Consider the following 72,089-nt stretch of genomic DNA (forward strand, 5'->3'; position numbering starts at 1 on the left):
TGCGGGCATGCGGGCATGCATATGCGTGTGTGTGGAGGTGTGGCAGCAAAGGGGCAGCATGTGTGCAAAGGACGCACGTGCGTGCAAAGAAATAGAGGAGGCAGAGTCACCTCACCGGACTTGCCTTCCGACGTGCTCGGGAAGCAAGGGCCGACCATGTCAAGGAGCGGCACGGAGCTGCTGCTCCCTGGATGGAATGTACAAGGCGATAGGTTGTGACGCGTGTGTGTGAGCACGCGTACACAAGCGGCGCGAGCTCCAGGAGCTCGTCCATGGCGGACATGACGTCAGCTTGCTCGGGAAGAGGACTACAGCGATGGAAACGAATCAGAGAGGGGATGGGAGGAGCGGCTGCTCACCGAGGGGGTGCTGCTTGAGTTTTTAAGAGGTCGACGGTGGCCTGGGACGTCGAGAAGATGCGCTGATCGGGGCAGCGTCCTCGGTTCCATGAAGCAGAGGAAGCAAGGAAGGGAGACACCGATGGACTTGGCATCCCCGGCCTTGCATCACAGTGGGAACGGGGTCGTGGCGGTGTCTCGATGCGCATGGAGGAAGAAGGGGTCGGCGACAAGCTTGCTACGTCGGAGGAAAGCTTGAGCACGAGCCGGCCATGGCGTCGGGCGGCGGCGATGGGCCGAGGTGGAGCTACCCTTACCTAGCTGGCGGGCCAGAGCAGGAAGGGAAGAGGAAGGGGAAACCCTAGGGAGACACGGGGTGGATTTATAGGGGAAGCGTGGGTGCTGGGGTGGCCACGGTGGCCTTGCGCATGCTGCCTCTCTCTTTTACTGTGAGAAAGAGAGCAACCGAGACGAGGAACAAAAGGTGAGGGGAGAGAGGTTGACAGGCGGGCCCAGGGTGAAATTGTGCTGCGTGGAGGTGGAAATTACGAGGGGGCGATGGTGGGCTGCGGCGCTGCGCGGGAGCTGGGCCTCGGCTGGGCTCCAGGTAAGCCATTCTCTTCTCTTTAAATTTTTGTTTATTCAAATAAACAAAATAAACAGAATTTAAGAGAAATGCCAGGGGTTATGGGAAGGAATACGAGAGATATAAACATATCTATGAACTCCTGGTTTTATGCACTATTTGAATAAATTGCTCTAGCAATTTTTAGAGGTAGAAAAATAATCCAAGTTTGAATTAAATTCAAACTTGACGCATTTTTGAACCCAACCAAAACATCTTCAAATGAGCTGAAAATTGGCAGAGAGGGTTTAGGCATGGTGAACTAGCATCAGGAAAAGAATGAGCATTTATGGAGGAGGGGAAAAGGTCACTTGCCAAAATGAAAGAAAGAAGAAGGAAGGAGGAGGTGATGATGCATGATCATACATGGAGCATCCAACAATGTAACATGCATGAATATGACAATGCACATGATGATTATGATAATGCAAAATGACAAGAGGCATAAATGCAACATGACAACGATGGGCATGGCAATGCAATATAACCAAATGATGAACATGATGCAAGAAGCAAAATATGACAATGGCACTCATCCGATCATGGCAACAAATAGTTCAAACACACAACGACAACGAGATAAAAGGAAGGCATCTGGAGAATCGGTCTCGGGGTGTTACAGTGTGATACCTTTGGGACTTTAGCCATGAAGCATCTTCCAATTCCTTCATTTGGTGAGTCAAATATGTCGTAGGAGTTGGTTGACACAAGTGCTAGACCGGCAACACCTTCATCTTGAGTATATTCGGAGTCGGAGTGATAACTTCTCTCAGAGTGATTATCAGAGTCGGAGCCGGATACCCATTCACCAACATGAGCTTGATGTCTTCATTTTTTGTAGCTCCTTGATGATTTGTCCTTCCTTCCCGAATCCTTGCTTCTCCGTGTTGTTCTTCGTTCATAACAGTCATCTCTACTCCTTCTCTCTCTAGGTGGTGATTCTTCTCTTCTACTACTCCTTTTGGGTGAATCTTCTCTTCATTTGTAGGGAGCCATACACTCATTAGAGTAGTGTCCGGGTCTTCCACAATTGTAAAAATTACGTTCACGGCTTGAAGATCTTTTGTCATTGTAGGACCTTGACTTGGAACTTCTTTCCTTGCTTCTACTCTTGTAGAACTTGTTGAAGTTCTTCACCATTAGGCTCAATTCTTCATTGAAGGCTTGTTTCTCACTTGATGATGTAGGAGCATCACATAAGGCTTTTGTAAGCACCACTTGACTTGTTGTGAAGCTCTTCCTTATCCTTGAGTGACATCTCACGAGCAACAATTCTTCCAATGACTTCCGTTGGCTTGAGATCTTTGTAATTGGGCATCATTTAAATCAATGTACACATGGTATCATATTTTCCATTCAAGGCTCTTAGGATCTTCTTGATGATGAATCTATCGGTCATCTCTTCACTTCCTAAGCCGGCAATCTCATTTGTGATGAGAGCAAGCCTAGAGTACATTTCAGCGACACCTTCACCATCCTTCATTTTGAACTTGTCAAGTTGACTTTGAAGCACATCCAATTTGGATTCCTTGACGGAGTCGGTACCTTCATGCATATCAATCAAAGTATCCCAAATTTACTTTGCATTCTCAAGACAGCTGATTTTGTTGAATTCTTCGGGGCACAATCCATTGAAGAGGATATCGCAAGCTTGAGCATTGTATTGCAGCATCTTCAACTCTTCCGCGGTATCTTCACGGTTTGGTTCTCTCCCATCAAAGAATTCACCTTGCATGCCAATACACACAATAGCCCAAACGACAGGGTTATGTCCAAGAATATGGATTTTCATCTTATGCTTCCAACTAGCAAAATTAGTACCATCAAAGTAAGGACCTCTACGGTAGTAATTTCCCCTCACTAGACGCCATACTCTCCTAGGTTGTGAAACCAAGGTTGTGATCACCAAACGCTATGGAAATCAAGGCAAATGGAGATCAAAGCTCTGATACCACTTGTAGGATCGAAAGTATGTCTAGGGGGGTGATTAGACTACTTGACCAAATAAAAATCTAGCCTTTTCCCAATTTTAAGTCTTGGCAGATTTTAGCAACTTAGCACTAGTCAAGTAATCAACCTACACATGCAAGTCTAAGAGTATAGCAGCGGAATGTAAAACACATGAAGGTAAAGGGAGGAGTTTGGAGGGAGCAAACACAATGTAGACACAGAGAGACGCGGTCAACGCACACGCAATGCAGGGAAACTTGGCGCGACTCCCGCGAGCACGGACGAAGGGCACCGGATCCAGGCGGCAAAGGAGGAACGATGATGGCTCCACGGCTTGGCAGCATCCAAGCGGCAAACAGAAGGGGCTTGAGCGAGTCGCGGTGGCCATGGCTTGGCTGCTGGTCCGGCGGCTCTGCTCGGAGAGGTGGCCGGCGGTGTTGCCCCGTTGTCGGTGTCAAAACCGGCGGATCTCGGGTAGGGGGTCCCGAACTGTGCGTCTAAGGTGGATGGTAACATGAGGCAGGGGACACAATGTTTACCCAGGTTCGGGCTCTCTCGATGGAGGTAATACCCTACGTCCTGCTTGATTGATCTTGATGATATGAGTATTACAAGAGTTGATCTACCACAATATCGAAGAGGCTAAGCCCTAGAAGCTAGCCTATGGTATGATTGTTTGTTGTCCTATGGACTAAACCCTCCGGTTTATATAGACACCGGAGGGGGCTAGGGTTACATAAAGTCGGTTACAAGGGAGGAGATCTACATATCCGTATTGCCAAGCTTGCCTTCCACGCCAAGAAGAGTCCCATCCGGACATGGGACGAAGTCTTCAATCTTGTATGTTCATAGTCCAACAGTCCGGCCAAAGGATATAGTCCGGCTGTCCGGAGACCCCCTAATCCAGGACTCCCTCAGTAGCCCCTAAACTAGGCTTTCAATGATGATGAGTCCAACACGTAGATTTTTCTTCGACATTGCAAGGCGGGTTCTTCCTCCGAATACTCCATAGGAGATTTTGAACACAAGGATAGTGTCTGATACATCTCCAACGTATCTATAATTTTTGATTGTTCCATGCTATTATATTATCAACTTTGGATGTTTATGGGCTTTATTATGCACTTTTATATTATTTTTGGGACTAACCTATTAACCCAGAGCCTAGTGCCAGTTTCTGTTTTTTCCTTGTTTTAGAGTATCGAAGAAAAGGAAAATCAAACAGAGTCCAATTGACCTGAAACTTCACGGAACTTATTTTTGGAAGGAAAGCAACTTGATGGACTTGGAGTGCATGTCAGGAAAGAAACGAGGGAGCCACGAGGTAGGGGGCGCACCCTCCACCCTCGTGGGCCCCTCGTGGCTCCCCTGACGTATCTCTTTCACCCATATATACCCACGTACCCTAAAAACATCCGAGAGCATAATAGATCGGGAGTTTCGCTGCCAGAAGCCTCCGTAGCCACCGAAAGCCAATCTAGACCCGTGTCGGCACCCTGCCGGAGGGGGCAATCCCTCTCCGGTGGGCATATTCATCATTCTGGTGCTCTCCATGACAAGGAGGGAGTAGTTCTCCCTCGGGGCTGAGGGTATATACCAGTAGCTATGTGTTTGATCTCTCTCTCTCTCTCGTGTTCTTGAGGTGATACGATCTTGATGTATCGCGAGCTTTGCTATTATATTTGGATCGTATGATGTTTTATCCCCCCTCTACTCTCTTGTAATGGATTGAGTTTCCCCTTTGGAGTTATCTTATTGGATTGAGTCTTTGAAGATTTGAGAACACTTGATGTATGTCTTGCAGTGCGTATCTGTGGTGACAATGGGATATCACGTGATTCACTTGATGTATGTTTTGGTGAACAACTTGCGGGTTCCGCCCATGAACCTATGCATAGGGGTTGGCACACGTTTTTGTCATGATTCTCCCGTAGGAACTTTGGGGCACTCTTTGAGGTTCTATGTGTTGGTTGAATAGATGAATCTGAGATTGTGTGATACATATCGTATAATCATACCCATGGATACTTGAAGTGACATTGGAGTATCTAGGTGACATTAGGGTTTTGGTTGATTTGTGTCTTAAGGTGTTATTCTAGTACGAACTCTAGGGCTGTTTGTGACACTTATAGGAATAGCCCAATGGATTGATTGGAAAGAATAACTTTGAGGTGGTTTCGTACCCTACCATAATCTCTTCGTTTGTTCTCTGCTATTAGTGACTTTGGAGTGACTCTTTGTTGCATGTTGAGGGATAGTTATGTGATCCAATTATGTTATTATTGTTGAGGGAACTTGCACTAGCGAAAGTATGAACCCTAGGCCTTGTTTCAACGCATTGCAATACCGTTTACGCTCACTTTTATCATTAGTTACCTTGCTGTTTTATATTTTCAGATTACAAAAACTATTATCTACTATCCATATTGCACTTGTATTACCATCTCTTCGCCAAACTAGTGCACCTATACAATTTACCATTGTATTGGGTTTGTTGGGGACACAAGAGACTCTTTATTATTTGGTTGTAGGGTTGCTTGAGAGAGACCATCTTCATCCTACGCCTGATAAACCTTAGGTCATCCACTTGAGGGAAATTTGCTACTGTCCTACAAACCTCTGCACTTGGAGGCCCAACAACGTCTACAAGAAGAATGTTGTGTAGTAGAAATCAAACTCTTTTCTGGCGCCGTTGCCGGGGAGGTTAGCGCTTGAAGGTATATCTTTATATCTTGCAATCGAGTCTTTTAGTTTCTTGTTTTATCACTAGTTTAGTTTATAAAAGAAAATTACAAAAAAATGGAATTGAGTTTGTCTCATACGCTTCATCTTTTTAATATCTTTCGTGAGTATGATGGAAAGGAAAATTGTGCCAAAGTGTTAGAAGAAGAATGCATTAAAATGTTTGGCACTAGATATTTGAATGATGAGAATGATTTCAATGTTGTTAGTATGAATTCCTTGAATATCCATGATGCTAATGATATGCAAAGCCACAAGATTGGGGAAGCTATGTTTGATGAAGATGATATTTTTTGCCCCCCAAGTTTTGATGAGCAAATTTATTATGATGAAAGCATGCCTCGTATTTACGATGATTATATTGATGAAAGTGGAATTGGAGAGGTCAAGACTTTATTTTGTGATGAATCCACTATTCCGGAAGAGGTTCCAATTGATTATGAGAACAAAATTGCTATCTATGATTGTCGGTGTCAAAACCGGCGGATCTCGGGTAGGGGGTCCCGAACTGTGCGTCTAAGGTGGATGGTAACAGGAGGCAAGGGACACGATGTTTTACCCAGGTTCGGGCCCTCTTGATGGAGGTAAAACCCTACGTCCTGCTTGATTAATATTGATGATATGGGTAGTACAAGAGTAGGTCTACCACGAGATCAGAGAGGCTAAACCCTAGAAGCTAGCCTATGGTATGATTGTTGATGTGTATGTTGTATATTCTATCGACTAGCCTGGCCCTGGTTTATATAATGCACCAGAGGCCTAGGTTAACAAGAGTCCTAGCCGAATACGCCGGTGGGGAGAAGTCCTTGTCTTGATCGCCAAGTCTTTGTGGAATCTTCCTTGTATGCGGGAGCTGTCCGAACTGGCCCATGAGTATACGGCCATGGGGGCCTCGGCCCAATCTAATAGATCGGGAGACGACATGGTGAGTACCCCCTAGTCCAGGACACCGTCAGTAGCCCCCTGAACCGGTCTTCAAGTTAGGGATGCTCCTCGATTCTTCCGAACTGTTCTTCATCTTCGGTCGTCGGTCTTGAAAACTGGTTCAACAAATCTTCTCATCTTCGATCTTGAGGATCGCCGAAATGCATTCGACGAGTTTATACACCGGGTATCCGAGGAGCCCCTTTAAGTTTACGGCCTTTATCAATGCCTTATTATTTTTATGCCACACCTCGGGTTTGAAGTTGTTCCCGGGAGGCAGTGTCCTCTTGCGTCCGAGCTCTAACACCGGACTATATTCGAGGTATCTTTTGCAGCCGAGCACCAATCCCAGACCGCTTCCCAGCTCTAACGCCAGAATGTATCCGAGCTCCAACGCCGGACTATGTATCCGAGCTCCAATGCCGGACTATATCCGAGGTGTCATATCACCTTGGTTCAAAAAAGTTTGAAGGAGTTTAGCCGAGCTTAACGCCGGAAATGCCCTCTACGGGGCTAGCCACTAGCGCCCGAGCTTTATGCCGGACTGCTTCCGAGGTGGTGCACCACCCCGAATGTGGGCCGATTTTTGTGAATATTTTTTGTTGGTTCAATTTATTCTCTGCCGAGATATATAGACAGTAGCCCTCAAGGTGTGTATTGGTCTAAAACCCGAGATGCACCTGAAGGATGATGTAAGACCGCTGATCCTAGTAGCCGCTGAGACTCAGGTTGATTTGCAAAATCGGCCTGAGGATCAAGGCCAAGCTCAGCAGAATACTTCGGGACACTAAAAGCGGCGTGCTCAGTCCTCGAGACTCAGGTTGGGTGTGGCCGACCAACCTGAGGATCAAAATCTCCTCGGAAACTATATTGCATGTAAAATTTTCTGCATTGGACAAGCAATGCAGTAGCCCTCGAGACACTGGTCGGGTGGCAACATCAGATCAGGGGATCGATGTGCCCCTTTAATATTTGTAAATAATAAGCCCGAAGCCCAGTAGCCCCCGAGCCTTAATGCGGGCATGGGTGTCCGAATTAAGGATCAATATCCATAGTAAAATCACAAATTAGGTGTAATGACTCTATGTATCCAAGTGCTTTACGTCATTAATGCTTAGATCCGCATTGTACAAAACTTTGTTAACCGACCATCGGCTTCCACCTCCTCGGCCAGTAGCCGAGGAGTGTTTGTCCTACTTTATAAAACCTTTATGAGGGCAAAGATTTACAACAAACATGGCAATCTGGCCATACGGTTTTATAAACAAAGGTACGCAGAGAGTTATATTACTGTTTAACAAAAGAAACGTCTTCCAAAGAAAATAGTCCCGCTATCGGTTCCTTTCTTTGGGTTGTCATGCTAAGCATGATCATTAAACCTCAGCTCTAATGTAAGAGCAAAATATCGAGGATTTAGTTTGGGAGGCCAGTTAATAGCCCCCGGTAGTGTTTGGCGACAGTTGGGGTCAAGCCGTAAACACTTCGGCCAATGTTATGAACGGCACGTCATTTAACATAGTCTTCGGATCACTGACCAGTTTATGCTTATTGTGACAGTCTTTTCGGCTTTCTCCACTGAGGTGCTTAACCATGTGAGCTGGAAGCACAATCGCAGTGGTTCTCCCTTTGCACGCCTAGTCGAACAAAACAGAACGTAGGAAGCAAGTGCAGGAGCCGAGCAACCCAACTATTGACCAAAGACACAATTCGAAACCGATGCATATATAGCAATATCTGAGAATGTTTTTGCCGAATCCCTAAAGGTGTCCGGCGTTGCACTGCGAGACTAATGCTGGAAAAGCACAAATAGTTTAAAAGTGCCAAAAAGCATGGAAAACCAAGAAACTTCAGTAAAAACATGACGTTCGAACAAGATCAAGTGTTTGGTGCCAATCCGAAATTTGGTCTTAGAAAAAAGAAGTGCTTCTGTCGTGCTTTAACATGATACATCCTATCTCAAGACTTCGAGCGGGTCAGCCTACAGCTTCAACCTCCTATCCCGAGGGCGGAGTACTTCTCATTAGGCCAGTTTAGCAAACTAAACTCTAGCGGCTTTGAGAGAGAAATTAGGCTCCCCGGCTAGTGACCGCACACTCGTGTCGAAAAAAGGAGTGATAAATAATAATAATAAAACTTTGCAACGACTAAGAAGAAGAACACTTATTATAAAACGGCTCAAATAAACTTAAGAGCCCCCAAGTGACTTGAGTAAAAGAATGATTCCATGTACCGAAGTACTTATATCATATCTATGTTCAACCGAACTTTAAACGCGTCTTAACCGACCGTCGGCTTCTCCCTCTTCGATCAAGGACCAAAAAGTGTTATGTACTCCATCCTTCGAGAATATCGACGGTGTTTCCAATAACCAGGCAATCAGGCCATAAGGCTGTAACAGACAAAGCGCGCTCAGGAAACTTATGCTATATTACTGCAAAGTGTAAGAAGCATCTTCGAAGAAAATAGTACCCCCACCGATACCTTTCTTTGCCGCTCATTGTTATTATGAGACTTGTGCAATAGATTTTTTGTACTCATGAGTTCCGTTGTGTGCCAACCATCATTGAAAACAATAAGAGCGCTAGCTTTTGGCTTCACCCAGTCTGAGGTCCGGCTCGGGTGACCCAATCGTGACAATCGCAGAGGTGCTCCCTTTACTCCCTAGCCGAACAATCGGGAACGTAGGGGTAAACACAGGAGCGAGGCAACCCAGCTTGCAAATCGCTTAAGTCAATATGGTGCATATTGTGGCGTAATACACGAACAAGGAACGAAGCCGTACAAGTATAATCATATGCAAGAGGAAAAGCTTCATAAAGGAAGCCCCCAAGTAAACGGGGTATTTGAATTTATGTGTCACAAACAAAGTTTGGACAAGGAAATTTTTTACAAGCAACTTTTTTCCAAAAAAGTATAATTCTTGGTCGAACCGAACACAAGTTAGAAATTAAAGCTTTGAGAATGAAGGCAACTTAGCTGGTTAATGTGTTCGGTATTGATGACGCGGTCCGAGCTTGATGCGGGGCAAGGTTCCATCCCCCAAGCCAGTCCCGAGGTGGCGGAGCGGAGAGCTCGGCACGCCGAATTGGTGACATAGCACGGTCAATGCAGACCGGCAGAGTGACGCCGAAGTCCCCGGATCATTTTCCCGTGCACAAAAAATAGTGCAAACCGGAGATAATAGTAATAATGATAATTAAAAAATGTTGCATAATAAATAATTTATGCAAAGTGAGGAATAGAAGAAATATGGCCTGGCGCCAAAGTCAATGTCGATGCAGGGCGTCGGCGTGATGTAGTAAAGGTGTGGCAAAGCCTGAATTCACAGGTCGGTCCGAGCTCCGGATGCGGCGTTCGCCGAACTATGTACGGAAACTGATCGAACCACCACGCGACCGTCGTTAATGCGGTCACCATTTGATAGACCTGTGTACATATCATGGACAAACCAGAGTAATAATTCCTTGGGAAAAATGAACCCAAACAAGCAAAAAATACTGGGATTAATAGCACCTGGTTTATTTGTTGTAGCAATTCGAAGGAAGATGATTACCAAAATTGGGACTCGCTCCGCACACCCATTGCCTGATGGGCGATAAAACGACGGCATGGCAATGCTGGTAAAGGTTGACTCGCCGAGGCAAAGCCCTCGACCCAGCTAACGTGATGGAGCTGGTCGGCTAGTGATGCCGAAGCGTCCGGAGTAGGTTGATGGAGAGATGGCGAAGCCCCCGGTCCAGTCGAGATGTCGAAGTAGGTCGGCGTGATGGACACCAGCTTCAAGAAGCAATAGTGCGGCTCTGTCGATGGAGGTCGTGACATGGTCAATGCCGGCTTGATGAAGCGACCATGCGGCGATGCTGGTATGCCCGCTCCGTGTAATCCGTGGGGCGGCGATGTTGATGATGATTTATCCTTCGCTGATGCTGGACTCTTTTTCGGCTTGCCGAGATGATGATCTGAAGAAGTTGAGCTCGGCTAAAGGGACGACGTGTCTAGCGCAGGTCGGCAGCCGTGGAGTAATATTGCCGGACTGGTTTAACACCAGCATGATGTTGAAGATCATGTTCAAAAGATCTTAAAGTTAGTGTGGTGTGTTCGGGAACAAAACACAATACCCCATACAAAACTTCCTTCAAAAGGGATGTCCGAAATCCCGTTCATAAAAAAGATGAACTCGGGTCGGATTCGTTTTCGTGCAGAAAATAGATCCGAAAAGTGATGCACTAATCAGAAGGTTCTCGGAGTTTGAACGGTCGGATCGAGCTGAAATTTTGAGAGGTGGTAGATATAGGAATTTCACAGTCGATCAACGGTTGGATCTTCCAAAGGACGTCCGAGCTAGAAGCTGGACACCACGTCCTAAACTCATCCAAATTCCCATCCAGATTTGACAGGGCTCCGGTATATCGTGGATTGCCAAAGATTCCTCCATCGGAACTTGACGAAATTTTTCAGGGTTGTTATAGACCCAATTCCGCACAATTCCACCAAAGCGATCGTCAAAGCGATACGCGAGGAGGTGGTGGCGACAGATACGAGTTTGCTATCCAAAAAAACAGCACAGTCGCTTGAGGGCAATGTTGACATTGAGCCCCCGAGCTCCATAGATAATTCCTCCGTGATCTTGATAGAGATCGGAGTTGATGTTTGATGAAGGCCCTCGTCCGAACATGGTGATACGAACACGGGGCGCAATTCTTGGTCGAACCAAGGTGACCAGTCGAACTGGTGACGAAGACGGCGAAGTCGCAGTTGATCTGCAGGCGAGCCATCGATCCTTTTGTCGATCACACAGTGGAACTCTCAATGAAAGCACAAATGTCGGTGTCAAAACCGGCGGATCTCGAGTAGGGGATCCCGAACTGTGCGTCTAAGGTGGATGGTAACAGGAGGCAGGGGACACGATGTTTTACCCAGGTTCGGGCCCTCTTGATGGAGGTAAAACCCTATGTCCTGCTTGATTAATATTGATGATATGGGCAGTACAAGAGTAGATCTACCACGAAATCAGAGAGGCTAAACCCTAGAAGCTAGCCTATGGTATGATTGTTGATGTGTATGTTGTATATTCTATCGACTAGCCTGGCCCTGGTTTATATAATGCACCAGAGGCCTAGGTTAACAAGAGTCCTAGCCAAATACACCGGTGGGGAGAAGTCCTTGTCTTGATCGCCAAGTCTTTGTGGAATCTTCCTTGTATGCGGCAGCTGTCCAAACTGGCCCATGAGTATACGGCCATGGGGGCCTCGGCCCAATCTAATAGATCAGGAGACGACGTGGTGAGTACCCCCTAGTCCAGGACACCGTCAATGATGATTATTGTGATGACTTGTATGCTATAAAGAATAATGATATCCATGAAACTTGTCATCATGATTTTAGTTTTCAATTGGATTATGCCTCACATGATAATTATTTCGTTGAGTTTGCTCCCACTATTATTCATGAGAAGAATTTTGTTTATGTGGAGAGTAATAAAATTTCTATGCTTGTAGATCATGAAAAGAATGCTTTAGGTGTTGGTTATATTGTTGAATTCATTCATGATGCTACTGAAAATTATTATGAGGGAGGAACATATGCTTGTAGGAATTGCAATAATATCAAGTTTCCTCTCTATGTGCTTAAAATCTTGAAGGTATGCTTGTTTTGCTTTCCTATGCAAGTTGATTATTGCTCCCATAAATTGTTTTCCTACAAAATCCCTATGCATAGAAAGAGGGTTAGACTTAAATGTGCTAGTCATATTCTTCATGATGCTCTCTATATGTTTCAATTCTTATCCTTTATGTGAGTATCATTGAAATCATCATGCCTAGCTAGGGGCGTTAAACCGACAGCACTTGTTGGGAGGCAACCCAATTTTATTTTTGTTCCTTGCTTTTTGTTCCTGTTTAGTAATAAATATTTTATCTAGCCTATGTTATGATTGTGTTTTTCATGTTTTAATTAGTGTTTGTGCCAAGTAGAACCGTTGGGAAGACTTGGGGAAAGTCTTGTTGATCGTTCTGTAAAAAACAGAAACTTTAGCGCTCACGAAAATTGCTGCCATTTTTATTTGGAGAGTGTTATTTAGTTAATTATTTTTGCAGAAGATTAATAGATAAATTCCTCACGTCCAGCAATTTATTTGTGAATTTTATGAGTTCCAGAAGTATACATTTAATCCAGATTACTACAGACTGTTCTGTTTTTGACAGATTCTGTTTTTGCTGTGTTGTTCGCTTATTTTGATGAATCTATGGGTAGTATCGGAGGGTATGAACCATAGATAAGTTGGAATACAGTATATATTACACAAAAATGAATTTATAATGAGTTCACAGTAGTACCTAAGTGATGATTTGTTTTCTTATACTAACGGAGCTTACGAGTTTTCTGTTAAGTTTTGTGTTGTGAAGTTTTCAAGTTTTGGGTAAAGATTCGATGGACTATGTAACAAGGAGTGGCAAGAGCCTAAGCTTGGGGATGCCCAAGGCAGCCCAAGGTAATATTCAAGGACAACCAAGAGCCTAAGCTTGGGGATGCCCCGGAAGGCATCCCCTCTTTCGTCTTCGTTCATCGGAAACTTTACTTGGAGCTATATTTTTATTCGCCACATGATATGTGTTTTTCTTGGAGCGTCATTTTATTTTCTTTTGCTTTGCTTGCAGCTTGAATAAAATACCAAGATCTGAAATTATTAAATGTTAGAGAGTCTTCACATAGTTGCATAATTATTCGACTACTCATTGATCTTCACTTATATCTTTCAGAGTAGTTTGTTGTTGCTCTAGTGCTTCACTTATATCTTTTTAGAGCACGCTGGTGGTTTTATTTTATAGAAATTAATGAACTCCCATGCTTCACTTATATCATTTTGAGAGTCTTTAGAACAGCATGGTAGTTTGCTTTGGTTATGAATTTAGTCCTAATATGATGGGCATCCAAGAGGGATATAATAAAAACTTTCATATGAAGTGCATTGAATACTATGAGAAGTTTGATAATTGATGATTGTTTTGAGATATGAAGATGGTGATATTAGAGTCATGCTAGTGAGTAGTTATGAATTTGAGAGATACTTGTGTTAAAGTTTGTGATTCCCGTAGCATGGACGTATGGTGAACCGTTATGTGATGAAGTCAGAGCATGATTTATTTATTTATTGTCTTCCTTATGAGTGGTGGTCGGGGGCGAGCGATGGTCTTTTCCTACCAATCTATCCCCCTAGGGGCATGTGCATAGTACTTTGTTTCGATAACTAACAGATTTTTTGAATAAGTATGTGAGTTCTTTATGACTAATGTTGAGTTCATGGATTATACACACTCTCACCCTTCCACCATTGCTAGCCTCTCTAGTACCGCGCAACTTTCGCTGGTACCATAAACCCACCATATACCTTCCTCAAAACAGCCACCATACCTACCTATTATGGCATTTTCATAGCCATTCCGAGATATATTGCCATGCAACTTTCCACCGTTCCGTTACTATGACACGCTCCATCATTGTCATATTGCTTTGCATGATCATGTAGTAGACATTGTATTTGTGGCAAAGCCACCGTTCATAATTCTTTCATACATGTCACTCATGAGTCATTGCACATCCCGGTACACCGCTGGAGGCATTCATATAGAGTCATATCTTGTTCTAAGTATCGAGTTATAATTCTTGAGTTGTAAGTAAATAAAAGTGTGATGATCATCATTATTAGAGCATTGTCCCAGTGAGGAAAGGATGATGGAGACTATGATTCCCCCACAAGTCGGGATGAGACTCCGGACGAAAAATATAAAAAAAGAGAAAAAAAGAGGCCATAAAAAAGGCCCAAATAAAAAAATGAGTGAAAAAGAGAAAAGGGGCAATGCTACTATCCTTTTACCACACTTGTGCTTCAAAGTAGCACCATGATCTTCATGATAGAGAGTCTCCTATGTTGTCACTTTCATATACTAGTGGGAATCTTTCATTATAGAACTTGGCTTGTATATTCCAATGATGGGCTTCCTCAAAATGCCCTAGGTCTTCGTGAGCAAGCGAGTTGGATGCACACCCACTTAGTTTCTTTTGTTGAGTTTTCATACACTTATAGCTCTAGTGCATCCGTTGCATGGCAATCCCTACTCACTCACATTGATATCTATTGATGTGCATGTCCATAGCCCGCTGATATGCCTAGTTGATGTGAGACTATCTTCTCCTTTTTGTCTTCTCCACAACGACCATTCTATTCCACCTATAGTGCTACGTCCATGGCTCATGCTCATGTATTGCGTGAACATTGAAAAAGTTTGAGAACATCAAAAGTATGAAACAATTGCTTGGCTTGTCATCGGGGTTCTGGATGATTTAAATATGTTGTGTGGTGAAGATGGAGCATAGCCAGACTATATGATTTTGTAGGGATAGCTTTCTTTGGCCATGTTATTTTGAGAAGACATGATTGCTTAGTTAGTATGCTTGAAGTATTATTATTTTTATGTCAATATTAAACTTTTGTCTTGAATATTCTTGCCACAATAAAGAGAACTACATGGATAAATATTAGCACTCCACATGAAAAATTCTGTTTTTATCATTTACCTACTCGAGGACGAGCAAGAATTAAGCTTGGGGATGCTGATACGTCTCCAAGGTATCTATAATTTTTGATTGTTCCATGCTATTATATTATCAACTTTGGACGTTTATGGGCTTTATTATGCACTTTTATATTATTTTGGGACTAACCTATTAACCCAGAGCCTAGTGCTAGTTTGTGTTTTTTCCTTGTTTTAGAGTATCGCAGAAAAGGAAAATCAAACGGAGTCCAATTGACCCGAAACTTCACGGAACTTATTTTTTGGAAGGAAAGCAACCTGATGGACTTGGAGTGCACTTCAGGAAAGAAACGAGGGAGCCACGAGGTAGGGGGGCGCCCCCCCCTAGGGCGTGCCCTCCACCCTCGTGGCTCCCCTGATGTATCTCTTTCACCCATATGTACCAACGTACCCTAAAAACATCCGAGAGCACAATAGATCGGGAGTTCCGCCGCCAGAAGCCTCCGTAGCCACCGAAAGCCAATCTAGACCCATTCCGGCACCCTGCCGGAGGGGGCAATCCCTCTCCGGTGGCCATCTTCATCATCCGGTGCTCTCCATGACGAGGAGGGAGTAGTTCTCCCTTGGGGCTGAGGGTATGTACCAGTAGCTATGTGTTTGATCTCTCTCTCTCTCTCTCTCTCTCTCTCTCTCGTGCTCTTGAGGTGATATGATCTTGATGTATCGCGATCTTTGCTATTATATTTGGATCGTATGATGTTTTCTCCCCCCTCTACTCTCTTGTAATGGATTGAGTTTCCCCTTTGGAGTTATCTTATCGGATTGAGTCTTTAAAGATTTGAGAACACTTGATGTATGTCTTGCCGTGCGTATCTGTGGTGACAATGGGATATCACATGATTCACTTGATGTATGTTTTGGTGAACAACTTGCGGGTTCCTCCCATGAACCTATGCATAGGGGTTGGCACACGTTTTTGTCCCGATTCTCTGGTAGGAACTTTGGGGCACTCTTTGAGGTTCTATGTGTTGGTTGAATTAATGAATCTGAGATTGTTTGATGCATATCGTATAATCATACCCACGGATACTTGAGGTGACATTGGAGTATCTAGGTGACATTAGGGTTTCGGTTGATTTGTGTCTTAAGGTGTTATTCTAGTATGAACTCTAGGGCTGTTTGTGACACTTATAGGAATAGCCCAACGGATTGATTGGAAAGAATAACTTTGAGGTGGTTTCGTACCCTACCATAATTTCTTCGTTTGTTCTCCGCTATTAGTGACTTTGGAGTGACTCTTTGTTGCATGTTGAGGGATAGTTATGTGATCCAATTATGTTATTATTGTTGAGGGAACTTGCACTAGCGAAAGTATGAGCCCTAGGCCTTGTTTCAACGCATTGCAATACCGTTTACGCTCACTTTTATCATTAGTTACCTTGCTGTTTTATATTTTCAGATTACAAAAACTATTATCTACTATCCATATTGCACTTGTATCACCATCTCTTCGCCGAACTAGTGCACCTATACAATTTACCATTGTATTGGGTTTGTTGGGGACACAAGAGACTCTTTATTATTTGGTTGCAGGGTTACTTGAGAGAGACCATCTTCATCCTACGCCTGATAAACCTTAGGTCATCCACTTGAGGGAAATTTGCTACTGTCCTACAAACCTCTGCACTTGGAGGCCCAACAACGTCTACAAGAAGAAGGTTGTGTAGTAGAAATCAAGCTCTTTTCTGGCGCCGTTGCCGGGGAGGTTAGCGCTTGAAGGTATATCTTTATATCTTGCAATCGAGTCTTTTAGTTTCTTGTTTTATCACTAGTTTAGTTTATAAAAGAAAATTACAAAAAAGTGGAATTGAGTTTGTCTCATACGCTTCATCTTTTTAATATCTTTCGTGAGTATGATGGAAAGGAAAATTGTGCCAAAGTGTTAGAAGAAGAATGCATTAAAATGTTTGGCACTAGATATTTGAATGATGAGAATGATTGCAATGTTGTTAGTATGAATTCCTTGAATATCCATGATGCTAATGATATGCAAAGCCACAAGCTTGGGGAAGCTATGTTTGATGAAGATGATATTTTTTGTCCCCCAAGTTTTGATGAGCAAATTTATTATGATGAAAGCATGCCTCCTATTTATGATGATTATATTGATGAAAGTGGAATTGGAGAGGTCACGACTTTATTTTGTGATGAATCCACTATTCCGGAAGAGGTTCCAATTGATTATGAGAACAAAATTGCTATCGATGATGATTATTGTGATGACTTGTATGCTATAAAGAATAATGATATCCATGAAACTTGTCATCATGATTTTAGTTTTCAATTGGATTATGCCTCACATGATAATTATTTTGTTGAGTTTGCTCCCACTATTATTCATGAGAAGAATTTTGTTTATGTGGAGAGTAATAAAATTTCTATGCTTGTAGATCATGAAAAGAATGCTTTAGGTGCTGGTTATATTGTTGAATTAATTCATGATGCTACTGAAAATTATTATGAGGGAGGAACATATGCTTGTAGGAATTGCAATAATATCAAGTTTCCTCTCTATGTGCTTAAAATCTTGAAGTTATGCTTGTTTTGCTTTCCTATGCAAGTTGATTATTGCCCCCATAAATTGTTTGCTTACAAAATCCCTATGCATAGGAAGAGGGTTAGACTTAAATGTGCTAGTCATAATCTTCATGATGCTCTCTTTATGTTTCAATTCTTATCCTCTATGTGAGCATCATCGAAATCATCATGCCTAGCTAGGGGCGTTAAACGACAACACTTGTTGGGAGGCAACCCAATTTTATTTTTGTTCCTTGCTTTTTGTTCTTGTTTAGTAATAAATAATTTATATAGCCTCTGTTATGATTGTGTTTTTCATGTTTTAATTAGTGTTTGTGCCAAATAGAACCGTTGGGAAGACTTGGGGAAAGTCTTGTTGATCTTTCTGTAAAAACAGAAACTTTATCGCTCACGAGAATTGATGACATTTTTATTTGGAGAGTGCTATTTAGTTAATTATTTTTGCAGATGATTAATAGATAAATTCCTCACGTCCAGCAATTTATTTGAGAATTTTATGAGTTTCAGAATTATACGTTTGATCCAGATTACTACAGACAGTTCTGTTTTTGACAGATTCTGTTTTTGATGTGTTGTTCGCTTATTTTGATGAATCTATGAGTAGTATCGGAGGGTATGAATCATAGATAAGTTGGAATACAGTAGATATTACACCAATATGAATTTAGATGTGTTCACAACAGTACCTAAGTGGTGATTTCTTTTGTTATACTAACTGAGCTTACGAGTTTTCTGTTAGGTTTTGTGTTGTGAAGTTTTCAAGTTTTGGGTAAAGATTCGATGGACTATGGAACAAGGAATGGCAAGAGCCTAAGCTTGGGGATTCCCAAGGCACCCCAAGGTAATACTCAAGGACAACCAAGAGCCTAAGCTTGGGGATGCCCCGGAAGGCATCCCCTCTTTCGTCTTCGTTCATCGATAACTTTACTTGGAGCTATATTTTTATTCGCCACATGATATGTGTTTTGCTTGGAGCGTCATTTTATTTTATTTTCCTTTGCTTGCTGCTTGAATAAAATACCAAGATCTGAAATTATTAAATGTTAGAGAGTCTTCACATAGTTGCATAATTATTTGACTACTCATTGATCTTCACTTATATCTTTCGGAGTAGTTTGTTGTTGCTCTAGTGCTTCACTTATATCTTTTTAGAGCACGCTGGTGGTTTTATTTTATAGAAATTAATGAAATCTCATGCTTCACTTATATCATTTTGAGAGTCTTTAGAACAGCATGGTAGTTTGCTTTGGTTATGAATTTATTCCTAATATGATGGGCATTCAAGAGGGATATAATAAAATCTTTCATATGAAGTGCATTGAATACTATGAGAAGTTTGATACTTGATGATTGTTTTGAGGTATGAAGATGGTGATATTAGAGTCATGCTAGTGAGTAGTTGTGAATTTGATAGGTACTTGTGTTAAATTTTGTGATTTCCGTAGCATGGACGTATGGTGAACCGTTATGTGATGAAGTTGGAGCATGATTTATTTATTTATTGTCTTCCTTATGAGTGGCGGTCGGGGACGAGTGATGGTCTTTTCCTACCAATCTTTTCGGGGATATACCCCGCAGTATGACCCGACCAGAAGTATGACCCTGACGGACTTGGCGATTCACTGGTGACCCGCCCTGACTTGGCGACTCACTAAGTGACCCGCCCGGATCTCTCCACTCACTGATGACCCGGCCGAGCCAGGTGACTCATTGGTGACCCGGCCGGCGGAGCAGAGGAGCAACAAGACCCGGTGTCCCAAGCAGACGGTTCATGGAAGGCCGGCTCGTATTATGGTGGGCCGGATTAAGAGGAAAGCATAAGGAATATTCCCTTACAAAGGAAGCAAGACTAGGACTCCACTTGTAATAGAGAAATTCTAATCCTAATAGGACTAGTCATGTAAACCGCCCCTTCAACATATTCACAAGTTCCACAAGTTGGACAAGTTAGGTTTAGACAATAGCTCTCGAGATAGAGCACTCTTGTAACCGTGATCATCATCATCTATATCAATGAAGCAGGATGTAGGCTTTTACCTCCACCATGAAGGGCCGAATCTGGGTAAAACATCGCGTCTCTCATCCCGCTCAACCCCCTCTCAAGCTACCACATAGATGCATTGGCCTCGCGACTAAGTCCTGACACTAAGAACATCTGTCGTGACAATTCCATGACAGTTGGCGCCCACCGTGAGGCCTGCGCACGATGGTGTTGAGTTCTTGGAGGGATCTGTTTTTAGGGTTTCTAGAAATTTGCGATCAGCCATATAAAGAAGGACTGGCACCGAAGAATTGTGCAATACCCGGCGTGGGACAGTCATTTGGCAGAGCCGACGTGTTCATTGTTTATGATCAGAGTTGTGATTAATTCTACAGGGCCAAGACAAGAGCTAGAGGCTGCAAACGGCCGCCGGAGGCGCCCTGATGATTCACCTGACAGATTGTTTCCATGGACAGCCGCAAGTTGCCAATCTGAGATGGTCTGCTATATGGTCGCAAGTAGTACTACTATTTATCAGGAAGTCACACTGCCGTTGGGATCCACACGCGCACAGCCAAAGGGAAAAGTCAAAACTCAACTCGACTCGGACGGTTCTGTTCAAGCCGGCCACAATCAAGAGAAGGACCCTGGCGTGCACACGGACTCAGACGATTCTGCGGTGCCAAACTCGCCCTGAACCATCGTACGTTGTGTCAGGATAAAGCAAGACCATGAAGAAATATCTTTTTCGGCAGAGCGATTTGTCAATCAGTTAGGTCGTTCTGCACGAGTACTACCAAATACTACTTGAAGTAATACACGCACGAGTACCGGAGTCTGATTCGAGGCCTAGTCGGATTTGCGATGCCCACTGAAGACTATATGGGGAGACTTATACATCCACTCCTACGTGAGATTAAGGGAAAAAAGAAAGGGATCACGTGACGAAGGGTCCAATCCATACTGACAGATAACAATACTAGTAGTCAAAAGATCAATCAAGGAATAAATAGCCACACGGATCCCAAGGCTACTAGTAGAGTTTCTTCAAAGTTGCTCGGATATATCAGATTTTCAGTATCCAGGACATGTCAGACACAATTCTACGTTCACCACTTCCTACGACGAGTCGAAGCTCTCAGCAGGTGCTTCCAAATCGGTCAGGCCTCAGTTAAGCTGCCGTGGCCCGCCTCCATTGAGGACCGCCGCGCCGAGTCCTCTGACTGCTGCTGTCTGTGCACGCTGAGTCGTCCGCTTGCTTCACGCTCACGGCCCTGCCGTCTCCCGCATCGCCGCGCCCATGTCCTCACCTCGAGGCACCCTTGCTACAACGCTGAGCCGCCCACTTCCCCAGCTACTATGGGTTCGGACCGCCGCTGTTATATCTACCGCTTTGTTGGTCCTGTGTACATACTAAAGGCTGCATCAGAATACATCCAACATTATCTAGTACTGATATCTGCGTTTATCTGGAAAATAAATCAATGGATGTGGGGCACGCACCAGCATAATTCTACACTGGAGTCTGTCCGTGTCATGTTGCTCGACGGATACGCATGCAAGTCATGGCCCCCGCTGTCCGGTTTACATCTGTCCGCGCCTGCGGCCGAGTCGCCCGTTCGCACCGGCTTACAACGCCACAGCCGACTCTCTCGTCCGCACTGGTTTACAATGTCGCGGGTGACTCACCTGTGAGTGATTGCAGTTTCACCTAGTAATCATCAACTTCATGGCGGGTTACTTCCGGCCTTAACACAACAGGTGATATCCATCTAAAATATATTTTATTAGCACATATTATTTTTTGTCAAAGAGCAGTTTATCTTTGCCTTGGCCTGCTGGTACGCCAAGTCTAAAGCATATTGTTTTTTGTCAAAGAACAATTACTTTGATTTGTATATTTTTGTATACAGGATAATTATTCACTACAAATGTGGTTTATACCACGGGTATGGAGCACGGGCTGATAATGTTCTGCCCGGCGATAGTCCGTGACATATTACCCATTGAATGGACATGCACAAGTCGCCGCCCTTGCGGCCCAGTCTACATCGACTTGCCGGGATCGCGTTTGATCGCTGTTCAATGGACGTGCACAAAGCCGCCGCCTCTGCGGACCCGGTCTACATTAACTCGCCCGTCCGTGCCGGTTTACAACACCGGTGCCGATTTTCCCCGTCCGCACCGGCTTGCAATGCCGTGACATGCGGCCGACTCATCTGTCCAAGCTGCCTCTGATGTTGCGGTCGTCTTTGTCGTCCGTCTCTCGCGGCCTAGTCTACATCAACATATCGGGCCGCACCTGTCTGCATGAGCTGTTTATTGAGTATGAGCAAGTCACAGCTTGGGTAGCCCAGTTTTCTTTCAACAAAATGGAGGCAAATTATCATCAACCGCCATCTACACTAGATGGCTCAATGAGCAGGCACACAAGTCGCCGCCACTACAGTTTGGTTAATTTCAAATAGCCAGTTGGAAGGAACCATTGGCCGAGTTGCTGACACGGCTCATACGGGATCATTTATAACCCGCCACAGTCACCTCAACCTTCTGTGGATTCACATCATACTATCAACACCAATGATATACAACTTATGCCAGTTTATATAGCGGTCAAATATGGAGAATCTCAAGCCAACTCCTCGAGTCACCTTGAGACTCGGGGGCTACAATGACATGAGTCAGTGAAATTGGTCGGTGTAAGTGAATTCAAGAACTCTGGGTCATTAGAGGGAAGATAACCCGGTTCCGGAGGCTACCGCCATATTGGTAAAAATTTAAAGGCCGTCAGAAAATTTCCAGCTCACAGTGATGCTTTGGTTTACAATCCGGCTCAAGGTAAACCTATTTCCCACAAAACTTTGAAGCTCTAAATATCCGGTTTGAGATTCCGGTTTAAAAAGAATTCATCTCTCGCAAGTTCGAGTTTTCAGAAAAAATTACAGGGACCAAAGAGAGTTTGCTGCACAACAAAACTCAAACATAGGCACCCGGCGAGCACAACTCAGAAATATATCACTTGGGGGCTTCCGGCTCATAGCCACATTTACAGGTCACTTGGGGGCTGTCGTAACCCTTTTGATCGACGCAAAGCCAAACTCACTAGGGGGCTTCTTGATCGTATTTGAATCATAGCTTAACCCCTTTTGGGTCCGACTTGGATCGTATTCGAATCAGGGTCGTTAAAAACCTCTCTAGATCATTTGGGGGCTTCCTATTCAAACATAGGTCGTATTCGAACCAAAGAGAACATAGCTGTCGGTACCCTCTTGATCGGCGCAACACCAAAGCCACTGGGGGCTACATGATCGTATTCGAATCCTAGCTTAACCCCTTTGGAACGGTTTACTGATCATATTCGAATCAGAAAACCTCGATTTTTATTTGGTTTAAGTTTTTGCAAACAATCTTTTGGGTTTTGAGACTTTTTGCTCATCTCTGAAGCATATAAGTGTGGTTTCATTTAAACCTGGCTTGGCTTTGGACGATAAGTCGCCAACATGTGACAATCATCATATATTTGGAAGTATTGGCTTCTAAGGATTGGGTTATCACCCTTACTGCACAAGTCATGTAAATCGGTAGTACAAATTAAATATCACAATGGTTATATGTGGGATATTATGATCCGCCCTGCGGTAAACCGCCAGGGGATCTTGTGATTTACTTATGTGCAGGATAAGACTACATTTGAGTAGTTACCCGCCCTGGCTTTTGACGTTAAGTTGCCAGGGCATATGTTGCTTAAACTCTATGCAGGATTTACAGAGCTATGACTTACATAAATGATTAAGTTCCAACCCATCATCAAAGATTGAAATTGGTGTCTCAAAAGGGTTATCAATTCTTGATTTTCTCAAAGGCTATAAGTCGCCGGGTTATAAAAATTCCGGTTTACAATGGAGGCGTATTAAATCGCCATCGGTCAAGAGACGCCGGGTATTTAAACTCCAGATTTACTTGTCAATAGATAAGGTATTTGAATCTTTAAATAGCCAAACTTGGCTAGATTTTCATTATGATATTGAATGATTGAGGTTTTCAAACCGGGTCATTCAAATCTTTAATAGCCAACATGGCTGGATTTTTATTATGGTTATCAATAACCAATATTACGATTGAAGTTTCAAAGTCGCTTCAGCGCAATGGATATTATTTTATCAATGTATATAATTTATTCTACAATGGAAGGAATAGTCTCGAGTCGCTGTAGGCTTACGACCTGACACTTGGGGGCTATATTATTCAAGTTGAGATTACATCAAATATGCAAGTCCCATGTCACTGCCAGCATGTACCATGGCACTTGGGGGCTAACGTAAGGTCATTTTTTGATCAACTTATTGAATACCCGACTCATCCCATTGTAAATGAGCCAGCCCTTGGGGGCTACCAATTGCTCCTGTCAACAATTCAAGGTACACAAGTTTTATTCCATTATATTGAAGGGTCCACTGCTCAGTTGGTAAAGCAAAAAGCTCTTAACCTTGAGGACGTGGGTTCAAGCCCCATGATGGGGGTTACATCATATGATGTTCTTTTCAAAAGAAGTATATAGAAAGTCCCAGCTCAATATTATCTTATTGAGCCGGCCCTTGGGGGCTACACGTTGTTATTCAAGTCTATATGATCATATTTATAAAGTCCCTGCTCATTATTGCATAATGACCCAGCCCTTTGGGGGCTACACTGGTTGAAGCTTTTATGAGTATAAGGCAATTACAAGTCCCAAGTTGCTGCAAGCATGACAACCCGACACTTGGGGGCTACATATATGGAGTATTCAGTCTTTACTAGTGACTAAGATGAACAACATGGATTTCTTCAAAAGTGGCAGTATTTATATTGAAGCAAGTCTTAAGTCATCACTTTGTTTCAGCTCAAGACTTGGGGGCTACATGTAATATGGATATAAGGGAGAAAAATCTTCAAATTCTTAGTTTGAGTAAACCAGATTGACCCGGCGTCACCAATAACTATGACCCGGTGTCAGCAACAATTATGACTCAGTGCCATTAATATTTATAAGCCGACAATTTTGATAATGATAAATCGGCAAGTTTTACATCTTCAAGCCGGCTGAAAGTCAGATGAGTATTTCAAGACTAATATTTTTTAAACTGGCGCTTTAGCTGATTCAAGTGGATTATTTCTTACAATATTCCACTACAAGAGACCAATATCAAAAAATTGACTCTGAAGCTGGCCTATTGACCCGGATTTCTCAAAAGAAGTATCTGGATTTTTTGCATTCACAAAGTTTGAACATATCTACTAAAGGAGATTTGCTATGAGTTCATGGGAATGTATCAAGAAGGAAATGACAAGGACTTAAAGATGACCAGGTGCCGGCTTACAAGAATTCTTAACCCGTATCACAACCTGTCAAATTTGTTCTTGTGTTTATTTTGCAGGATCAGTTTAACATGGATAAATCCAAATTAAACTGGGGGCTAATGTCGGGGATATACCCCGTGGTATGACCCGACCGGAAGTATGACCCAGCCGGACTTGGCGATTCACTGGTGACCTGCCATGACTTGGCGACTCACTAAGTGACCTGCCCGGATCTCTTCACTCACTGATGACCCGACCGAGCCAGGTGACTCATTGGTGACCCGGCCGGCGAAGCAGAGGAGCAACAAGACCCGGTGTCCCAAGCAGACGGTTCATGGAAGGTCGGCTCGTATTATGGTGGGCCGGATTAAGAGGAAAGCATACGGAATATTCCCTTACAAAGGAAGCAAGACTAGGACTCCACTTGTAATAGAGTAATCCTAATCTTAATAGGACTAGTCATGTAAACCGCCCCTTCAACATATATAAGAAGAGCCTGGGCACCCCAAGGGGGACAAGATTCACAAGTTCCACAAGTTGGACAAGTTAGGTTTAGACAATAGCTCTCGAGATAGAGCACTCTTGTAACCGTGATCATCATCATCTATATCAATGAAGCAGGATGTAGGCTTTTACCTCCACCTTGAGGGGCCGAACCTGGGTAAAACATCGCGTCTCTCATCCCGCTCAACCCCTCTCAAGATGACACATAGATGCGTTGGCCTCGCGACTAAGTCTTGACACTAAGGACATCTGCTATGACAATTCCACGACAAATATATCCCCCTAGGAGCATGCGCGTAGTACTTTGTTTCGATAACTAATAGATTTTTGCAATAAGTATGTGAGTTCTTTATGACTAATGTTGAGTCCATGGATTATACACACTCTCACCCTTCCACCATTGCTAGCCTCTCTAGTACCGGGCAACTTTCGCCGGTACCATAAACCCACCATATACCTTCCTCAAAACAGCCACCACACCTACCTATTATGGCATTTCCATAGCCATTCCGAGATATATTGCCATGCAACTTTCCACCGTTCCGTTACTATGACACGCTCCATCATTATCATATTGCTTTGCATGATCATGTAGTAGACATTGTATTTGTGGCAAAGCCACCGTTCATAATTCTTTCATACATGTCACTCATGAGTCATTGCACATCCCGGTACACCGTCGGAGACATTCGTATAGAGTCATATCTTGTTCTAAGTATTGAGTTGTAATTCTTGAGTTGTAAGTAAATAAAGTGTGATGATCATCATTATTAGAGCATTGTCCCAGTGAGGAAAGGATGATGGAGACTATGATTCCCCCACAAGTCGGGATGAGACTCCGGACGAAAAATATAAAAAAAGAGAAAAAAAGAGGCCATAAAAAAGGCCCAAATAAAAAAATGAGTGAAAAAGAGAGAAGGGGCAATGCTACTATCCTTTTACTACACTTGTGCTTCAAAGTAGCACCATGATCTTCATGATAGAGAGTCTCCTATGTTGTCACTTTCATATACTAGTGGGAATCTTTCATTATAGAACTTGGCTTGTATATTCCAATGATGGGCTTCCTCAAAATGCCCTAGGTCTTCGTGAGCAAGCAAGTTGGATGCACACCCACTTAGTTTCTTTTGTTGAGTTTTCATACACTTATAGCTCTAGTGCATCCGTTGCATGGCAATCCCTACTCACTCACATTGATATCTATTGATGTGCATGTCCATAGCCCGCTGATATGCCTAGTTGATGTGAGACTATCTTCTCCTTTTTGTCTTCTCCACAACCACCATTCTATTCCACCTATAGTGCTACGTCCATGGCTCACGCTCATGTATTGCGTGAAGATTGAAAAAGTTTGAGAACATCAAAAGTATGAAACAATTTCTTGGCTTGTCATCGGGGTTGTGCATGATTTAAATATGTTGTGTGGTGAAGATGGAGTATAGCCAGACTATATGATTTTGTAGGGATAGCTTTCTTTGGCCATGTTATTTTGAGAAGACATGATTGCTTAGTTAGTATGCTTGAAGTATTATTATTTTTACGTCAATATTAAACTTTTGTCTTGAATCTTATGGATCTGAATATTCTTGCCACAATAAAGAGAACTACATGGATAAATATGTTAGGTAGCATTCCACATGAAAAATTCTGTTTTTATCATTTACCTACTCGAGGACGAGCAGGAATTAAGCTTGGGGATGCTGATACGTCTCCAACGTATCTATAATTTTTTATTGCTCCATGCTATTATATTATCAACTTTAGATGTTTATGGGCTTTATTATGCACTTTTATATTATTTTGGGACTAACCTATTAACCCAGAGCCCAGTGCCAGTTTGTGTTTTTTCCTTGTTTTAGAGTATTGCAGAAAAGGAAAATCAAACGGAGTCCAATTGACCTGAAACTTCATGGAACTTATTTTTGGAAGGAAAGCAACCTGATGGACTTGGAGTGCACGTCAGGAAAGAAACGAGGGAGCCACAAGGTAGGGGGGCGCGCCCACCCCCCTAGGGCGCTCCCTCCACCCTCGTGGGCCTCTCGTGGCTCCCCTGATGTATCTCTTTCACCCATATATACCCACGTACCCTAAAAACATCTGAGAGCACAATAGATCGGGAGTTCCGCCGCCAGAAGCCTCCGTAGCCACCGAAAGCCAATCTAGACCCGTTCCGGCACCCTGCCGGAGGGGGCAATCCCTCTCCGGTGGGCATCTTCATCATCTCGGTGCTCTCCATGATGAGGAGGGAGTAGTTCTCCCTCGGGGCTAAGGGTATGTACCAGTAGCTATGTGTTTGATCTCTCTCTCTCTCTCTCTCTCTCTCTCTCGTGTTCTTGAGGTGATACGATCTTGATGTATCGCAAGCTTTGCTATTATATTTGGATCGTATGATGTTTTATCCCCCCTCTACTCTCTTGTAATGGATTGAGTTTCCCCTTTGGAGTTATCTTATTGGATTGAGTCTTTGAAGATTTGAGAACACTTGATGTATGTCTTGCCGTGCGTATCTGTGGTGACAATGGGATATCACGTGATTCACTTGATGTATGTTTTGGTGATCAACTTGCGGGTTCCACCCATGAACCTATGCATAGGGGTTGGCACACATTTTTGTCATGATTCTCCGGTAGGAACTTTGGGGCACTCTTTGAGGTTCTATGTGTTGGTTGAATAGATGAATCTGAGATTGTGTGATGCATATCGTATAATCATACCCATGGATACTTGAAGTGACATTGGAGTATCTAGGTGACATTAGGGTTTTGGTTGATTTGTGTCTTAAGGTGTTATTCTAGTACGAACTCTAGGGCTGTTTGTGACACTTATAGCAATAGCCCAATGGATTGATTGGAAAGAATGACTTTGAGGTGGTTTCATACCCTACCATAATCTCTTCGTTTGTTCTCCGCTATTAGTGACTTTGGAGTGACTCTTTATTGCATGTTGAGGGATAGTTATGTGATCCAATTATGTTATTATTGTTGAGGGAACTTGCACTAGCGAAAGTATGAACCCTAGGCCTTGTTTCAACGCATTGCAATACCGTTTATGCTCACTTTTATCATTAGTTACCTTGCTGTCTTTATATTTTCAGATTACAAAAACTATTATCTATTATCCATATTTCACTTGTATCACCATCTCTTCACCGAACTAGTGCACCTATACAATTTACCATTGTATTGGGTGTGTTGGGGACACAAGAGACTCTTTGTTATTTGGTTGCAGGGTTGTTTGAGAGAGACCATATTCATCCTACGCCTCCTACGGATTGATAAACCTTAGGTCATCCACTTGAGGGAAATTTGCTATTGTCCTACAAACCTCTGCACTTGGAGGCCCAACAACGTCTACAAGAAGAAGGTTGTGTAGTAGACATCAGTGTCTGGCTCTGCAAAACAAGTTCCATATACCACCGTAGAGAGAATAATATTTCTACAAATCTAATTTGCTGACACGTTTTGCAACATGACATCATGCCTTGGCCCGGTCATTATTCGAACCGTTTTTCTCAACTAGCACTGCACATATCGTGAGGCAGTTTTCTTGACACATCTTGCGAAGTAGAGAACGTGTTCCCTTATCACGGGATTCTCATCAATACGGGTATGGGTAACCCAACCATGCCATTAATTATGGCGTTCGGGGAATAAGCGATTTACCAGGTAAGTGGGGAGGCGCATCGCCTCTTCCGCCCTTATAAAGGGACAAAGATTCACCCTTTTTACCCATGCCTTCTTCCTCCTTGCTCATCCATTCTCGCACACTCAAGCTCCAGTGCCCAAGTTTGCGTCTTTCTCCTCAAACCACTCCAAGCATGTCCGGAGCGGGAGGCATGTGGATGGTCTCCTCCGTCACGGAGGAGAATATCACAAAGCTATGGGAAGCCGGATATCTGGCCGCAGATATCACGCACCGGCTGCCAGATGTGGGGCAGATCATCCCTATGCCCGAACCCCATGAGAGGGTAGTTTTCCTTACCCACTTTGTCCGCGGATTGGGATTTCCCCTTCACTCGTTTGTCTGCGGGCTCATGTTCTACTACGGGCTGGATTTTCATGATCTAGCTCCCAATTTCATCCTCAACATCTCAACGTTTATCGTCGTGTGTGAGGCCTTCCTCCGCATCATGCCCCACTTCGGCCTGTGGCTGAAGACCTTCAATGTCAAACCGAAGGTGATGGTTGGACAACAAGCAGAGTGCGAAGGCGCCATGGTGGGCAAAATGCCTAATGTCACCTGGCTCGAAGGCTCCTATGTGGAGACCATAAAGGGGTGGCAATCGGGATGGTTCTCCATCACCGAGCCGTGCGACACCAACTGGGTGGCGGCCCCCCAAATTTCGATCCGTAATCCCCACGCAGCTCACTTCCTAGAAAAGAGAAGGGACTGTCCTGGGGTTCCCCGGTAGAGCTGACCGAACTCCAGACCTGTATCAGGAACATGATGAGCAAGAAAATCAAGCTCGTCAACGTGGTGCAGGTCATGCTCTTCCACCGGATCCTCCCGTGTCAACGACGGGCGTTCAATCTGTGGGAGTTCGACCCGGCCAAGCACCAGACGTTGCGAGAGCTCTTCGACACGATGCACAAGGATGTCTGGAAGGTGCTATTCAAGGGCGCCGAGGTACCTCCTCCCCTTACCGAGGACCGCGGACTCAGCGCAAAGCGCCATGCCAATCCGATAAGTTTTTATATCTCATAGGATATTTATTTGCCCCAGTTTAATGATGTGCGGGATCTAATGCTTCCATGCCATTAACAGGACTGGGTAGAGACAGCGGAGCAGCTCGATTGCCCAGCCCCCCTGCCTGAAGATCCTGCAGATGCTCTCCTAACAGAGATGCTGGTTCCGGAGCCTTACGAGGTGCCGGTGAAGAAGGCCCAGAAGAAGGCCACGGGGACCCGAAAGGGTCTCCGGCGCAAGGTTATGTCGGACTCATCGTCCTTTAACACCAAAGTGCACTCCTCCCACGAAAATGAGGAGGAGGAAGAGAAAAGTTCTCCCCCCCAGCCGGAGGAGATAAGAAAAGGAAATCCGCCCCAACTGGGGAGACCGAAGGGCCCGAGAAGGGAAGGACCCTCCTTCCGGACTGCTCCACGACGGCCGCCCACAGTGACGATGAGTGGTTACCCAGGGACAAGCCCCTGGTGAAGTCGTAAGTATCAGGATACCGTAGTAATTCACGGTATGTTTCATTGCACTGCTTCTCCTTACGCCGGATATAATTATGCAGTCCATCCCGAGCCCATCTCGACGTATCTTCATCGGACGGTTCTTTGGACTCGTCGGATATGAATAGCGATTCACTTCCGACCGCCTCCACCCCTTGCCCTACGGACAATGTCGAGGTGTTGTCTCAAAAGGCACCAAGCTGAGGGGGAGGTAGTCCTGAGGGCGCCTCGAGGCGACCTTCCGGACCCTGGGCGCAGAGGGAGCAAGATCCCCACAGGCTCCAAGTTCAGCCCCCCAGCCGAACACTACGCCGGAACCTTCGGTGGTTCCGGACTCCGGCAGGCGATCCTCCGTTAAGGGGGGAAAGCTGCCCGTGCCGGTGGCCTCTATCCATCCAGAGGCATCGGACAACTTGCTGGAAGCGCTTCGTGGCGCTTCCATTGACGAAGAGCACCGCACTATCATGAGTGCGGTGATCGAGAAAGTTCAGTCCGCCAAAAATGGACTAACCAAAGCTTGTGCCAGCCTCCTAGCAGGCTTTGAGGTAAGCAATCAAAATATAAGAAAATATTACCGCATAGACAGTAGCCCCTGATGCTCTGTTTGACATTCGTGAAGAAAGGCCGAATAGAGGATCAAATAATGACACAGGAGTCTAATCAGAATATGTCTATGTGCATGTGCAGGCTTCACTACTGGCCGCTGCCGCACGTACTGCGGAGGTCTCTGCACTCAAGCACGACCCGGAGCGGTCCAAGGACGAGCTCGGCCTTACCAAGAGGCAGCTCGAGGAGAGAAAAGGTAAGCAATACCTTGTCTATACATTAAAAAGAAGTTTGGGTGTAAAGTAATAGGATCATCATAAATTTGCCAGGGGCCACGACCGAGGTGGCGACCCTAAAGAAGGCGATGTCTGAGGCCGAAGACAAAGCGGCCAAGGAGCGCATTGAGCGGGAAAAGCAAGAAGCCCGGGTAGGCGAGGCGCACCAAGAGCTCGAGGCTCTCACCAAAAAACACAAGTCCTTGGATCTTGACTCTAAGACGCGATAGTCTGAGCTTGCGAAGGCGCTCGAAAGTTCCCGGAGCGCCAAGCTGAAGCCCACAAGGCCCTCTAGGAGATTGATGCAGTGAAGAAGATAGCAGCGGGGAAGGCATTCATTATGCAAAGCAAGCATGTGAAGGAAACTTTCCTTTTACTTACCCGAGTTCGGAGCTCTCCAGGAGCGTTCGCAGACCTTCCCCGCAGTGTACTGGATGCCGCGGAGTTTTACCGAGCTGAGGAGGGGAGCTCGACGGAAAACTTGTTATGGTCTCAATATACTAGGACCAAACACCCAATGCCCTTGAGCGACCAGCTAAAGCAACTGGTCGAGCTTCACAAGGCGGCCGAACAAGCCATGAAGGGTCTTATAGTCGGGATTTGGCCTGGCGATCCCCTGTCTGGCAGCTACTTCAGTCTGGTGAGGTGGCTTGTGGATGCTTGCCCACGACTTGAAGTCATAGAGCGGTCCGTCTGCATCGAGGGTGCGCGCAGGGCTTTTGCCTGGGCGAAGGTGCACTGGGCAAAGCTAGACGCCGTAAAGCTAGTGAAGGAGGGCCGCCGGAGGGCAAGGGAGCATCGCTGCCCCGAAATGTATTATGAAAGTGTCCTGAAGGGTTCCCCCCTTGTGGCGGAGGAATGTGCTAGAGATGTAATTTTTGAATGAACATGCATGCTCATCTGATCCTGTAATGTGAAACGAGTTTACTTGCGCTATGCAATGCTTTTGAATTTAAAATATTACCTTCTGTGCGGCCGTTTATAAAATTTGAGAGTTGGCCAGTCGACGGCTTCTGCCCCCATGTAACTAGTGCTATGGTGTTCGGGATAAACCTGAGCACTCTTTATCCCAATTTTGGGCCCTTCGAGGGAGGTGTTCAGCACAACGAACCAGGCAATCGGACTATAAGGCTTTATCACTCTCACTTAGCCATAGAAGTCCACAATTTTAAATTTTGGCGAAGCCCCTAGTATTCGGAAGGCCGAATTTGGGGCGCTATACACGCCTAAGTCGAGCAAGGCCGACTCCTCGCCCAAAGCAGAAAAAGTCTTTAAGGACTTGAGACCTCTCGAACAACGACCAGCTCTCGCCTTATCATGACAGTTAGTTTTCGGCTTTCTCTACTGAGGTGCTCGTCCGGAAGAACCGGGACACAATTGCAGTAGTTCTCCCAGCGCTACCTTAGCCGATATAGCGGAACGTAAGGTACCAAAACATGGGAGCCGGGCAAACCCAACTATTGACCCAAGACATGATTCGGAGCTGATGCATATAATCCTATAAGTTCGGGGTGCCGCACTGTCGAAAGTGTTCGGACTTCTCACGCCGTATTATGGGGTAAACAAAAGCCCCTGGCGTACTGACCGTACCAGAATGTACGGGTGCAAGTTGTTTGTAAATGAACATATAAGGAAAAAAGAAGGATGGATAATGCAATAATAGACTAATGATATGCATTGTTATTTAAATAATATGTCGAAGCGTACTGATACAAGTAGTGCAATAAGCAAAAAATAGGACTATTTGATATGTCCTATCCGAGGGCAAGCTGCATATGGATAGTAAAAAGCGGGAATATCAATTGCTATTAGAGACCAGCTGGGGTTCCCTTGTTGATCTTAGCTTCTTGCCTTGGTTGTTCCTTCCCGTAATGTGTCCGGCAATCATACTGCCGGAAAGGGTTTCCAGAGAGTAAGGTCCTGAAAGATAAAAAATGATAAAGGTATATAGCCCCTAGGGCAGTAAAGCCGCATTACAGGGCGTGCCCTGGTCGTGCCCCCGCCTATGCTCATGGTATTTTCAGTGAGTAATTATGTACGCGCGGCACGGATTTCGTCGCTTGACTGGGACTGGGATGGGGGCCTAATTGCTAGGCGAGCTCTGAACGTGCCACGCGATCCTGTTGTAGTTTACTCTGGACTCGCTTGATGGTGTCCAGGGGCTGTATCGCTGAATTGGTGGTTTGCCTTAAAAGGCTGCTTTGTGCTTCTGCAGCGAGGGCCGCAGTGTGCATTTCCGTGCGAACCGAGCGTTCTGTGTTTCCATTGACTGTTATGACCCCCTAGGTCCTGGCATCTTGAGCTTGAGGTATGCGTAATGCGGTACCGCATTGAATTTTGCAAATGCGGTTCGCCCAAGCAGTGCGTGATAGCCACTGTAGAATGGGACGATATCGAAGATTAATTCCTCGCTTCGGAAGTTGTCCGGAGCTCCGAAGACCACTTCCAGTGTGATTGAGCCCGTGCAATGGGCCTCTACACCTGGGATGACGCCCTTAAAGGTGGTTTTGGTGGGTTTAATCCTTGAGGGATCTATACCAATTTTGCGCACTGTATCCTGATAGAGTAGGTTCAGGCTGCTGCCGCCGTCCATGAGGACTGAGGTGAAATCCGTCGATGATGGGGTCTAGGACCAATGCATCGGATCCGCCATGACGGATACTAGTGGGGTGGTCCCTGCGATCGAAGGTGATCGGACAGGAGGACCACGGGTTGAACTTTGGGGCAACGGGCTCCATCGCATAGACGTCCCTTAGTGCTTCTGTTCCCTCTTAGGAATGTGGGTTGCGTATATCATGTTCACCGTCTTCACTTGTGGGGGGAACCTCTTCTGTCCTCCCTTGTTCGGCGGCTGGGGCTCCTCCTTGTCATCACTATGCAGCCCCTTCTCCTTGTTTTCAGCATTTAACTTGCCGGCCTGCTTGAACACCCAGCATTCTCTGTTGGTGTGATTGGCTGGCTTATCAGGGGTGTCGTGTATTTGACACGAGCGATCGAGTATGCGATCCAAACTGGACGGGGCCGGAGTACTTATTTTGAATGGCTTTTTCCGCTGACCAGATTTAGAGCCTCTGAATCCGGCATTGACTGCCGTATCATCGGTGTTATCGCCATTGTTGCGGCGCTTTTGTCTGTTACGGCGTGGTCTGCCATTGGCATCTTTGGTATCCGAAGTGCCCGGATTCCTTGATGTGTTGTTGCTGTGAGCCAGCCAACTATCCTCGCCTGCGCAAAAGCGGGTCATGAGGGCTGCCATAGACTTCGGCTTCTCCTGGCCGAGGTGTTGGGCGAGCCACTCGTCACGGATGTTATGCTTGAATGTTGCTAAGGCCTCTGCATTCGGACAGTCAACAATTTGGTTTTTCTTTGTTAGGAACTGTGTCCAGAATTGCCTGGCCGATTCCCCTGGCTGCTGAGTTATATGGCTCAAGTCATCAGCATCCGGTGGTCGCACATAAGTGCCCTGGAAGTTGTCAAGGAATGCGTCTTCCAAATCCTCTCAACTGCCGACGGAGTCTGCTGGCAAGCTATTCAGCCAATGCCGAGCTGGTCCTTTGAGTTTTAGTGGCAGGTACTTGATGGCATGCAGATCATCACCGCGAGCCATGTGGATGTGGAGGAGGAAATCCTCAATCCATACAGCGGGATCTGCTGTACCATCATACGATTCGATACTTACGGGTTTAAAACCCTCCGGGAATTCGTGATCCATAACTTCATCAGTGAAGCATAGGGGGTGTGCGGCGCCTCTGTGCCGGGCTATATCATGACGCGGTTCATATGAGTTTTGTCTGCTGTATTCAGCCTGGCCGGATTTACTTCTAGTGTATCCGGCGTGGCGGTCATTGTCCCGCATTGGCGCGCACCCCTGTGACCCATATATTGACCTTGCATGTTTTGCCCTGCTGTCCAATACGTCTCGTAGGTCCCGTGTGTTGCCCCGGGCCTTGGTGTTTTTGTTTGAGTGGCGGCGGGGTGCAGGCTGAACTTCAGGCTGGAACGCCTCTTTGGCTCGTCCACGAGGCGGCCGGTCAGCCACGTCGTACACTGGTGATGTAGGTTTCAATGCTTCCTCCTCGAGGTGGGGTATCAACCTGCGCTTTGGGTAACTCTTGGATGGGCGCTCGAGTTCGTATTCCTCGACCGCAAGGACTTCGGTCCATCTGTCTGCTAGCATATCTTGATCAGCTTGAAGCTGTTGTTGCTTTTTCTTCAAGCTATTTGCTGTGGCCATAAGCCGGCGCTTGAAGCGCTCCTGCTCGACGGGATCCTCAGGCATGATAAATTCTTCGTCGCTGAGGCTCACCTCGTCTTCAGAGAGAGGCATGTAACTGTCCTCCTACGATTCTCCATCTGCTGCCCGCTCTGGAGGGCTAGCTTGTTCACCCTCCCGCTCTAAATCATGCTGGAGGGGATTATTGTGGTCTTCGGCACTATACAGAGTGTTATTGTCTCTTGTGCCAGTATCACTACTTTTGCTATGGCGGGACTTAGAGCAGCGCCGCTGACGTCAGTGCTTGGGTTGCTTCTTGGAGGGGTCATCCTCCGATGTCTCGTCGCCATTGCCTTCTTTGGGGGTGTCCACCATGTATATATCATATCATGAGGTGGCGGTCCAGCGCCCTGTGGGCGGTGGTTCCTGTTTGTCTCCTACATCGTTGTCCATACCATCGTTGTCTTCGAAGTCGAAGTCGAGCATGTCGGTTAAAATCGTCGATAGTGGCTACTAATTGGTTGGTGGGTAGGGAGCGAATTTCTTCGTCGTCCGCATCCCATCCTAGCCGGACATAGTTCGGCCAAGGTTCTCCTGTCAAGGAGAGAGACCTTAATGAATTTAGCACATCACAAAAAGGCGAGTGCTGAAAGGTATCCGCGGAGGTGAACTCCATGATCGGCGCCCAATCGGATTCGATAGGCATGGATGCAGGCGGCTCGGAGTTCGTGGCCGGAGACGAATCCAGTGGTTCGGCAACACGACTCTCGTAAGGGGTGAAGTCAGTATCCGGCTCCATCGCCATTGAGAGTGCAACCTCCATGGCGGGGTCTATCCACCGGTCCTCGGATGGAGCGAATTGCTCCGGATTGAAGGTCGAAGTAGTTGCAGGTGTGATCTCCCGAACACTATCCGACGGCAGAGTTACGTCACGCTCGTCGTGATTGTGCAGCGCACCTGACATGAGCTCGAATCCGTCAAAGATCAAGTCTCCGCGGAAGTCGATAGTGTAGTTTAAGTTTCTGAACCTGACCTGACGGCCAGGGGCGTAGCTCTCGATCTGCTCCAGATGCCCAAGCGAGTTGGCCCGTAGTGCGAAGCCGCCGAATACGAAGATCTGTCCAGGGAGGAAAACCTCGCCCAGGACCGCATCATTACCGATGATCGAAGGAGCCATCAAGCCTTACGGTGACGGCACAGTGGAACTCTCAATGAAAGCACCAATGTTGGTGTCAAAACCGGCGGATCTCGGGTAGGGGGTCCCGAACTGTGTGTCTAAGGCGGATGGTAACAGGAGGCAGGGACACAATGTTTACCCAGGTTCGGGCCCTCTCGATGGAGGTAGTACCCTACGTCCTACTTGATTGATCTTGATGATATGAGTATTACAAGAGTTGATCTACCACGAGATCGAAGAGGCTAAACCCTAGAAGCTAGCCTATGGTATGATTGTCTGTTGTCCTACGGACTAAACCCTCCGGTTTATATAGACACCGGAGGGGGCTAGGGTTACACAAAGTCAGTTACAAGGGAGGAGATCTACATATCTGTATTGCCAAGCTTGCCTTCCACGCCAAGGAGAGTCCCATCCAGACACAGGATGAAGTCTTCAATCTTGTATCTTCATAGTCCAACAGTCCGGCCAAAGGATATAGTCCGGCTGTCCGAAGACCCTCTAATCCAGGACTCCCTCACCCGTTGAGGAGGTCTTGGTGGCCTTGGTCACCGGCGACGTGGCTGACGAGGAGGCATAGCAGCGCAGGACTTGGTGGGCGACGCAGGTGGTCTCCGGCGAGGGCACCAGTCGCCGGGAACGGGGCCCAGCCGGCGGGATCCGGACGGAACGGGAAAGGGCGGCGGAGGCCAGCCGGATCTGGTGGTGGAGGCGAGGTTCCCTGGCGGCATCGCTCTATCGGGCGCCCATGGCGAACCTGCTAGTCGTCGACAGTTGTTTGGGCAGCAGCGACGAGGTGCTCGGGGTTGTGGGGTGCACGGAAGCGCAGGGGGAGCTCGGCGCCAACGGCTTCGGGAATGAGGCAGAGGAGGCATCTCGGGGATCGAGCGCGGCGGTGGTTGAGGAGCTCGGGGCCCTCCTAGTCCAAATCGAGCGAGGTTGTTGGAGAGAGACATGAGATCGAGGGAATCAGGAGCAGTGCTCGTTGGCTCAGGCTCGATCCCGAGGAAGGAGGAGGTTGGTCGGAGAGGATTTGGTTCGAGCGATGGGGATCCCGAGGTGTGGAAGATGAGTGCGGCGGCGGCAGGGACAACTGCCTACAATTTAGGGTTGTTGGATTATATAGTGAGTGGGTTAGGTTAGGGGCTAATCGGACCCTCCGATTTACATCAGACGCTCGAGATAAATAGGCTAGGGAGACCAAAAAGAAAAAAATGAAGATGTTTTAGGGATGTTAGGGGATGATCTGAACGCAACGGTGATGACTGAGCGGTACGGGTTCAGGGAAGTTTCCGGACGCGCACGAGAGGGGTTGATGCACTATGCAAGGAGGGGTTAGGTGGTTAGGAGGGGTGTGAAGAAGGGCTTGGACTGAGAGGAGAGAAGAGAGAGCGGCCCGGCGTGGGTTTTCGGAGACCGAAAACGTCCGACGTTTGACCGGCTATAATGCCGCTATATGTTTAACGGTTGGGCTATCAAACGAGCTCCGAATGCGGCGAAACTTGGCGGGCGGCTTACTGACAACATAACGACACTGCATGCCAACTTTCATCCCATTCCGGGAACATTTTCCGACCACTTATAAAATAATATTTTGGAGGTGCCACGGGTGCGTGCAAGTGTGTCTGGGCTCAGAACGGACAACAGATGGAACTGGAGGACCCCGACGAGTGCATGTTTTGAAAACATGATGATGCAATGCACATGATGACATGACCAAGATGCAACACGCAAGCGAATGACATAGCAACGACGGTGAATAACTGGAAGACACCTGGCGCAATGGTCTCGAGGCGTTACAACACTCCACCACTACAAGAGGATCTCGTCCCGAGATCTAGGGATGGCACCAAAGAGAAGCGGAAGAGGAAGAGGAAGGGCGGAGGTAAAACTAAGTTGCTTGTTTGACAAACGAGTGAAACCATGAACCTTGAGAGGTTGAACAAATTGAAAGAAAGAATACAACGAAGCTGAACAAAGTTGAAAACACTCCATTAGAAAAGAGGAACAAGGAACCTTACTAGAGCCTTGTAGATTAAAAGACATAAGAAAAGGGTTGCAATAGACAAGAAGTACATGCAAGCACTCCGGTAGAAACGAGATGTACAAGGAACGATAAAGATCAATTACGATAACACTCCAGTTGGAAATGGAAAGCATGGACTATGAACTTGGCAAAAGAAAGCACTTGGATGAGACTCCGGTTAGAAGAGGAATGATAGACACAACACTCCGGTTAAACAAGATAGAGAAGGAATAAGAATGATATAATTTGGACATCACTCCGACTGTAAAATGGAAGGAATTGAAGATGAGCTTGACAAGATGAGAAGATACTTGATGAAATCAACAACACACTACCTCCGAAACTATTGAAATAATGGCACAAGAGGTAAGAAAGATTTCAGACGGCACTCCGGTTGAGAAGGAGGCAAAACTTGACAGAATGGGTAGAACTTGAAAAGATGGCACGACACTCTGGTTGGAAATGGATAAAGCATGAAAAGAACATGATCCTCACAATTCGAGATGATGAGTGAAGAGAGCAACATCACAAAGCCTCCAGAAGAAAGAATAAAATATAGATCATTGGAATGAAAGAATGGAGAAGAAAATGCCAACTTCTGCCACAAATGAACTTGGAAAGCACTCTTCCAAGAAGGTTAAAATGGAGTTGTTGGAAAAACCAACAATGAAATGAATAAACTTGTAGTGGGCTTATGGAAAACATCCCAAAACTTGGGGTGAAATTCTGCCACTAACGAAAACAATGATTGATTGATATCAACAAGGAGACGAGAAACTTATTTCACCGGAAGGATAAATGAAGAACTTGGGTCATTTATAAGCACCATAAATAGCAACAATCCTTAGGGAAAGCTTTAGGTGAAATATAACCCAAGATAACTCCAATGAAGAGATTGATTGGTTGAAAAGATGACTTGAGCAAAGAGAAAATGATGGGTTAAGATATGTCACTCTTGAAAACTTGTGAATCATGAAACACGAAGGGAAATTGTCAAGAGTGACATAACACCACCTCAAAAGACAAGAGAGAAAGAATTGCACTTTGGAATGCAAGATGAAGAATACTTGAACTCCTCAAAACAAAGCATGTGTTGAGCACCATGTTTAATTTTGAGTAAAGCTTGGCGAATCATAGCTTCGAGAGAAATCTTGAAGAACAATTGAAGAATGAAATGAATCCTTGACGAACAACCATGTAGAGCCTCCGCTAAGAACACCAGATAGGAAATGATGACATAAAAGAATTGAAGGTTTGAAGCGAACAAGATTCAAGCCTTGCAATGATTAGATGGAGCTTCGCGATGATATAGTTGAGAGACCTTGGAACTTCGGGAAAAAAAAAGATGAAGCATCTTGTTGGGGATATTACTATTGGGGGTAAACCGGCCAGGAAAGGCCGGGTTAACTTCATCTGTAGTAGGGTTATGCTTAAAGCCCATGTAGACAGAAGAGGAAAGGCCCAGGGCCCAGAAACCGGTTTAAAGCCTGTAGCCGTGAACCGGAATTAGTATGTAACTTGCATTGTAGGATAGAAAGAGTGGAGACCAAACCAGGCACGTTTATGAGCCGGTTGCGGGACTCTGTAAACCGACGGGCGCCACCCATGTATATAAGGGGATGACCCGACAGCGGTTCAGGAGACAGACAACAACTCAAGAGCCAGACAAAGCGGATTCGCTCCCTGGCCTTCGAAACCCTAGCAATACCAATCACAACTAGACGTAGGCTTTTACCTTCCTTGAAGGGGTCGAACTAGTATAAACTCTCTGTGCCCCCTTGTCCGGTTTAACCCCTTTAAGCTAACCCGTTGCGATGGCTCCACAACTAAGTCCTTTCACAAGGACATCTGCCGTGACAAACCCACGACAGTTGCCCACCGTGGGGCTATCGCACGATGATTTCGACTTCTTGAAGAGCAGCTTTGATGGACTCAAGGGATATGCTGTGGGTCGGATGACGAAGAGTCGTCGCGGCAAGCTCTACATCGACAACACAGGATGGGGTCCTGAGGCCGATTCAATTGAATATGGGTACCGTGTCCCCTTTGGTGGGATTCACGTCTTCATTGGCAAGATTGGTGAACCGGCCCCAGAGCCAGACACCTACACCGACATCATCGAAACAGCTCAGCGTGCAAGTTCTTCGCCGGTTCAGCCCGTGACGAAGCATGTTTTCGTAGGTGTCATCCATGGAGCAGAATACGAGGATGGACCGGCGTCCGATGGAGAAACCGTTGTCTGTTCCGATGACGAGTCTTCTGGAGAGACCGAATCGCTCTATCAGTTGCAGGATGGCCGGATTGGTGGAGGATCCGAGGGCAACAGTATTCCGGACCCCCTTGATCTGCCAAACCGGGCCGCTATCTTCATGGCCGGTACACAGTCGGCGCCTCGCTCATCAACTGCTGCAGCAATACTCTCCGGTTCAACAACGGCCACGCCGGCGGGAGCAGGAAGCTCTGCGCCACCTCTAGCTCAAGTCCTGTCTGACATGTTCGATGCTCTAGCAACATTGATGGCCTCAGAGGTGGATGCAGTAGCCCGGGATAAGCACAACGCGAAGATTGTGAAGGTGAAGGATCAAATAGCTCTGGCTAAAGCGGACCTAGCGGCAGAGAACGCTAGGATGGCTACAGAACGGGCCGAGTTGGAAGCTCAGGCCTACCGGATTAGACTAGATCAAAATGATTCCGAAGAAGTCTTGAGAAGAAGGCACCGATCGCATCTCCCGTCGGGTTATGAGCCACGAAATCTCTTCAACACACCAGGAGCAGGAGCTAGTAACCTGCCAATACTGAACCGGGCGGAGGCACCAGGAACAGGAGCGCCGGTTCAACCGTGCACGATGGACCCGCCTCGTCAGAACAACGTTGTGCCGCAGTAGGTACCAACACCTCCCGGGCATTATTCCAACCCGTTGGACAATATCGTGGATGCCGCTTCACGCCTGGCAGCCCTCCCAACCGACGGCGAATCACCGGTTGCGATTGAGGCACGTCGGGCCAGAGATCTCCTTCAAACGATGCTAAATCAGCAGCAGGCATATTCATACAGTCGTGAGAGGATTCATTCCACTCCCCGTCCGAGCAGGAGCTATAGCAGACATGTTGAGGATGAACCGGCTGTGTCAAGCAGTACACTCCACCGTAATTCGTCGCGAGGACACAACCCGGCAGGGGGAGGTGCTAATGCACAGGATGTTGTGGATCACGGCCGTCACGTCGGGAGGCCGAGTTAGCAGCTCGACATGGAGTGCGTCAACATACTCCGGTTCACCCTACCGCTTCAGTAGAACCAGGGGTGGTATTTAGTTCCTTAGGGTGTCGTGTCTCACCCCCGCTTTGCGTAATGTGAGATTGCCCAAGGACTTCAAGGGACCTCGTAAGGTACCAAATTACACTGCCGATTTACAACCAGAGGCATGGTTTGAAAGCTATGAGATGGCAATGGAGATGTTAGATGTGGATGAGGCAGTGTGTGCTAAATACTTCACCATGATGTTAGAAGGAACAGCTCGTACTTGGTCGAAGAGCTTGCCAACTAACTCCATCGGATCATGGGCCGAATTGAAGCGCCGGTTTATCCAGAACTTCAAAGATACTTGTAAGTATCCCATGTCAATCATGGATATGGCTGCTTGTGTCCAAGAGGAGGGGTAGTCCACGACCCATTGGGTCAAGCGGGTCTCAGCGATTTTACATTCATCAGATCGTATCAATGCAGATACCGCAGTACTAATGTTGGAGGGCAATTGTCATTTTCTGCCGCTCAAACAGAAGTTAGGAAGGCTCAAACATCACTGCAATGATATGTCAACGCTCATGGACGCTTTGGTTAAGTACGCCGATTCAGATAATACCAAGGACCCGGACTCAGAGGATGACAAACCGGGGAAAGGGAAGAAGAACGACAACGCCAAGGGTCAGCAGCATAATCCGGCAGGCCACGGGAACAGTGGTAAGCGCAAGGCTGACAGCAGCTTGGACTTTGTCGCTAACACCAATGCTCAAGAGAATGGCCAGCGCCGCAAGGGCAAGCAGCCCTAGAGGGGTGGAGGTTCAGGCCCCAATTTGGAGCGCCTGTTAAATCAGCCCTGTCCAAAGCATGGGTCAAAGGAGAAGCCGACATCGCATCTTTGGAAGGACTGTTATATCATGCGGGATTTTAAGAACTCCAATATGTTCCAGTATGATAATAGCCCGCCGGCGGTTCAGGAAGTGGTTTCCACGGGCCGGGTTACGGAGGTGGCAGTTCCGGTTCAGGATTTCAAGGCAATCAAACCGGACACATCAATCAAGGGCACCAAGGCAACCAGGGAGGCTACAACCATCAGGGGAACCACCAGCAGCAGCAGTCAGGTTATCAGAGCCATCCTGAGCAGTTAAATAGTGGGCAATATCATGTCTTCACTACTAGCTTGTGTAAGCGTGATCAGAAGCTTCACAAGAGGGCATTAAACTTTGTTGAACCGGCAGTGCCTCAGTATCTACGCTAGTCTAAGCAACCCATTTTGTGGAGTAGAGAGGATCACCCACCCCGGGTTGACAATCCGGGTCACTTGGCCCTAGTAGTGGCCCCTCAAGTTGGGGGATATAAGTTGACTAAAGTGCTCATGGATGGGGGAAGTAGTATCAACATTCTATATTATGATACATTTCGCCGAATGGGGTTGACAGATAAGAATCTTAAACCATCAAATACCGTTTTTCATGGTGTGCTGCCTGGTAAGTCCGCAAATCCAGTGGGCAAGATAGCCTTAGAGGTGGCTTTTGGAGATGATTATGATTCAAGGTCAGAAACATTGACTTTTGAGGTGGTGAAAATCAAAAGTCTGTATCACGCCCTATTTGGGCGACCGGCTTATGCTAAGTTCATGGCGAGGCCGTGTTATGTTTATCTACAGCTTAAAATGCCAGGTCATAAGGGGACTATCACGGTACATGGAAGCAAAAAGATCGCTTTGGAGTGTGAGGAAGGTGATGCGGCTTATGCTGAATTGGTTTGTGCCACAGAGGAGTTGAAATTCTATAAGGAGCAAGTTGATCCGGTAGATATGACCTCTTTGAAAAAGCCGACTACAGAACATGATCCGGCGTTGAAGTTCAAATCGGCTACAGACACTAAGATGATTGATTTTGTTCCTGGCGACTCATCCAAGCAATTCAGCATTAGCGCTAACCTGGATCCCAAATAGGAAAGTGCGCTCATCGAGTTCATCCATGAGAACCGGGACATCTTTGCATGGAAACCTTCTGACATGCCAGGTGTACCGAGGGAACTCGCTCAGCACACACTTAACATTGATCCTAAGTTTAAACTAGTCCGGCAGTTTCTCCGCCGCTTTAATGAAGAAAGGCGTAAGGCTATCGGTGAAGAGGTAGCTCGGTTGTTGGCCGCAGGGTTTATCGTGGAGGTCTTTCATCCAGAGTGGTTGGCTAATCCGGTGCTGGTTCTTAAGAAAAATGGCACTTGGCATATGTGTGTGGATTACACAGATTTAAACAAGGCTTGCCCTGCAGACCCCTTTGCCCTCCCTCGTATTGATCAGATAATTGATGCTATAGCAGGTTGTGACCGTTTGTGTTTTCTGGATGCTTATTCTGGTTATCTTCAGATCAAAATGGCGGTTAAGGACTAGGAGAAGACAACTTTCATAACTCCCTTTGGAGCCTTCTGCTATGTCTCCATGCCCTTTGGACTCAAGAGTGCCCAGGCAAGTTATCAGCGTTGTGTTCAGAATTGCCTTCATAAGAAGATTGGGCGCAATGTTCATGCATATGTGGACGATATTGTGATAAAGTCCAGAAAGGAGGAAACGCTGATAGATGATTTGAGAGAAACCTTTGACAACCTCCGGGTTTACAAGATGATGCTCAATCCGGAGAAGTGTGTCTTTGGTGTCCCGGCAGGCAAGCTCTTGGGTTTTCTGGTGTCAAACAGAGGCATTGAGGCTAATCTAGAAAAAAATTCAGCGATCACATCTTTGGCTAAACCGGCGTGTATCAATGACGTTCAATGTCTAGCCGGCCGGATTACAGCTTTGAGCCATTTTATCAGTCGTCTCGGGGAGAATACCATCCCTTTATATCAGATGCTCAAGAAAACAGATAATTTTGTCTGGAGCGAGGCAGCTGATAAAGCGTTTGAGGATCTGAAGAGGCAGTTAGCTAAACCGCCCGTGCTTGCAGCACCCATCGATAAAGAGCCGTTATTGCTATATGTGGCTGCTAATGCCCGAGCTGTTAGTGTGGCTATTGTGGTGGAGCGCAAGGAAGTTGGCAAGGAATATCCGGTTCAACGGCCGGTTTATTATATCAGTTAGGTGCTCATTAAGTCAAAGCAGAGGTATCCACATTGGCAGAAGCTGGTGTATGGAGTGTTTATGGCAAGCTGGAAGCTTAAACACTATTTTCAGGGCCATCCCATCACAGTGGTTAGTTCAGCCCCTCTGGGAGATATCATTCAAAACAGAGAAGCAACTGGCCGGATTGCCAAGTGGGCTATCGAGATTGGACCTCATGGGCTCAAATATATACCCCGCACAGCGATCAAATCCCAGGCACTCGTGGATTTCATCAATGATTGGACGGAGTTACAGGCACCAGAAGAGAAACCAGATAATACGTATTGGACTATTCATTTTGATGGATCTAGGCAGTTGGAGGGCTCGGGGCTGGAGTCATACTAACTTCCCCACGAGGTGACAAGTTTTGTTATGTCCTCCGTTTAATGTTCCCTTATACTAACAATACAGCTGAATATGAGGCTTTCCTCCACGGTCTTCGGATGGCTAAGGAGATGAACTTAAGCCGGGTTAAGTGCTTCGGCGATTCAGATCTGGTGGATCAACAGGTGTCTGACACTTGGGATTCTAAAGACCCACTCATGGCTGCATATCGGCGAGAGGTGGATACAGTGATTGGTCACTTCAAGGGTTATCAGGTGGACCATATAGACCGGCGAAAGAATGAAGCGGCAGACGCTTTAAGTCGTCTTGGTTCTCAGCGTAAACTGGTTCCACCAAATGTCTTTCTTGACATATTGCATAATCCGTCAGTCAAGGTACCAACAGAAGAAGAGTTGGCTATTCCTGATCCAGAGGCTCAATTGGTGGTAGCTTTGCATGTCATACCGGATTGGACAATCCCATATCTGGCTTACATGAACCGGGGTGAGTTACCAGATGATGAAACGTTGGCCCGACAGATAATCCGGCGTTCCAAGTCCATGACCATACTCAACGAGGAGTTACATCGTTACAATGTTTCAGGAGCAATTCAGCGTTGTGTTTCTCCTCAAGAGGGTTGTGAGATTTTGCGAGAAATCCATGAAGGGGATTGCAGTCACCATGCCAGTTCAAAGTCTTTGGTTGCTAAAGCTTTTCGCCATGGTTTTTACTGGTTAACAGCACATGCCGATGCGGAGGATTTAGTCAAGAGATGTGACAGTTGTCAAAAATTCGCACGCCGTGCTCATGTTCCGACTTAGGAGTTGAGGATGATTCCAATAACTTGGCCGTTTGTGACTTGGGGGCTTGATATGGTTGGACCCTTCAAGCGATCCAAGGACAAAAAGACCCACTTATTAGTGGCAGTTGATAACTTCACCAAATGGGTGGAAGCAGAGCCAGTCAGTAAGTGTGATGCGGCCACAACAGTTCAATTCATCAAAAAGGTGATATTTCGGTTTGGTTTTCCACACAGCATTATAACTGATAATGGTACTAATCTGTCAAAGGGAGAGATGGAGGAATTTTGTCGACGTGAGCACATCCAGCTTGATATAGCATCAGTGGCTCACCCCCAATCTAATGGTCAAGCGGAAAGGGCAAATCAAGAAATTTTGAGAGGTATTAAACCCCGGCTTATGGTTCCTTTGAAGCGGACACCGGGTTGTTGGGTGGAGGAATTACCTTATGTGTTATGGAGCATCAACACCACACCTAACAGATCGACAGGTTACACACCTTTCTTCATGGTTTATGGAGCGGAGGCGGTTCTCCCTAGTGACATCCGTCACGATTCGCCCGAGTGGCAGCTTTTGTTGAAGCGGATAAGGAGACAACACGTCAGGATTCTTTGGACCTGTTAGATGAAGAACGTGATCTTGCAGCAGCACATTCGGCGATTTATCAACAGGATCTCCGACGATATCATAGCCGCCGGGTTAAGACCAGAACCTTTCAAGAAGGCGATTTGGTGCTCCGGCTCATTCAGGATCAAGCTGATATGCACAAATTATCCCCACATTGGGAAGGACCTTTTGTGGTTAGCAATAATCTGCACAACGGGTCATACTAGCTCATTGATGTTTGAGAGCACCAAGACTCACGTAAATCGGGGGAGGAGACCAAGCGGCCTTGAAACATAGCTCTTCTTCGGCCTTACTATACTTGAGCCATAGGCTCTTCATATGTACATATTTATGATGATGTATATATTATATAATAAACCGGAGCCTCCATTAAAGCGGGGTATCCGTTCTTTTTACATCATGTGTGTGCTTACAAGAGTTTTCTACTGCTAAATTGGAGTTTTTTGTTAATCCGGTCTCTGCAGCCGCACAGATATAAAGAAAATCACTAGGGGGCTTGGTCATATCTGAACCATAGCTACACCTCTTAATCGGTTTGAAACCATGAAGGCATATCACTAGGGGGCTTGGTTTTGTTATCGCACCATAGCTACACCTCTTGATAGGCGTTTAAGCCACAAAGGAAATTATGTGGGGCCAAAGAGAGTGTTGCACAAAGCACAAACTCAAACATGGGCACCCACCGAGCACAGCTCGCAAAGTTACTTGGGGGCTCTTTTTGCAAAGCAATAAAGAGTTGGAAAGGACCCTTGTAATTGGCTATCAAGCCACGGCTTGGAAGTCTAGTGCATTCACCTAAAACCCCGGGTTAACCTGCCTTCATCAAGTAAGCCACTCCTGTCCAAGTAATCCTGGTATGACCCGCCGAACGTTTGACACAACTCAATCTTTTACAGACCCTAAACTTGTCAAAGTTAAAACGACGATTGGTTAATTGGAGGCCCATCTTAAAAGGCTTTGTTAAATGGTTTAACTCATAGCCCTGGTAGCCCATTAAAAGCCTCGATTTGGAGCCGGACAGCTCGTAAAAAGCCTTGCATATTTCCTTTTTGACTCTTATTTGTTAAGGTTTTTTACTTTATAAAAGTTCATAAATGTTTTCTGATAAACCGGCGTCCTTGACCCGGCTTGCCTTTCAACTACAAGTTGTCAGTACATGATCAGTTATAAACTAGTGTTTGTTGCCCCGGTCTGGTTTGACTAAATCGCCACTGCTATAAAGAAAACCCAGTGATTATTATATCCCGGTACAGTTTATTATCATAATCCGGCACTATAAGGATGGAGTTATTAATACTCCGGATTGGTGTTAACACCTTTACCAAACAGTTGGTCAACCAACGAGGTATGTTGCACATATTACTTTTTATACAACAACTTTGATCATTCATCTAAGTATTGTATATGTTGAGCATCCTAACCCGTCTAGTGGTAAACCACTAGGACACTTTGCAAGTTTTTGTATTCAGGAACGAAACTATTCCTGGGTTAAGGATAAATGGATCCCAAAAGATAGAGCAAGTTTTCACATCAACAAAGTGTCACAAAACATGCTCGGTGGCATGACAGACAAAGGAGTTTTCTGCCATCCTATTACATGAAGCTTTCAAACGGTTCCAATTGAATAGTTGTTTTTAAGCATTGGCACACAATAGCTGGTAAACCGACGGCCGGTTTAAGATGCTTTGTCTAGACAGTTTGATGGTTGAGGGTTAGTTGGTGCAACCACTTCTTCTTCATCCCTCCCCAGACGCTGGAAATCAACCGTCGACCAATCGATTCCAGTTAACGCTTGAAACACGGCCTCTTCATGGATAAGGCTGGAAGGGTTAATATCAGGAGCGTAGGTATGCTTACGAATTGGAGGTACAAGTTCTTCAACTTCATGGATTTCGGCAGGCTGTCTCTTCCCTTCAGCGTCATAAGCCGGTTGGAAATGAGACAAGTCTGTGTCCTCTGCCAGTTTGCTGGCTACTGGCCGCATTTCTTTGGTCAGCCTTTGGAGGTCATCATTGTCGAAGTTTGAACCGTCCTCCTTTACACCTGGGTATCCTTTGATAATGTCCTCCGCTTCAAGATCAGGGATCCATGCCTTTGCCCTGATTAGTGCAGTTAATGCGCCTGCTCTTGCGGCTGCTTTCTTCAATTCAGCCATCCGGGCTGGTAACATGGCCATCTTCTCAAGAGTTTCCTTTATCAGTGTTGGCACCGGTTTATTATATGCCACGGTGCAAATAGCCCGCTACGACCCAGAGTACAGCTGTTCAATCAAAGTATATGCCGCCTTAAGCTTCATTCGCATATCGGTGCCGAGATGAGCCATGCGAGTGCCTGTCACGGTTTAACGCCAACATTCTGATCAATGATAAGGTTCCATGAATTGCACAAAACACATAAGGAGATACTTACCAAAGATAGCAGAAGTCATAGCATTGATTTGTCGTTTCAAGCCAGCTAGTTCATCTACAACTGGTTTCAGGGCTGCCTCGGCATCTTCAGCTCTTTTTGTTAAACCAGATTTTTCGGTTTCCCAGTCAGCACGATCTTTGTTGAAAGATTCTTTCAGCTTTTCCATTGTGGCCAGGGCTTTGGTCAGCTCCTCTTTGGCTTTCGCAGCTTCTTCCTGTTGTGACTTCACATTCTCTTGCAAGTCACCATTTCGGGCATCTCTATTACTCAGTTCAGCCTGCAACATTGAAGATATGTCAAACAACAGGATATATATATATATATGTTCTAAAGTACAAAGTGTATAACAAGTTATGCACTTCGTACTTGGGGGCTAATGCCTATTTTCTCTAAATTACTAAATTCTATACAAGTCTCCAGAACAATGCAAGCATTATCCTTGACACTTGGGGGCTAATGTACGTCTATTCAAAACGGACGCATGGATTAAAATCCGGATTAACTTGCCAAGTTAAACCGGCCTTTGGGGGCTACGCTGCAGAAAGTTCTATAATTGCTAAAGGATAGATCTTGGATCTTATTAGAGACCTGACATTTTGAGGTTCAATCAAGAGAGACTTAAAGTGCTACAAAGACTCGGTTCATGATTAACACCATAAAACGGCCCTTGGGGGCTACTTGGGTTAGTATTTCAACTTTGAATCAACAAGCAAAGGGAGATGAAAATACCTCATATCGTTCCTTCATCAAATTCACCAAGCCGGCTTCATAGTCACGGTTTGAGTAGCGTTGAGATGGGCATAACTTGATAGATCACTACTCCATTTGCCTTTTTCCCTAGCAGCCCACTCTTCTTTGGCACTATGTTGAGCCAAGATTACGGGATGGCCAGGAGAACTGTGGCCCATTCCAGTAATGATAACATCGTCAAATTGGCCTTCAGTGTTCTTGGCTGGTGATAATGGAGTCTCAGCATCTCTCACCGGACTAGCCCGGTTTGGTGCTGCCGGTTCAGTATCAGGCGTGGCAGGCTCAGCGTCCGTTCATTCATCAATGTTTGGACCTTGAAGGGGCGGGTCGTCAGAGGCGGCTTTAGGATCGGGGCCCTTCGGTTCACCTCTTGGTTCTTCTTCAAAAGTGGCCGGGGTCTTCAGGCGGATTATTGACCCGAGCTTTCTTGCTGGGTCTGGCTTTGGCTCTGCAAACAAAATTAAAAGAGGTTTAGCATCTTATTCAAGATTTACAACAGATTGAAAGGAAAGGTTTTAAAAGCTTACCCAGCCACAGTTTTCAGAGGAGGGAGTTGAGTTGTTGTCGACTCGCCAGAGGATGAGGGAGGTGTCACCTGATAATTTGAATCGGGCGGATTAAGAGGTTGTCTGAAATAACCTGCCTTGGGGTAAGAATTTTCAGAAGTGGGAGAGACCTCAGACCGGCGCTTCTGAACCGGGGTATCAGGTAAACCGGCCGAAGTGACCTGTTGGCCACTGCGCCGGGTCGTCCGGCAAGTTTCATGCTGCTGAGTCTTCAAAATAAATGTTGGGTCCAAGTAAGCAAGAAGATGAGAAAAGCTTACTTTCCGGACTGCTTGACGGGTTTTTTGTGTTGGCATAGAGTCTGAACCGGAGGAATGGGTAATTACCTCTACATCATCACCTTGTCTGCCTTCTACGTCCTCCTGATAAGGATCATTGTTAATGAGGTGCATGAAAAGGGAGCCAAGTGAGTCAAGTTCTACCTCAACTTCCGGATCATCAGCATCGTCATCAAGTTCCATGTTGATCCGGTCAGCCATTTTCTGTTTTGACGTCCGCTTGACAGCTTTGGTTTTTGGGCGAGATGGTTTGAGCGCTTTATCCCCGGTTGGTTTTACTGCTTTCTCTATGGATTTCCGTTTCCAGAAGGGATCATCACCCTATACATACATACACAGAAGAAGGATTACGAGTTGAGCAAATTAAAATATCAAAGATGGAAAGGAAGTATAATTCTTACAACAGGCGGTTTGTTCTTAGTATAGAAGGGGTTCAAGCCGGTTTGACTACAGACTAATTCCGATTCATTCAAAATTTCCCAATGTTGGGGATATCACTTATCGAGAACTTATCGGTCGACCCATGATAAGGGGTAAATCGGCCAGTTTATCGGCACATCGGCCGATTTATCGCCATATCGGCTGATTTATCGGCCGATTTATCTTATCGGTCTGACAACGGTAAGCGATAAATCGGTTGATTTATCGGCATATCGGAAGATATCTTGAACAATGAAATTTTCTTTACACCTTCAGTGACTTCTTCATTGGTCACCTGAATGTTGCAATGGCGTTGAGGGTCTTCAACATCACCATTGTACTCACACATTAAACAGGGGCGCCGGCATAACGGCAAGATGCTCCAAGATATCCAACAGCGCACGAAATCAACGCATGTTAAACCGTTGGCCATAAAAGCCCGGAGTTTGGCGAGTTGAGGGGCATATTTGGCCCTTTCTGCGGAACTTAAGCGTTGCGACATTGGATGGGTGTTGGAAAGCCGGTGATCACGAAAGCTTGGGAGGGGATTCTCATCTTCAGGAGAAGTGTCTCTACAGTAAAACCAAGTCTAGTTCCATTCCTTAGGGTGGCTGTGCAGTTTGGCATGAGGAAATTCAACTTCCTTCCGCTTCTGAATTGAGACACCACCAAGTTCAGTGTTGGGGCCATTTACAAATTCGGTGCAGCGGTTCAAATGAAAGAAGTCCCAAAACAGCTCTGCAGTTGGTTCTTCCTGTAAGTACACTTCACAGAAGACCTGGAAGTTGCATAGATTGGACATTGAGTTGGGCCCTATGTCTTGAGGATGGAGTTGGAAACTGGCAAGCACATCTCAGTAAAACTTTGACCCTGGCGGTTTGAAGCCATGGCCTATGTGATCAACAAAGACGACCACCTCACCCTGCCTCGGGGTCGGAGGATTTTTTGCTCCTAGAACTCGCCATTTAATTTCAGTTTTCATAAGCAAAGTACCAATGCTAACCATATCGTTCAATTGTTCCTCGGTGACCTGGGAATGAGCCCAGTTGCAAGCAGTAAATTGCTTGGCCATTGTGGAGCAAAAAGGCTGGAAAAGAAAGGCCAGTTTACAAATCACTCAGGATGACATGCAAGATGTAATGAAATCAACATATACTGGTACATAAAAATTGCGTAAACCGGAGACTGTTATAATAGTGAAGGACAAGGTCATATCAAGGATATAAGCATATTGCTAAACCAGAGTTGGCAATTCTATACCAGAATTTACTAAATAAAGGCTATAAGTGGAAATACATTGGCGGTTCAACAAGGGGACTAATGGTGTATACCGGATTATCATTCTTGCAAAGTTAAATCGCCTATATTGGTGTGAGGAGTACAAATCTAAAAATACCTAAGTAAGGGGAAACAGATTTCACAGAGTTATATGAAAATTTCAGATCTAAGGTATGACAGAAATTGGAATATATTCAGGTTCAAGCTTCAGGTATTTAAAGAGTTCAGCAGATTCAGATAAGTTGTTCTTGATATAAAGGGGGAGTCTAATGAGGAGAATACGATTATGGCTATGGTCGCGCAAGAATAACAGGTCCAACCTAGCCTTGGATGCTACAGAGAAGAAAAGAGAAGAATAGCACTGAGGTTTTCGATGAACTCCGACGAACAGTGAAACCCTAAAAAACAAGATCTAGGGTGGAAGTAAAAAGGGTTACTGTGTCACAGGAACGGCGAAGAGATGCCGTAGTATTCTGGTGCGTTCAGGGTGATGCAGCGGCCAGGGTCGGAGCAGAGGCGATGGTCGACGGTGGCGGCGGAGCTCTGTAGGCTGAGCAGCGCAAGGAAGACGACGCGAAGAGGCACGAGGGGGAAAAGGTGAAAATGACTCCTCGGTCTTATTTATAAAGGCAAGGGATAAATGGCAGGCACAAAAATCGAGGAGCCAAAAATTTGGAAGTGAGGCGAAGCTGTCGCCTCGATTGTCGGAGACCCATTAATGAAGAGGTGTCATACGCAGTTTTACAGGTGACGTCATGATGGTTTACCACGATCCGAGAAGAAGACGTCATGGCAGTTTACCAAATTATGAGAACATGAAACCTATTCAAATCAATCTGGGGCCTAATGTTGGGGATATTACTATTGGCGGTAAACCGGCCAGGACAGGCCGGGTTAACTTCATCCGTAGTAGGGTTATGCTTAAAGCCCATGTAGACAGAAGAGGAAAGGACCAGGGCCCAGAAACCGGTTTAAAGCCTGTAGCCATGGACCGTAATTAGTATGTAACTTGCATTGTAAGATAGAAAGAGTGGAGACCGAATCAGACACGTTTATGAGCTGGTTGCGGGACTCTATAAACCGACGGGCGCCACCCATGTATATAAGGGGACGACCCGGTAGCGGTTCAGGAGACAGACAACAACTCGAGAGCCAGACAAAGCGGATTCGCTCCCTGGCCTTCAAAACCCTAGCAATACCAATCACAACTAGACGTAGGCTTTTACCTTCCTTGAAGGGGCCGAACTAGTATAAACTCTCTGTGTCCCCTTGTCCGGTTTAACCCCTTTAAGCTAACCCGTTGCGATGGCTCCACGACTAAGTCCTTTCACAAGGACATCTGCCGTGACAAACCCACGACACATCTCGAACCAAGAAATGTGACATGATGAACAACTCTGAAAAGAAGAAACTAGATCACTTGGAGGAAACAATAATAAGAATTATGTTATGCATATCCTTCACCGATTTAAATTGATGACAAGCAGCGGATTTGGCAGACTACTTATTCTCGTAGAAAGGATTAAGATAGATATAACGTGTCACGACCGGGTTTTCTGGGTAATAAATTTCCAGAAAAGACTGTCGTTCTCATCAGCCCCAGGATTACTGTTAGTTGATGAGGCTCCAACTTGATACAGAAATTCCAAGCCAAATACAGAATATGTAGTACAAGACCATTCTGGCCTGTGGGTACAACCAAAGGTTTCTAGTGATTGATGGCGGAAGCGGGTTGTGAAACATCTGTGTCTATGGGACTCCATTCCCCACGGGAACAGCTGACCAGGTTAAATTCCTATCTTCGCGAGGATGCTATCTCCATTGCGTGGTTTCCGAGGCTGGCATCGCGTCGCTCCTCTCCGTGCAGGAAAAATCTGGCCAAGACAATAGCCAGGGACAAGCCAGTGAGTACTTTGAATGTACTCGCAAACATTATGAACACAGGTGTAATATAACAATGATGTGCTGAGAAATATTTTATGCTCATGACGTCGGCCACAAAAGATAAGTAACTCTCGGATGCGTGCAAGCAAGCTATATAAAATTTGCAATAACCTGATAGTGTAAAAGAAATTTATGAAATAAATAACAAGTAATGCCACAGTCGGGCGTCTGAGCGACGCCACATAAAGGGCTTTAAAAGAAATGCCACAGTCGGGCGCAGAGCGACGCCACATAAAGGGCTTTAAAAGAAATGCTACAGTCGGGCGTCTGAGCGACGCCACATAAAGGGCTTTGAAAGAAATGCCACAGTCGGGCGTCTGGGCGACGCCACATAAAGGGCTTTAAAAGAAATGCCACAGTCGGGCGTCTGAGCGACGCCTCATAAAGGGCTTTAAAAGAAATGCCACAGTCGGGCGTCTGGGCGACACCTCATAAAAGGGCTTTAAAAGAAACAATCAAAGTGAATATCCCGGAGGTAGAACCATCCCAGAGATACACGATAATAACAATAATATCACGGGTTAGTCAACAATAATAACAATCATAGTTATCACAAGTCACAAGTAGTAATTCCATTTCTGGTTAACAGTTTCACCTCCGAAGACCGACACTAAGACCGACACCTGACCCATCCCAGACTGTAATCCTTAACCATGGACACGGCTATTCGAATAGGTTTATTCTCTGCAGAGGGTGTACTCTTTACCCACGAGTAACGGATTTCTTTAGTCCATCGGGACTAATTCCATCTACGGTCTTTTTGTTGAAAACACACCTAACTTGCACACACCAGCTTATCACACACGTGTCTGGAATCACCCACGACACCTGTTAAGCAAACTCTAAGTGGGGAGGCTACAACCTCGCGTAGCATGGGATCAAATTTATATCGCGCGCTCTAAGGGGTGGCCTCCCCTCTCGGTCCCAACCGGAAACACCCATGCTCCCGGACCAGGTGGCCTGCCTACCAGTTACAACCAGTATCTTCCACCATGGCCTCTCTGTACGGTGTGTGCTAGAAAGAGGTTAACAACTTACTGAACCGTACTCTACTTGCTGTAGAGACGAGTGGTAGTACGAAACAAGTATGGGGGTTACTGGAATAAGACTCGATCTACGGTCGACTCAGGAGGTTTAAGTATTCCCTGCATGATTAGTATAACGAATATATTTCAACCAATACAATCAACACTCATTATATCTTACCATGCCATACCGGACATAACCGTCCCGACGGTGACCGGCGACAACCTCATGCCTACCCAAGGCAGAGGTTTTCCCGGTTCCTACCGGTATGCATGCAAGGCACATGAGGATGATGATCATCACAAGTGTGTTCTTTTCCAACAACATGGAAAACAATAACATGCACCCATGCATATGATCATATCACATGAAATAACAAGTCCTTCGAAAAGCGGTGGTGTTATAAATGCATCAATGATTACTCCAAAAATTATTATGCCGGGGTTCAGAATGCTTGCCTTCAACGTGTGGAAAGGCAGGGTGCTCTCCAAACTTTTGAAAGTTTTCTTCTCTTTCCCCAAAATCCTATTTGAAAAATATATTTGAATTAACACATATTTCAAAAACAGAACCAAAAAGTTGTTTGAAATTTTTTTAAATAAATCTTAAAATAAACTAGATCAAATTTGAAGAAGGTAGGAAAAAGAATCAACTCATTTGGACTTATATTTAAAAAGTTATAGCCAGTCAAAGTTCTGGTCAAAATCTGTTTTTAAAATAAAACAGAAAAGAAAACGTTTCGGAAGGGAAATACGTTTTCGGAGCGGGGAAAGCGTACTGGGGTTAATACGCCTTCACTTAACCGACGTGGATAGGCTCAGGGTCACTGACAGTGGGTCCAAGGGCCCACTGGTCAGGTTTGACCAGTCTATCCCTCCCTCTTCTTCCTCTACCCGAACGGAGGCGAGGCCACGGCGTTCGCCGCCGGCGAACGGTGGCTCCCCGCGGGTTCCAGAGGGTCTGGATGGATCCGCGAGACTGCGGCGGTCTACTCGGTGGTCGTTGGGTCGACAGGGGTGGAAGAAGTCGTCGACGGTGAGCTTCGCGGCGGAGGGAGCTTCGGGAGCAAAGTGATTTTGTGGAGGAGATGGCTCCCGATCAAAATCAAGCAGGGGAACGAGTTCACAGGAGGATGAGAAGGTTCCTGGTGAAGAGAACGGAGAGGGGGAGGTACTGGAGGTGCCGGATTGGCCGGGGTGGTGGCGGCGGCAGGAGTTGCCGGAGACGAGGGAGGAGACCTCCCCGGGTCGAATGCGAGGCAGAGGAGCGCCATGGGGGTAGCATGAGGTCGCGTGCGTGCTCAGAGGGGCTCGGGGTGTCCATTTATAGTGCGACGAGGTCGGTTCCGCGGCGGTGGATAAGGGCGGCCGGCGAACCGCCGTTCTGTAGCTGCAGGGGAACGTGGCGGCGACGAGAGCTAGGCGACACCCTTGTGGATGAGCTCGCACTGCTCCAGGGGCCAGGTGGCGAGCGGGCGAGGCTTGGGCGGCGCTGCCCGTGGCAGAGGCGCACTGCCGACGCCGGAGTGCTGCCAAGAACGCCCTGGCGGTGGCGCTGTAGCGTGCCAGGTTGGTTTGGCGCGATGTTGCGAGGCGGGGAGCGCGTGGCGAGGTTCTGCAGAGCGGGCCAAAGCCGTGGGGGCCAGCGTGTCGGCTCGGCTGCGTGGATGCAATACGCGCGCTCTGGGCGCATCCAGTGCACGCACTGAATGTGCTCGACGAAATGCCATGGCACTCCAGAGCGCTTGGTTGGAGCTGGGATTTAGCAGGGTGGGGTTATAGTCTAAGGCAAAACCATTGGACAAGCTGGTATGATCCAAGGTTCAAGGTCACAATGCAAAGACAAAATCATGTCAAAACTGGCCATGCACACCAGGTGTTTGACAAAATGCCAAGGGCACTTAGGTATTTCTTGGAGTGGCCAAAATCTCTAGATCAGTGTCTCTGTGGATGAAAGAGAGAGTGGTGATGTTAGTTGGACAAAAGAAGAAACTTGTTAGTGCAAGTTTTACAAAACTTCAATTCTGGACAGGAAATAAATGACATTATTCCATGAACCAAAAATGATCTAAATGGTGCATGCTCCTGGACTTAAGGGTTTAACATGGGGGACTACAAGTAGGAGAAATAGTTAAGGGTATAGGAGCAACTAAAATGGTGGTTGCTGTACAAATCCTCAAGTTGGTCCTGAATGGAAATGAGGTTGATTCACTCAAATTTTTCAAAGAACATAATTAGGTTTTTGCACAAAGAGGGATAACAGGCTCCTACTGACCTCCCTTAATTTTGGTAGAAGTTTTAAATGAATACTCAAATAGGTTGTAGTGCAAAATGCACTCTGGACCATAGAAGAAAAATTGAGAGCAGGGCTCAAAATATTTCATGAAGGAAATATATTTTTGCAAAAAAGCTATTTACAAACATCACATGACATCTCCAAATTTTTGTGGAAATTTTAAGTGAGTCCATCAAATGGTTGTAGTTCAAATATGGCCATTTAACCTTGAAGAAAAACTATTTTCAAGAAAGTTAAAGATCAAGCAACTTAATTATTTAATTAGTTATACTGGTAAAAGGAAAGTTTTTCTTGAGAGGTTAAACAAGTCCAATAACATAATTGAAAAGTTTTCTCTTTGGGAAAAACTCATCATAACAGGGAAGGAAATGATTTAAAAATCAAAATGGAGCTCAGAAATCCAAAGTTTTAATTCCTGAAAAAAAAAATTTAATTAAACAAGGCCAAATTTTTGGGGTGTCACAATACTATCCCCCTTAAGAAAAATCTCGTCCTCGAGATTTGCTAAAAGTGGTGTTAAGAGAATATTTACGCAATAAAGATGTAGCTACAGTGAGAGGGCAATAAGTGGTGAAAAACCACCGTGCGAAAACTGGTGCTGCGCGGAAAAGTCTACGGCCCGAGACAAAAACGGGCGATTTCTACGCTGGATATAAACTTAGGATAACTCCTAAATTTAGATATACGCTGATTGCACCCGAGAGCATAGTGCTCTCTCTGGCTGACAGGTGGACCCGGGGTCCACTGTCAGTCTCCTCTTCTTCTCCCTCTGGACCTATCTTCCTCCTCTCTCCCGCGCGCTTTCTCCACCGGCGACGCCTAGTGTGTAGGGCATCTAGGCCGTACCGTGGTAGTGCGCGGCGTGCTAGCTGCTGGTGCAGCGTGCACTCACCTCGCGGGCCAGTGCGCTATCGGCACTGCTCGTGGATTCGACTCCGAACACCGGCGATCGGCGACGAGCGGCGTTGGTGGACTTCGCCCACCGTACACCGAGCTCGAGCTATAAAAACGGCCGGGGTGCCTCTCTCTTCCTCCTTACACCTGGCCTCACTTCTCCTCCTCCTTATTTCTCCGCTACTGCTTACAGAAGCTCGGTCGAGGCTCTAATGGCAGAGGCGATGCCGGACTGGTTTGTGATCCTGATATGCGGAGGGCTGGCGACGCTGCTGGGGCTCTCTGTGCTCCTGTGCGCGATGATCTTCGACGACTATCGCGATGCTGCGGCTCGGGTGTTGGCTCTCCGTGGTGGTGGTGATCATGAGGAGTAGATGAAGTATGCCGGGTGCTAACTGTTGTTAGGGGGGTGATTAGCTGGATGTAACACCGTTGCAAAGTTTTGCAAACAGTGTATGTGTCCGAATGATTATGGTTGCGAGTCTGCTCGTGGTGCTGAGTGAAATTAAATAATCCACGTCGTGAGAAAGTGTAGATGTAGCAACTCAGGGAAAAGAAAATCTCACTCCAGGGTTTCGCGAGGGGAAAACAGTTACTTTAAAGGAGCGTAAACCACAACAAAACTACACACATGAGCAGAAGCCAAATAATTGACTCGCCGTACAAACTCAGGGTATTACACATAAGTCACACACATAAATATATGCTGCATAGAACAAATATAGTAGTGACGTCTAAAATGAAAAGGGTAACTGGGCGGGGTCCTGATAAAATGTCTCTGGTAAAGGAATACACTCCTCTTCTATTGGAGGAAGTGGATTGACCAGTCGATGAATGCGTCTCTCCGGGTCGGGTCTCAGTGGTCTGCCGATGGCAACCTGAGGATTTAAATCTGCGAGGTTCTGGAGATAATCCATCACTTGCTGGTTTAAATGCTCTTGAGCTATGATGTACTGGATAAGGTTGGCCAGAACTGGGTCTCTCTCAATCCGCCCACCGGGAAAAGACGTTATTTCTCCGGGTGCTGCACGACTTGGGAAGTAATAATATCCTCGTTCGCGGGCATAGGGTACTGCGGATCGAAGACCAGCAATCGCTTCTTTCGCAGCAGCTTCTATGGCCAAGTGTGGGGTTGGCATAGATTTCCCCACGAAGGAAACTTCTATTGGATCTTGGTTGGGGTCTACAGGAGGAATGTGTACTGCTGCCCAATATTCCGAGGTGGATGGGGTGATCCTTGATTTGAACAGCTCGTACTAGGGTGGCTGGGTAGAACCCATGGTACTGCGGGTAAAATCCCACAATAATTTGACAAAGCTACCTGGAGTTGCATCTGGGGTTCTCAGATGAATGCTGGGGTTCGGCATGACAGGAAGAAGCATGAGTGTTGTGCGCAAAGTGAGGGTTGCTGGGTAAGGTCACAAGGTGGCCTTTATATAGCAATGGAGCCGGATCGTTTTACCGTGGTGAAAAGTAATAAATTTGCCAGCTTGGCTCCAAAGGTCAGGTCAGTGTCAGAGATACACATATCTCATAAAGAGATGTGTTACTGTGGTTGTTATCGGGCTGGTTTTGGTAGTTGTGCCCAGAAGAATATGCAGCTATGCGCTGACCAAACATGCAAGGCTATTATTAAAACAGAGGCACAAAGACAGGCTACGTTAATATATGCGGTCGCATGATTACAAAGCGAGGATACATTGAAACTTGGTACTGCTCATACGGCTCAGTCTACCTCGTTTATGTCTAAACGGGCGTGCCTGGTGGATGTCGAGGCTTCTCCACGTGTCTCTCTGCCGGGATTAGTCGGAGATGGCGGAGGAACTGCAGGGTCGGGGTAGTGAGAATGACCATTGCGGGGATTGTTGGCCACAACCCCGTTGGAGTGTGCTCCCAATATGCGACGGAGCACTTCTGGGGTTATCGCAGCACCTTGGCCGATGGCTGGGGCAGATCTCGGGGTCTCGATTGGTTGTCCAAACAGCACGACCGGGTTGTTGGTGTTGGGCTCGTTTTCTTCTCTCGCCGGGGCTCGACGAACCAGCTCTCCACGAGCTGCTATTAGATCAATGGTGATCTGGTCGAACAGTGCCTCTAGTGCACTTACATAGCGCACTAGGTGCAACAATGCGGGGTCCGTCTCGTGGTCTCCATTGGCGACTTGGGGTGGTCTACCATACCCTTCTCGTCTGGGGTAGTAGTGGAACGAGCGACAGTTAACTCTGGGCGACAAGTGCCTGAGATGAACTATAGCCTCTCGAGCGGCTAGCTGGATGGCTTGTGGCTCAAAGGAAGTTGTTCTTCCGGTGAACCGGTAGGGGCGCTCGGGTGCTAGACTCCTACCGTAAATGTGCACAGTGGCCCAGAATTGGCGGTCTTCACCGCTCATGGGTCCTTGATACACAACATATTCTGGTGGCTCCTCTAACGCGTAGGCACGACGGGTGAGGTTTGCGAGGATGGTCACAAAACCTCCAAGGTTGGTTGCTGTGGTTTCGTTGTGCACGACAGGGCCAGGCATTGTGGCTCGGTTCGGGGGTAGCGGCTGTATTGTGCTGGGTTGAGGCTAGCGTGCCCCTTTTTTATAAGAAAAAGGGGACGGAGTCTTCCTTCGAACGCTTGCGAGAAAGGACTATTTAGGGGCCGGTCACTGGCACATGAGTGACAGGTTAGGTTGATAGGTTGGGCACCGACTGCCAAAAGGTGTTGGGTCACTGTGTGGCTATCTTGCACGAGAAGCTTGGCTGGGGTTTGGTTAAGGTCTGGTGGGTTGTTTTGCCTAAGTTTATTGACCTGGCTAGGATAGGATTAGCCAATGGTCAGCCTGGCTCTGATACCAAGCCTGTCACGACCGGGTTTTCTGGGTAATAAATTTTCCAGAAAAGACTGTCGTTCTCATCAGCCCCAGGATTACTGTTAGCTGATGAGGCTCCAACTTGATACAGAAATTCCAAGCCAAATACAGAATATGTAGTACAAGACCATTCTGGCCTGTGGGTACAACCAAAGGTTTCTAGTGATTGATGGCGGAAGCGGGTTGTGAAACATCTGTGTCTATGGGACTCCATTCCCCACGGGAACAGCTGACCAGGTTAAATTCCTATCTTCGCGAGGCTGCTATCTCCATTGCGTGGTTTCCGGGGCTGGCATGGCGTCGCTCCTCTCCGTGCAGGAAAAATCTGGCCAAGACAATAGCCAGGGACAAGCCAGTGAGTACTTTGAATGTACTCGCAACCATTATGAACACAGGTGTAATATAACAATGATGTGCTGAGAAATATTTTATGCTCATGACGTCGGCCACAAAAGATAAGTAACTCTCGGATGCGTGCAAGCAAGCTATATAAAATTTGCAATAACCTGATAGTGTAAAAGAAATTTATGAAATAAATAACAAGTAATGCCACAGTCGGGCGTCTGAGCGACGCCACATAAAGGGCTTTAAAAGAAATGCCACAGTCGGGCGTCACAGCGACGCCACATAAAGGGCTTTAAAAGAAATGCCACAGTCGGGCGTCTGAGCGACGCCACATAAAGGGCTTTGAAAGAAATGCCACAGTCGGGCGTCTGGGCGACGCCACATAAAGGGCTTTAAAAGAAATGCCACAGTCGGGCGTCTGAGCGACCCCTCATAAAGGGCTTTAAAAGAAATGCCACAGTCGGGCGTCTAGGCGACGCCTCATAAAAGGGCTTTAAAAGAAACAATCAAAGTGAATATCCCGGAGGTAGAACCATCCCAGAGATACACGATAATAACAATAATATCACGGGTTAGTCAACAATAATAACAATCATAGTTATCACAAGTCACAAGTAGTAATTCCATTTCTGGTTAACAGTTTCACCTCCGAAGACCGACACTAAGACCGACACCTGACCCATCCCAGACTGTAATCCTTAACCATGGACACGGCTATTCGAATAGGTTTATTCTCTGCAGAGGGTGTACTCTTTACCCACGAGTAACGGATTTCTTTAGTCCATCGGGACTAATTCCATCTACGGTCTTTTTGTTGAAAACACACCTAACTTGCACACACCAGCTTATCACACACGTGTCTGGAATCACCCACGACACCTGTTAAGCAAACTCTAAGTGGGGAGGCTACAACCTCGCGTAGCATGGGATCAAATTTATATCGCGCGCTCTAAGGGGTGGCCTCCCCTCTCGGTCCCAACCGGAAACACCCATGCTCCCGGACCAGGTGGCCTTCCTACCAGTTACAACCAGTATCTTCCACCATGGCCTCTCTGTACGGTGTGTGCTAGAAAGAGGTTGACAACTTACTGAACCGTACTCTACTTGCTGTAGAGACGAGTGGTAGTACGAAACAAGTATGGGGGTTACTGGAATAAGACTCGATCTACGGTCGACTCAGGAGGTTTAAGTATTCCCTGCATGATTAGTATAACGAATATATTTCAACCAATACAATCAACACTCATTATATCTTACCATGCCATACCGGACATAACCGTCCCGACGGTGACCGGCGACAACCTCATGCCTACCCAAGGCAGAGGTTTTCCCGGTTCCTACCGGTATGCATGCAAGGCACATGAGGATGATGATCATCACAAGTGTGTTCTTTTCCAACAGCATGGAAAACAATAACATGCACCCATGCATATGATCATATCACATGAAATAACAAGTCCTTCGAAAAGCGGTGGTGTTATAAATGCATCAATGATTACTCCAAAAATTATTATGCCGGGGTTCAGAATGCTTGCCTTCAACGTGTGGAAAGGCAGGGTGCTCTCCAAACTTTTGAAAGTTTTCTTCTCTTTCCCCAAAATCCTATTTGAAAAATATATTTGAATTAACACATATTTCAAAAACAGAACCAAAAAGTTGTTTGAAATTTTTTTAAATAAATCTTAAAATAAACTAGATCAAATTTGAAGAAGGTAGGAAAAAGAATCAACTCATTTGGACTTATATTTAAAAAGTTATAGCCAGTCAAAGTTCTGGTCAAAATCTGTTTTTAAAATAAAGCAGAAAAGAAAACGTTTCGGAAGGGAAATACGTTTTCGGAGCGGGGAAAGCGTACTGGGTTAATACGCCTTCACTTAACCGACGTGGATAGGCTCAGGGTCACTGACAGTGGGTCCAAGGGCCCACTGGTCAGGTTTGACCAGTCTATCCCTCCCTCCTCTTCCTCTGCCCGAACGGAGGCGAGGCCACGGCGTTCGCCGCCGGCGAACGGTGGCTCCCCGCGGGTTCCAGAGGGTCTGGATGGATCCGCGAGACTGCGGCGGTCTTCTCGGTGGTCGTTGGGTCGATAGGGGTGGAAGAAGTCGTCGGCGGTGAGCTTCGCGGCGGAGGGAGCTTCGGGAGCAAAGTGATTTTGTGGAGGAGATGGCTCCCGATCAAAATCAAGCAGGGGAACGAGTTCACAGGAGGATGAGAAGGTTCCTGGTGAAGAGAACGGAGAGGGGGAGGTACTGGAGGTGCCGGATTGGCCGGGGCGGTGGCGGCGGCAGGAGTTGCCGGAGACGAGGGAGGAGACCTCCCCTGGTCGAATGCGAGGCAGGGGAGCGCCATGGGGGTAGCATGAGGTCGCGTGCATGCTCAGAGGGGCTCGGCGTGTCCATTTATAGTGCGACGAGGTCGGTTCCGCGGCGGTGGATAAGGGCGGCCGGCGAACCGCCGTTCTGTAGCTGCAGGGGAACGTGGCGGCGACGAGAGCTAGGCGACACCCTTGTGGATGAGCTCGCACTGCTCCAGGGGCCAGGTGGCGAGCGGGCGAGGCTTGGGCGGCGCTGCCCGTGGCAGAGGCGCACTGCCGACGCTGGAGTGCCGCCAAGAACGCCCTGGCGGCGGCGCTGTAGCGTGCCAGGTTGGTTTGGCGCGATGTTGCGAGGCGGGGAGCGCGTGGCGAGGTTCTGCAGAGCGGGCCAAAGCCGTGGGGGCCAGCGTGTCGGCTCGGCCGCGTGGCTGCAATTCGCGCGCTCTGGGCGCGTCCAGTGCACGCACTGAATGTGCTCGACGAAATGCCATGGCACTCTAGAGCGCTTGGTTGGAGCTGGGATTTAGCAGGGTGGGGTTATAGTCTAAGGCAAAACCATTGGACAAGCTGGTATGATCCAAGGTTCAAGGTCACAATGCAAAGACAAAATCATGTCAAAACTGGCCATGCACACCAGGTGTTTGACAAAATGCCAAGGGCACTTAGGTATTTCTTGGAGTGGCCAAAATCTCCAGATCAGTGTCTCTGTGGATGAAAGAGAGAGTGGTGATGTTAGTTGGACAAAAGAAGAAACTTGTTAGTGCAAGTTTTACAAAACTTCAATTCTGGACAGGAAATAAATGACATTATTCCATGAACCAAAAATGATCTAAATGGTGCATGCTCCTGGACTTAAGGGTTTAACATGGGGGACTACAAGTAGGAGAAATAGTTAAGGGTATAGGAGCAACTAAAATGGTGGTTGCTGTACAAATCCTCAAGTTGGTCCTGAATGGAAATGAGGTTGATTCACTCAAATTTTTCAAAGAACATAATTAGGTTTTTGCACAAAGAGGGATAACAGGCTCCTACTGACCTCCCTTAATTTTGGTAGAAGTTTTAAATGAATACTCAAATAGGTTGTAGTGCAAAATGCACTCTGGACCAGAGAAGAAAAATTGAGAGCAGGGCTCAAAATATTTCATGAAGGAAATATATTTTTGCAAAAAAGTTATTTACAAACATCACATGACATCTCCAAATTTTTGTGGAAATTTTAAGTGAGTCCATCAAATGGTTGTAGTTCAAATATGGCCATTTAACCTTGAAGAAAAACTATTTTCAAGAAAGTTAAATATCAAGCAACTTAATTATTTAATTAGTTATACTGGTAAAAGGAAAGTTTTTCTTGAGAGGTTAAACAAGTCCAATAACATAATTGAAAAGTTTTCTCTTTGGGAAAAACTCATCATAACAGGGAAGGAAATGATTTAAAAATCAAAATGGAGCTCAGAAATCCAAAGTTTTAATTCGAAAAAAAAAATAATTTAATAAAACAAGGCCAAATTTTTGGGGTGTCACATAACGTCACTTGGGAAGGTCTTCTATGGACCACCGATAGGATTGAAACAACGAATGAATTGATATGATGACCAAGGAAGAGAACTCTTGAACGAACCACCCTAAGAATTGAACATGAAAGTAGTACAAGCACAATTCACCGGGAAGAACTAGAAAATGAATGAAGATACTTGAGAGAATTTAGATACAAGTGAACGAAGAGATCCCGAGCTGATTAGATAATACAGAATGAGAGCTGAAAGCTTGAATGAATAAACTCAAAATGATGGCCTTTAAAGAAAAGAAATGGGAACAACTCATGAAATTCTCCGGATGGTTTAAAATAATTCTCATAGTTGAAAACAATTATGAGAGGATGGCATCAAGCTAGAATCAGGAATCTTTGAGAGAATGGATAAGATTTGGAAGAAAACTCTTCTTCAGTCTTCAAGTTCCGAGAATGAAGACGAGAAACACCACCATGAATTATTGAGACACTCCGGAATGAATAATAGAAAGGTTGAACCAACGATGAAAAGAATTTGAAAGATCTTGGTGAAATACATTTGACTGATGATAACTCATTCTTACGTCAAACTTTGAAATGAATTTGATAATACTCCAGAAAAATAGAAGAGTCAGGCAAGATCCTGGGAAAAGACCTGTGGGTTAGGGCCCACTCAATAGAAAACACCATTGAATGATTTAAAAGAGAGACTGCACCCGTTAAATAAATGGCTTGAATGAGAAAACAACCTCAAATTAGTTTGAACATCCTAGAGATGAAAACACGAATCTCCTGAGATATCTTCAGCATTCCAGAACAAATGAATAGCTTGAGGTGAATAATTAATTGGTGCACCGGAATGAGAAAGCATTTGAAATAAGGAAAGAGATATGATCAACACCGAAAGCTTGAATTTAATCCACCGGAGAAGGAAGAATGAAGAATGACGAACTTGAAGCTCCATTAGTATCTTCCTGAGAATCACTGGATAAGAACATTGAAAGAAAAGAAAGGAGAGACTTCACATCCATAAGACGGATACTTGATTAAGAAATCCGAGTCCTTGAATAAAAGGGTGGGAGGGCAGGAAAACAAAGGCAACTTGGGACGGATGAAACGAACACCATTGAGAAAACTGAGATTGGATCTTGCAAATGGGAAAACTGATAGGATCATCTTGAAGAGAATCACATCGGTTGGGAAGAATTGACATGATAATCTCGATGATCGTGAAGGATTAGCATCCACATAGAAATATGAGAACACCACTTAGAAAGAGGCATGGAATCAACACTTGACATTGAAGCAACTCAAATACCACAACTCAAAACAAAACAAAGGATTGGCTTGCAAAATAAGACGGAAACAAACATATGATAGACCCCAAATCGTATCATGTGTCTGTTGGAAGGATATCGTACGTGATACTTGAATTCCCACTTATAATCTCCCAAAACTTTCTAGTTATGCAATCGGGTGTTGGGGATACAGGGGAAGCATAATATCTCACCCAAACTAACAATCCCTACATCCAGCTGTATCCATCCTTCAACACATAACCAAGAAACCTTTGGAAATCATGTACCTCAACCTTTGAAAAGCACCCGTTATACGAGTTATGGCAATACTCCCAAACTCCTGCTCCAGTACTGGGTGGCGTCGAGGTTATCTCACCAACAACTGCATAAAAGAGATTTTCGATGTCGACGAAACTCAGGTATTCCAGAACTGCAACCATCAAATTGTGACGACAACACCTCAGAGCTCAACTTCCCGGGATACTGCCACAACCCCTAAATGTCAGGAGGCACCAAGAAAATGTTCTCGTCACAAGACTATCGGAACGATTCCAAGATACCCGCGTGATCCTAATTTTTCTCGTGAAATTTGAGGAGAGGAAAATCAAAACTTCTACATCAGGATGCCTCACCAGAGAGACGAAGGGACTGAGGAGTAAAAAGAATCCTACTCTCTGATATATATAATCCTAAGACTCAAAAGATTTTGTTCTAAACTTAACAACATCAGCGATTCGATCAAGCAGGGGGCTCCTAAGTCGGGGATGGCTCTGATACCAACTTGTAACACCCACGATGCGGCTATATCTCCCACGTGTCGAGGCATGACTTAGAGGCATAACTGCATGGTGGTTTAGTCGCAAGTGGGGTAATCTTCACACAATCCCATGCACTGAATAAGAATCGGATAAAGAGTTGGCTTACAATCGCCACTTCACACAAATAACAAGTTAAACATACATCATCCAGAATACAATCAAGGTCCAACTATGGAACCAAAATAAAAGGAAGACAACCCCAAATGCTAGATCCCCGATCGTCCCAACTGGGCTCCACTACTGATCAACAGGATACGAAACAAAACAACGATCAAGATCTTCATCGAGCTCCCACTTGAGCTGGGTTGCGTCACCTGCAGTGGTATCATCAGCACCTGCAACTGTTTGGAAGTATCTGTGAGTCACGAGGACTCAACAATCTCACACCCACGAGATCAAGACTATTTAAGCTTATGGGTAGGAAAGGGGTAATGAGGTGGAGCTGCAGCAAGCACTAAGCATATAAGGTGGCTAACATACGCAAATAAGAGTGAGAAGAGAAGCAACGCAACGGTCGAGAAGCTATAAGTGATCAAGAAGTGATCCTGAAACTACTTACGTTCAAGCATAACACCAGACCGTGTTCACTTCCCGGACTCCGCTGAAAAGAGACCATCACGGCTAGACACGCGGTTGATTCATATTAATTAATGTAAGTGTCAAGTTCTCTACAACCGGACATTAACAAATTCCCATCTGCCACATAACCGCCGGCATGGATTTCGGAAGTTTAAACCCTGCAGGGGTGTCCCAACTTAGCCCATCACAAGCTCTCACGGTCAACGAAAGATATTCCTTCTCCCGGAAAGACCCAATCAGACTCGGAATCCCGGTTACAAGACATTTCGACAATGTTAAAACAAGACCAGCAAAGCCGCCCGATGTGCCAACAATCCCGATAGGAGCTGCACATATCTCGTTCTCAGGGCAACATCGGATGAGACATCCTACGAGTAAAACCAACCCTCAAGTTTCCACGAGGTGGCCCCGCACTCTACTCAGTTCGGACCAACACTTAGAGAAGCACTGGCCCGGGGGAGGGGTTAAAGTAAAGATGACCCTCGGGTTGGCCGACCCAAGGGAAAGGTAATAGGTGGTTAGGAAAATGTAAAACCAAGGTTGGGCCTTGCTGGAGGAGTTTTATTCAAAGCGAACTGTCAAGGGGTTCCCATAACACCCAACCGCGTAAGGAACGCGAAATCAAGGAACATAACACCGGTATGACGGAAACTAGGGCGGCAAGAGTGGAACAAAACACCAGGCATAAGGCTGAGACTTCCAAACTTTACCAAGTATATAGATGCATTAAATAAAATAAGAGATATTGTGATATCCCAACATATCCATGTTCCAACATGGAACGAACTTCAGCTTCACCTGCAACTAACAACGCTATAATAGGGGCTGAGCAAAAGCGGTAACATAGCCAAACAACGGTTTGCTAGGAAGGTGGGTTAGAGGTTTGACATGGCAATATGGGAGGCATGGTATAGCAAGTGGTAGGTAGCATGACATAGCAATAGAACGAACAACTAGCAAAGCAAAGATAGTAGTGATTTCGAGGGTATAGTCATCTAAGTCCATGAAGAAGACAAATAGACGTAGACAAACGGATCCTCACGACTCCAGAACGAAACCGAAGCTAACGAGAGAAGCAACATGGAAATAAGCAAGAATAATGTAAGCAACCATCACATAAACATAACATGGCATGATGCACAAACAAGTATGATGCATTTCCGGTTTAAAGAGGCATGGCATGTCAAGGCAAAGTGCAACAAACAATACTACAAGTTAAGTGGAGCTCAAAATGCAACTCCGTTGCATATTGACGGAACACCACATTCAAGTTATTTAGTTCGATTTCGTTTATGTACTCAACAATTTAAATGTTGCATACGAAAACTACCTATCTAGACAAGTTTAAATGAGGCCGGATATAACAAACAACAAATCTGAAAAATCCTCATGTGCAAATTATGGATTTGGTACTGTTCTGCCCTATACACAATTTTAGAGTTGTTAAACTTGCAAAGTACTGCCACCATGTTAACCTATGCATTTTCCACTCCATTTACATATAAAGTTTATTAAAAAAAGGAGCTACGGTTATTTAGTTAAGAAATAAATCATTTTAACATGGCATTATGCAAAATAAACACAAACAACATTTTAAACATTTTTAACATGAATGAAAGTTGGATATTATGAAACTAGATGAAATTCTAGTCATTTTTTATATATAAAGCATTTTAATCCGATGCACAGTTTATTAGTTATTAAATGCATGATCCCGAAGGGGTTTTTCTGTGAAACTGGAAACTCTGAATAAAAGACAAATTCGCAGGATAATATCCTCACAAAAATTTTGCCCACAAAACACGAGTATATAACAATGCATGGTCTGTTAGTTACCTTGAAGAATTTTTTTGTGAGGACAGAACATGATTACATAGCATGCATGACATGGTAGTTTCCTGTGAAGAATCGATTACGAGATAACATGAGTATAACCATGCATGGCACTTCTATATTTTCGAACCCAGTATACATTTTCCTGTATTTTCCTCCCAGTTCCAACAGGGACATATCAATGTTGTTTCTTGCATTATCCTACTCATACTCTGAACAATATTGATCTTACATTAACAATGCCTGTCCTTTTTGATATGATGCGGTGTCCCTACAGTTACTGCCCTTTGTAATCACACCACCTTTGCCAAAAACAGGGAAGCACAACTGGTTCCTCGCTCGATCAGACGACGGCAAAAGACTGATGATCATTCGGACACATGAGCCAGAAAAGTTATATTGCAAAAACGCCACTGTATACAAGCACCGTGTAATACGTGAGTATCCGGACAGTGCTTGTTACGTCTATGAGTAGGATACCAGCTTGTTGGGGCCTTTAGGATTTTATAGTTGGACGCGAGTAAACAACCTTGGTTCACACTCTCTGTTTCTCGGACTCAATTATCCAATTAACCAGGAGATCACCGTTGGCAAGGACCTTGATGGCAGAGAGGCTCTGTTTGCTATGGAAAACTGTGTCTACATGGCGAGCCCTAGGAGTTCGGGAGCAAACTCCCTTGATTTTCAACGATACAGCCTGCAGCCAAAAGAAGGTGAGAATGACAAAGGCATCCGGATTAACATTGATCCTTGGATGTCTCAATTACGACAGGCAGTGATGTGGTTCAAGCCTTCAGGTTGATAGGTAATTGGGCTGTTGCATCGAAAGGGTGGAGTACTGGTGTCTCCGGATCACTGGTCGCTGAAGCGGGGCTGCAAATTATGATGGTGTTGGATCATCTCTTCGAATGACTTTGTTGTCTTTGGTGCTGGTTCTGGATGGGTAGTTCTTTCTTTTGTTATGCATATTCCTTGTCATTTGGTCATCCTCATCTATGTCACTCTTACTATGTAATAGTTGCTTCTGTTTAGAATGTCATTCTCGTCTGGACCACAAGAGTCTAAGCGTTGTAGATGGGTGAGTTTTGGTGGTGTAGCAAGACTTCTTATGAACAATCATGTCTTGCTGTTTATGTCAGTAGTAGTCACTAGTCAGTGTTTGAATGTTGTATATATCGTTGTTTTGAACTGTTTATTATCTCGAACTACTGGTGGGATAAATGAGGGCGTCACTGTTCTCTAGTGTTCAGAGTATATCTCCTTTTTTCAAGTTATATAATTTGAGCTCAGTGTCTTTTCGATGATGTACACTTGTTTGGGCCAGTGAGGTGTCGTTGAATATGGGCCGAGTAGTAACGCAATGTCAAACAGGTCAATTATGACACTCAGGCCGGGCTCTCAAAAGATCCTGAAACAAAAAGGTCGGGTGCTAAGTCTTGAGGTTGCGGTGGTTTTCCCCGAAGAGGAAGGGATGATGCAGCATAGTAGCGTAAGTATTCCCCTCAGTTTTTGAGAACCAAGGTATCAATCTAGTAGGATCCCATGCTCAAGTCCCTCGTACCTACACAAAGCCATAGCTACTCGCAACCAACGCGATTAGGGGTTGTCAAGCCCTTCACGGTCACTTACGAGAGTGAGATCTGATAGA

Source organism: Triticum dicoccoides, chromosome 5A (assembly GCF_002162155.2).
Source record: "Triticum dicoccoides isolate Atlit2015 ecotype Zavitan chromosome 5A, WEW_v2.0, whole genome shotgun sequence".
In the NCBI taxonomy this organism is placed as follows: Eukaryota; Viridiplantae; Streptophyta; class Magnoliopsida; order Poales; family Poaceae; genus Triticum; species Triticum dicoccoides.